At 40.1% G+C, this 58,600-nt stretch overlaps 1 protein-coding gene across 1 annotated transcript; it reads left to right on the top strand.

The window, feature by feature from the left end:
- Window positions 1–25,805: 25,805 nt before the first annotated feature.
- Window positions 25,806–29,315, top strand: LOC147463365 (uncharacterized). The gene is made up of 4 exons (XM_086496305.1): window positions 25,806–26,881; window positions 26,934–27,181; window positions 27,260–28,095; window positions 28,896–29,315. Exons 1-4 carry the CDS (start codon window positions 25,806–25,808, stop codon window positions 29,313–29,315), a joined length of 2,580 nt encoding a protein of 859 aa, XP_086352431.1.
- Window positions 29,316–58,600: the final 29,285 nt, after the last annotated feature.

Here is a 58,600-nt window from a genome sequence, read left to right as displayed (position 1 = left end):
GCATCACATTGTCAGCTGGTAGTATGTGCTCTTTAAGCAATCTACACAACATAAAAATACGATACAGTCGTGTAAAAATCTATCAGATCATTATACATTTAGAGTTTTATTAAAGTAAACTAATTGTAATAGATCACCTGAAAAGCGCTGTGACGCTAGTGTCACTCCATCCAAACTTTGCCTGCATGTTGAGAAGAACCAGGAGTGCTTTCAATCTAGACATAGGTGCTCCATTATACAATGGCGTATCGGCTTCACTTTTCATATCATCATAGATAAGTCTTTCTGAATCCATGATCGTCTCGATCATTTCATCAATCTCGGGCTCAAACATTGCCTCGTTGGGAATGTGCTTTGCATGATCATCCCCCGAGCTGTCAGAGGCTACATCTTGTGGCCTCACATATGCTGCTTGACCAAAGCGCCTACGAACACGTCTATTGGGTTGCAAGATTGCTGTTTGTTGGCCAGCGTCAGAGTCTGACGAGTTATAATTGGCAACAACTCGATCTATAATAGATGGATCGAACTCGCCAAATTCACGAACGTGCTGCAAAGAAACACGTCTTGTCCATCGCACAGCATGCTTGCATTGATTACAAGGACATAAGACCCTCGTTGAGAGATAGGTGTTTCGGTTGGACGGTCCCACATCCTAGTCACTACTCATAATGAGGATAAAAATCTTATAACCTGCCTGGACAACAAATTTAATATTCTATTGGCATTCTTCGTCTTATCTCTCTTTCTCTCTCTCTCTCTCTCTCTCTCTCTCTCTCTCTCTCTGGCTCACATTCTCTAGTCATGTCCAATCCCCGCACACCTCGGTCTAGAGGTGCACGGAGATCAGAACCACCGGGTTATAATCTCGTCTTTATTGGTCAATACCTATATTTGTGGGTACAAGAAATCTACACACCCACGTCTACATGATACTGCATGTAGTGGACAAAACCCCTTTGCCTCTTCTCTAGCTGTAGCACTTCACAGCATCTTAACATCTTTTCACAGTAGATCTTTTCACTGTTCGTCTAACTCTAAACCCTAAACCGTAAGTAATTCTTGCATGGACTCGATCTAACGTAAATAAGCGTAAATCTAAATAAACGTAAATCTAACTAAAAATAAACCTAAATCTAATTTAATGTAAGTCTACATCTAACCTAATCTTTAACGTCTTTTGGGATAGTTTCCTACGACGTTAAAACTCTCTTCTTCTTGTGTGTGTGTGTGTGTGTGTGTGTGTGTGTGTGTGTGTGTGTGTGTGTGTGTGTGTGTGTGTGTGGGTAAACCTAAATAAACCTAAGTCTAATCTAATATAACATAAATCTAAATCTAACGTAAATTATGTTATATTAAAAACAAAGAACTAAACTAATAGGGATTATAAGAACCTTAAAACTGATTTAACACATAATTTTTCACATAACTCGGCAAGAGTTGGCATTCTCATCACTAAAGATGTGAGAGTTAACTTCCGGCGGTGACGCTGCCTCATCTCCATCCACATCTGACGACAGCAATTGGCCCTTTAGACCGTTCTTGCTCTTGTTACTAACTTTGAAGTTGTTGTTGAATGACTAGAGGTTGTCTAGATGGTCATTGTGTCGGGGATGTAGTGACTCTTGCCGCCCTGAAGATCCACCTTCTTCCCTATCTTCTGAAGACATTTCACCAGTACTTTTGGATCGACGGAGCCCACCATGAGTGAAGGCAGCAATACCCTATATTCCATTGAGGGCTTTCTTCACCCGCTTCATGCACGCATCACAGTCTATGGAGACCTAAATCTAATCTAATATAACGTAAATCTAAATCTAGCGTAAATAAACGTAAATCTAGTTAAAAATAAACCTAAATCTAATCTAATTTAACTTAAATAAACCTAAATCTAATTTAACGTAAGTCTACATCTAACCTAATCTTTAACGTTTTTTAGGATAGTTTCCTACAACGTTATAACTCTCTTCTTCTTGTGTGTGTGCGCGTGTGTGGATGTGTGTGCCAATAAAAAGAGATAAATGGTATAACCTTTCTATCACCCATGCCAAGTATGATAGATTGATTATGCCATTTCCCTCTTGAATAATAGGTCTTGAGTTCAACTCCTCGTCGGCTAGATCTTTAGGTCTTTTAATTTTAATTAGTTTCCTACGACGTTAAATTACTTTCTCTCTCTTTCTCTCTCAATGTGTGTGTGTTTTTTTGGATCGTATGCATGTTTTCTCTCTCTTTTCCTCTCTCAATGTGTGCGTTTTTTGTTTATGCATGTTCTCTCTCTTTTCCTCTCTCAATGCATGCGTTTTTTGTTTATGCATGCTCTCTCTCTCTTTTCCTCTCTCAATGTGTGTGTGCATTCTTTGTTTATGTATGTGTGTGTGCGTTTTTGTTTATGTTTGTACTCTCTCTCTCTCTCTCTCTCTCTCTCTCTCTCTCTCACACACACACACACATACACTATGTGTGTGTATGTGTGTGTGAGAGAGAGAGAGAGAGGGAGAGAGAAAGAGCGGAAGGGAACATGAGAATGAGGAGAGGGAAGGAGCATACCTGGCTCTCCTTCCTCTCCTCGTGTGTGTGTGTGTGTGTGTGTGTGTGTGTGTGTGTGTGTGTGTGTGTGTGTGTGTGTGGAGAAGAAAAAGAAAAAGAGAGAGAGAGAGAGAGAGAGAGAGCGTTACCTTCTCCTTGCTTGAGGGCGCCGAAAAACTCAGATCTGAGATCTGAGTTTTTGGGGGCGCTCGGTTATTTTTTTAGCCCAATCGGCGTCGCTATGAGCGTCGCAAATTTACAAAGAAATTTGCGACGCTCATAGCGACGCCGGGAGTTTTTTTTTTGAGCGTCGCTGTGTGAGCGTCGCTAATATGAATAGCCTCTTGTAGTGTTCCCCATATTCAAGAACCTCATGAGACCCATTGTAGGCATGCTAATCACTTTGTTCTACCTCTCCAGTTTGATAATCCTATGAATGACATCACAAACTCTCTATTACTGCTCCTCTACGTTGGTAGCACCCGATGTGGATTGTAGGACATCCAACCAACCCACGTGGTAGGTATGACCCATGTATAGGTCATTAAAAGTCTTCGTTTGTAGTCTATACTCCCAATATTCATTTAGAATTAATGCCCCATCTAGAATTGAGGTGCTAGGGGTGTCCTTCGAAGTAGATGCAAGGTGGCTCCTCCCTTTTGGTCTGACCCTTAGTGGCTACTAATTCAGGAGTACTCGATTGCTCGATTGACATGATTGTTGTCATAGGGGCCTTTGCCTTTAGTTCTCTCCATTGCTCTACCTTGCGTAATCTTTCAATTTCCTTTTCCCTAGATGCAAGAATATAGCACTTGACCTCTTGCAATTTGGAAAGACTCCTACCATCATGTAATAAATCTTCAGAGGGGAACAACTTTAAAGAGCCAGGGAGTGCAATGGATGTAATATTCACATGGGCACTCACAAGGAGTGGGGGGTCTACATTAGACATGAAAGGTGAATTCACTTTCCCATCCCATTCCCATCCCATGAAAGGTGAATTCACTTTCCCATCCCCTTCATTTACTTTGCTAGCCGCATGTTCGGAGCGAGCGGCTCTACTAAAGGTCTCTTTTAAGTGGCTAGACACTACAGAGGGGCTAAGGCATGCAAGTCTTGACTCAAACTCTCAGGGTTTTATGCAGGGTACCCTTCCATGATGTTGTAGTCAGAGGAAGAGTCACTAGACATATATGTGGGTCTTGGGTCGCACTACCTTGGGTCCCAGCTGAAGGTTCGGAACCTAATGTAGATGAATAGTGAGTGCTTGCACAATTTGAAGCACTCTCAAGATTTTTTGACTCTAGGACTCGACCAAAGCATAGATACATGTGACATGTGTACCCTAAAAGCGTTGATCAGTACCCAAAGAGGCCTCGCCACTAGCTATTTTGGTTGTTTTCACTTGATTTTTTCTTATTTTCATATTTTTTAATGTGCGTGATGTGGAATAGGTCATGTGATAGCTCAAAATGAGTATATCATTTAGATGATTAATGTGGCGTGCTTTACAACACACAATTTGATTAACAAAAGCTCTCATAATCCCCAAGATAATTGATTTCTACTTGGGCAGTCAGGCAAAAGATGGAAAGTCTAAGGAAGCTTGTGGAGGGAAAAAGAGGAGTCCGTATCCCACATTCCCCATTCCACCTTTCAAGTAGTAGGGTATATATATGAAAACCATGTCCAAGTACCATCGTTAGACCAAGACCAATTCCGTGCTCGTACGTGTGCTCGGGCTTGGGGACGAGGTGAGGAACAGGGACGGGGTTTTTTCTTTTCCACTTTTTTTCTTGAGTCAAATTTTCTCAGCCGATTGTGTGGCGTTTTTTGTTTTTTTATTTTATTTTTGAATTTACTTTTTTGGCTTTGTTTTTTATTTTCTTTTGGATTATTTTTATTATTATTTTCAATTTAAAAAAACCAAAAAATACAAAAATTAATGCAAAAATGATAAAAATTAGTTTTAAAAATATAAAAATTACAAAATTTATGAAAATTAGTGAAAATGCAAAATTTGATGCTGAGAACACAAAAAACATAGAAATTGCACTGCAAAACAGCTTTTCTCACCCAAAATAGCAAATCTACATTGCTCCAACAATAGATCTACGCAAAAACAACAGTCGAACTGACAGATCTGGTCAGCCGCACACAAATATATGCAAAAATACAAAAAACTACAAAAACTAGCAGTATAGTTGTGTCTGAAGCTTGACGCACAGAGTCTCCCCGACAATGGCGCCAAAAATGTCGGATTGCAGGGGACTTACTGTGCATCGTGTATGAGCCACTGAGGCTGCAAACACACGACCTAGATTTAGGGAAGCTCACAAACGCAGACAAGTGTGTCACTCATCTCTACGTAGTTGTCAATGTAGAAAACTCGTGCCGTCGTGAAGAGGGAGCTTGCTGCCAGTGCTCAATCACCTCGCCAATGCCGTATCGCTACTCACTCGCGCTCACTCGCGCGCACGCCCACACACACACACACACACTCCTCTCTCTGTCATGCTCATACATAGCAAGAGATAGCACACGAGAGGAGGAGAGCAAGAGCAAAACTACACATTCGACAATGAGAAAAAGGTACGGTTAGAGACCACTTATGTGAGTCATCCCATCCATATATGGGCACCCATACTTTGCTAATAGTCCTACATGTTCTCTCTCTCTCTCTCTCTCTCTCTCTCTCTCTCTCTCTCTCTCTCTCTCTCTCTCTCTCTCTCTCTCTAAAGTCTAGTGTGCACCTATCATCGGCGATCACCCATGAATAAACATGTGGAACCGACAAGCCCGGTCCATGACTCAATATAAATAAATAAGAATGCCGCTTAAAGTGAATAGAAACACGAGTACACACACACACACAGAGTGTTTGAAAATCTCACCTCTTGCATTTTCCCTTTAAAGTTTGCAATTGATTTATTTGTCCTCTTTGCGCTTGGTTTGCTTGCTTGCAATGTGTGATTAGAGTGAGGGAGAGAGAAAATGAGAGGGAGGAAAGAATTAGTATGTGATTAGTATGATTAGAGTATGATTAGTGTGTAATCAGTGTATGTGAGAGAGAAAAAGAATGCTTCATTAATGTATGTTTATATTTAATGTTTAGTGTGAGAGAGAAAATAATGCTTGATTAGTGTAGGTTTTTGCTTAATTGAGTGAATTGAAAATAAATACATCAAGTGAAAAAATATATTCATAATGAAAAAATGACCATAAATTGCCGAAATAAGTGTTTTAAAAGAACAATCATTAAAAAGAAAATTAAAGGAAACAACTAAATGACTAGGAAAAATAACTAAATGAGTTTAAAAAGAGAGAGAAAAATATAGACAGAGAGATAGTGTAGAGAGAGAGAGGGGGGGAGAGAGAGAAAGAGAGATAGAGGGGGGGGGGAGAGAGAGATTAGAGAGAGATATACCATTATAGCTCTATGCACAAAAAAGAGCATGTATGTACGAATATATGTATGCATTCCCATTTTAATTTTAGCATTGTGGTCCTTGATTCACTCATGTATGAATTACCGCAATGTACCCTTGAATTTACTACGATTGAGATTGTGATGATATCTAAAGAGGTGTCACTAGACTATTGGCACTACTAGCCCCTACTTAGATCTAATAGTACGGACCAAGTCTATGTATTTAATTTGAGTATATAGATGCTCCATATATGTGTGTCTAGTGTGTGTATATGTGCATGTAGGTATGTATCTATGTGAGTGTGTGTGTGTGTATGCATGTATATAGGCACTAAGTTAGGGAGAACATCACTCAATGGTTGAACGCTTCCTATAGGGTATAGTCCCTTTTTAATCGTGGTGTTGCGATCCTTGATCCACTCATGTATGGATATTGCAGCCTACCCTTGGATTTACGACGATTGAGATTGTGATGATACCTAAAGAGGTGCCACTAGACTACACTACAAGAGGTGCTTAAGCTTAGCGACGCTCAAAACGAGCGTTGTCACTGTATGAGCGTCTATATAAGTGGCGCTATATAGCGATGCTCATAGCGACGTCGACAGTGTGTGTAAAAATTACACAAGTGCTCTTGGGTAAGTGACGACGACGAAAAAAAAGCCCTTACCTTCCTCTCATGTGCACCCATACACACACATGCACACACAACGAGGAGAGGATAGGTATGCTCCCTCCCTCTCCTCTCTCTCATGCTTCCTTCTTTTCTTTCTCCCTCCCACATACAGGCACACATTGAGAGTGATGTTTTTTTTTTAACACACATGCATGCATAAAGAAGCGATCTGCACCCACACATACACACACACACACACACACACACACACACACACACACACACAGAGATGTTATATTAAATGTCTTCAAAAGGCCAAAATGACCCATGAGACCAAACTGATACAACCTTCGTGGATCTACTAATCCAATGTCTAGGTACAAAACTTAAAAAAATGAAGTAAACTGAAAGACTCAAATCATCATCATGATCAGCATCAATGTCCGAGGGGTAGAGAATTAGGATTAGGGTTTAGGATTAAAATTTAGGATATATATAGCTTTTGGATTAGGGTATAAATCTAGGATTAGGATTAGGGTTTAGGTTTAGGATTTAGTTTTTATATTTAAGCTTAGCTTTAGGATTATGGTTTAAAGCTAAGGCTAGGATCAGGTTTTATATTTAGGGTTATACGAAGGCTTTAAAATTAGAAAGAATGTAGCGATAGAAGATAACGTGAGTAGAGAGAGAGAGAGAGAGAGAGGATAGAGAGTAATAGTAGATAAATCTCCTATTTCTCTCTCTAGTCTCTACCCTCTCTCTCTATCATATTGCACTCAACTTACCCTTCTCGACCTCTCTATAGAGAGAGGAATAATTAGGTGTGGGTAGAGAGAGGGATGATTAGCTATCTACCTCTCTCTAGAATTATGGCTGCAAGTGGAGCCATTGTTTTGTGCTATACACAGTGGGAGAGTCCTTTCGCTACTGTAGAGTGCTCTGAAGAAGAGCTTCTTTATTGTGCTCCTTGCTCAGCATCTCTTCACAGCAAGCTAAGAGAGCTTGTCGCCACCACCGTGTAAAGCCTTTCAGAATATGCAATGAATGCAAGGATGCAATCACTCGGGTGAAATGTCTGCAGTGCTCGAAAAAATAGTATGTGTTCAAAAATGTGTGCGATTTATGTATATGTATGGCTAGGGTTATGTATGTGATGGTCACTAGAAGGTATATGTATGTGTAAATTTAGGTTTAGGATTATTTCATGTAGCTTGTTAGGTTTAGGTATTAGTCATTTGCAAGCTCACATGCACAAACGAGCAGGAAAGTCATTTCTAAAGTCTACAAGCGTTTTTGCGTCCGAAAAACATTGCGAACTTCGGAAGCGTCTTGTCCATGAGCCGTTCCCGCATGTGAGATTTCAAATAGCTTGCATGTAGCTTCCATGGATTTAGGTAGGTAGAGAGAGGGATGACTAGGTATCTCCCATGCGCAAACCATTGTGGGAAAGTCGTTTCTAAACTGCACTATGTTTTTTACTTCAAAAACGCTTTGTCCGTGGAGCCGTTTCCGCATATGAGCTTGCAAATAGCTTGCATGTAGCCTTCATGTAGCTATTGTAGAGTGCTTTGAAGAAGATCTTCTTTATTGTGCTCCTGCTGCTGTAGAGTGCTTTGAAAAAGAGCTTCTTTAGTGTGCTCCTTGCTTAGTATTTTTTCATAGTAAGAGAGTTCACCGCCACCACCATGCCAAGCCTTTCAAAATATCGATGAATGTGAGGATGTAGTCGCTCGGGTGAAATGTGTGCGGTGCTTGGTAAAAGAGTATGTGTTCGGAATGTGTGAAATTTATGTATATGTATGTTTAGGTTATGTACGTGACCAATAAAGATGATATTATAACCCGGTGGTCGTGATCTTTGTGAACCTCTAGACTGAGGTGTGAGGGGATCGGGCATGGGTAGAGAATCTAAGGTAGTTTACACTAGCTAGGCCATGGCTAGAGCTGAACAAGAGGCAAAGTGTTTTTGCTCGCTACATGGATTGTCATGTAGACATGGGTGTGTAGATTTGTCGCACCCACAAATATAGGCATTGGTCAATAAAGACGAGATTATAACCCAGTGGTCCTGATCTCTGTGCACCTCTAGACTGAGGTGGGGATCGGGCATGGCTAGAGAATGTGAGGTACTTTACAATGTGATTTATGGGTTTGCTCAAGCATGGTTAGAGAAGAAGGAGATGTGTGAAGACAATCCACCCCCAGGGATGAAGAGATTCTCTCTATAAAATGAGTTTCCATACTGGCAAAGACTCAAGATCAATCACTTCCTGGATCCAATGCACATATTCAAGAATGTGTCACAATGCATTCCAGGTGGATGTTCTTTTTAGAATGTTTCATTATGAAAATGCTCAAGGGATATGTGTGTCAGAAGGCATGTCCAGAGGGTAGCATGGTAGACGGTTGGCTTGTTTCAGAGTCCCTTGTGTACATTGGAGAGTGGCTCTCTAGAGCTGATTGTGCAGGAGATACGCTTCCGTGTACCATTGATGATGAGCGCATTTATGGGATTGTGATGCGCACTCTCGGTGTGGAAAAGAACAATATGGAGGATCTAGAGACTAAGATCAATCAATTTTGCATGCTTCACAACCCAGTGATACAAAAGTGGATTTCACATTATGAGGATGCAAAGGAAGAGCGACAAAGGGTAAGCCTTGAGTGGAGACGGGAAAGATCAACAACCATCAGTGCATTATCCGACAGGTCTTGGAGCCTACCAACAATCATGAGCTTAAGATGGTTCCACAATGCCTTGAAAAGTGCACAATAGTGTGGCGAAGGTGACTGAGAGGAGTGGGAGTACTCACGAGGATGCAGTCCCAAGGTATTCTTATAATCTTAGACCCATGGCATATTTTTTGTATTTCATTATCATTGTTGGTTGTAGTATAAGTCTTACAAGGCAGCACGTTATAAAGGTTGGCATTTCAGGGTACAATGGATCGACAAAAAGCAATTTACACAAGATTTTGGAGTCATGACAAAATTCAAACAATCAAGTCAACAAAGGTCCTCCGATGCATATCTTGTGGTAGCGGAACTCACATACTTCAGCATGCTATAAGAAATTTTGAGGGTATACTACAGAGGATTTTTTGTGGACTTGTTCAACGTGCAATGGTTCAAGATAAATTTGGAGGGCCACAATGTTACTGTGTGCACATGAGAGTCAGGTTTTCTTGAGGTGGACTCAACCAAAAAGTGGACCAACCTTCAAGACACTTTCGTAATACTTGAGCATTGTGAACAAGTAAGTCATTAAATTTTGTGTCATCTGACTTTAGAGTACTTGTGTGCCTTGAATAATCACGTAAGATACATTATTGTAGGTGATATTCCATCCTACAAAGTCACATCCAAACTGATGCTTTGTTATAGAGATGACCCCACACAGGACACGGGTGTATGAGGGCTACAATTTGCCAGTTATATTGGCATCCATGGAGGAGATCAAAGAGGAAAATGAACAAGAAGACACGGATGTGGCACCATCCCAAAACTGCTTCTGAAAGGCGGGTGTATGATGCAAAGGACCTCCTGGATGAAACTCCGGACATTCGTTTAGATAGAGAGCTCTATATCCCTTTTGTCAATAGACATTGTATTTGAGCAGTTTTGCCCCCTTTTGTCTCTGTACTAAACTTGTGAAACTTCAAATTGTGAATCCGATTGTTTTAACTTCAAATTGTGAATCAAACTTTTATCATTAACATGTTTTAACTTCAAATGTTTTTTTTAATACATGTATGGATCCATATGCGTTTTACGCTTCCTTGGACCCTGAGCAGAGGAGGTGGTATTACGTCCACCACAGTGCCGGCACACAAGTGCGTCATTTCATTCCTTTTAACTCTCCATCTACTTTGGAGCAATCAGCACGCTCCGAGAGCTTGGTGTCGACTAGATAGACTACACACTCCTCTAAGCACCAACACTCTAGTGGTGGAGAAGACGGTTGCTATGTAGGAGGTGCCACTGATGCTTCCACACCGCCTTGTAGTCATCAAGGCTCCTTACCTCCCACTTCTCTTTGCGCGCCCCCACATTGGCCATGACATCGCCATCTACTTTGGCTTTTGCGCAAATATCGAGCACTCCAGGCTACACACCACCAGTTAGTTCTTCGGGACCACCCCACTCGACACCTCTCCCTTTGGAGCTGAGACTTTCGTGGAGACACCTATAGCCTACCCCACTCAAGACCCCTGCCCAGACGCCTATAGTGACACCTAGGTTTAGCCGCCCAAGGCGAGAGGTCTTGCCATACTCAATCGAGGTCAGCGACAACTTGATCTTGGATGAGGACAAAAAGAAGGTAATTTCGTGCATGCGCGGCTTGTACATTCAAGTTTTTTGGCATTACATATTAAATAAATGGTCAAAAGTGCCCAATGAATTGAAAGACAAAGTCGTCAATATGTTGCATTATGAGTTTCTTGTGTCAAATCAAGAAGAGCACTTCAATGAAGACTTAATGAGGGTGTGGATGGGCGAGTATGGCAAGCACAAGCACTCCGAAGTGCAAAAAACAATAAAGCATGGGTGGAGCAAGCCAGCTTGGCTAAGTAAAGAAGATTGGAAGATTGCAAAGCGAGAAGCACGCGAGAATCTTGACAAGTGAAAGCAATGAAAGGAGGTAGCGAGAGCATGAGTAGAGGCAGGGAGCTTGCACCACTTGGGGAGCGGCGGATGGGCATCATTTGAGGTCAACTTTGTAAGTGTTATTGCATTGCTCTCTAGGTTTAATAGTTTTGGGTATTTGTAATCTTAAATTTTAACATAACATTTTCTTTGTATATCCTAAATAGTGGTCGATGATTGGACATGATCCCACACCATTCAAGCACGAGTACGTGGGCAAAAAGGGCTTAAACACCCTTATGGACATTCTGAGCTCTCGACCCGGCTTAATAATAAGTTGTTAGATTGTTTTATATTTGTATATTTATACTTATAATTTTTTAATTTTTTTTGAAAAATCTGACAGATATGTCGTTAGATCCCGATGAGACATCAGACTAGCCCTAGCTAGGACTAGCTAGTCTTACTTCTTTATAGCATATATAGGAGATGACATATATACGTCAATTTTGTAGATTGTGAACAACAATGTAAATTGGTTCTACAGTTTTTCATGATGGCTTTTGGTTATACAGTTCTTGTAGATTGTGTAATTTGGTTCTACATTACGTTTTTGTAGATTGTGAATAACAATGTAATTTGGTTCTATAGTACTTTTTTGTAGATTGTGAACAACAATGTAATTTGGGTCTACATTGCTTTTGTCGATTCACTATGCTTTTGTCAATTCGGTGCTTTTATCAATTCGCCCTACTTTTGTTAATTCTATGCTTTTGTATTATGTTCAATACATATGGTTAATTGGGTGCCACCGCATTGTGTGCTTTGCCACCAAATTTTTTTATGCTATGGCGTCGCTATTTAGGGATCTGCAGCATTGCTATCAGCATCTCTATTTTGGACCTACATCGTGGCTATGTGCGTCTCTATATAGCGATGCTTATAGCGACAACGATAATGATGCTTATAGTGATGATTTCTTTGTGACACTAATAGCGAATTTTTTAGCTAAAACTGTCCCCATGTATTTCTGTCGCTAAGGCCATCACAAGCCTTAAACACCTCTTGTAGTGCTATTGGCACTACTAGCCTCTACTTAGTTTAATAGTATATGTGTATGCATGTATATACATATCTATGTGTTTGTGTACATATGCTCTCTCTACACCTAATCTACTCCTATCAAGTGTAGACATAGAAAGGTGTATAGATTGATTATAGGTTTAGAGAAGTGATATATATTAAGTGTAGATTGGTTGTAGATATGTAGAGGTGTGTAGATTAAGTATAGGGAGATTAGAGAGAGGATAGGTCCTAATACTTACAAACTAATCTCTTGTAGATGTCAAACAAGAGACTACATGTTGGACAGCAACCCTCAATTCTTCCTTTGGTTGATTCACGTTCCAGATGGGCCCCCATATAGGGTGGAAGTTGCATCCACTGGAATTGAATCTTGAGGTGATAAGTCCAAGCAATGGATTTAAGTTTATCTGTATCTAGTTTTTTGCGAGCATGATTGTAGAATTCTTTTTATTATTTGTCAGTCCATCTACTTAGGTTCCTCCATAGATCTGGACTTGCAGTGCACATTATCTTTACAAGAGGAGTACCTACATTTGATGTAGTGATTATTTGGCTACTACACTCCACAGAAGCTAGCAGTCTATGGTCTTTTACAGTAGACCGTCGCACCGATGGCACCTCCTTCTACTTTCCCTTCTTATTGACTCACCCCCCTTCCATTATAGGGATCCACCTCCCTTGCACCATAAGGCCCTACACCATTCCATTCAACTCTTTCTGTGCTCGAGTCTCATCAACAGTCCATAGGTAGTCGATGAATGTCTTCTAACAGCACACGACGGCGTTTGTCTTAGAGTAGCGAGTGCTGTGAGAGGCAGAGCGGAGGGGCGCTCCTTTTGGTAGGCTTGTTTTGGCTGTGGAGGGGGGACATAGTCATTTGTTTTAGAGTGTGCCGCTCCAACAACAAAGGATGAGAACATTAACGCACCCATGCTAGACATGCATGGGTGCTACTATAGGGCCCAGTATGATGGTGAGGTCGAATTTGGTGCTGCGTAGGGCTAGGCATTTTGGCACCACCGTTAGATTCTTATACACTCAACGTATAAGAATTGTTTTATTAAATTAAAATACCAAGTGCACGATCATGCATGCTACATTGGGGAAGTGTTGCATGCTCAATTTTTGAACACCCTTAATGAGCGTTCCTCGACACACTGGTTGGAGGGTTCCATCAAAAAATTTATAAAAAACAAGCAATCAAGTGTACGGCACATAGCAGCCAACCTAGTTGCAAATAGACAGGAGCTATTGTGGCAGTAACATGGCAGATGTTTGAGTGAGTGGGCAATGCAAGAAAAGGGTGAGGAAGCTCCAATGTCCTCATCCCCTAATCAACAGTGCGAAGCTCGGGCCATACAAACTCAAACACACTATGGTTCAAGAGGCAAGCAGCTTGGTAAGATACTTTTAATTGTGCAAGTTCTGTTTAAAAAATATTTAAGCTTATGAAACTTTTTTGATTATTGTTAACTTAGAAAAATATCACTCTGGCCCATCCTACTAGAGAGATGGTCAAGTATTGAGAGGGATACATAGAGTTTGATATGTGTGTATGTGTGTGTGTGCGCGCGCACGTGCATGCATGTGTGTGTGTTTTCATTATGTACTTTATAAAAAAAAAGGGTGTGTGCATTTTCATGCATCTTTGCCTCTGTACCTCTCAATCTACAAGCTTTTGGAGAGGGCAATGGAGTGGACCACTATTGCAAATAAAGGAAATTATTAAACATTCCAAAATTAACATTGTGGTGGCTACAGTGATCAACACCCAAGTCAAATGTTCATAGACAGAGAAAGGTAGAGACGACAGGCCACAATTAAAAAATGTTTTAAACAAATTTTCATGGTTTTTTTCCTGGTTACTGCCATAAGCAATACCGCTGTCGAAAGTGGTGAGAGTCCAGTCATGGATTTATAAAGTACTACTTGCTTATTTATCCCAAGGATAACACGAAGTTATTTTCAAGCATAAGCATGCATAACAATAAAAGCTATATTGTCTTAACATATGACTTCTAGGGTTTTAGGAGAGGAGCTTGCTCTTTATAGAGGTCTTTCATCTGTGAGGCATGCACGAGCCTGATGCTCAAGGTAGTTTGTGGTAGGGCAAGCCGTTTTGTGTTGTATGATGGACTTGGGTGCTTTGTGGAGAATGGGAGAAGCCCTAGGGGCTCGGATCACCTCAAGAGGGAGGCCCTAGTATAGAGATGGAGATTTTGTCAAATTTAGAATCACTCTAAGTATAATAATGGAAGCTTTACACATACGAGCTGGAAACCATAATCTCCTAACAAGGACTCTCCCTCCTCTTTCCCTCCTTCGAGGGGAAGTTTGGTGGTCAGAACCTCTTGGATCAACTTGGTGGAGCAGTTTATAGGTGTGGCAAGCTAGTCCTTGTCTATGACTTGTGTGTTTTTCATCTTTTGTTGTCTTTGCAAAGCATGACTAAGCGGCGGCCTCTACTTGGTTCCAAGTGGAAAACCGGGCCGAGGAGGTGCTATGGTGAGCTGGCTAGTGGCTTGCCTTTTTTGGATCTTTGGCCTGCAAAGGCTGGTGATGGGGATGTCGGGCCCGCCAGATCTACGACTAGTGTTCAATTTGATATTGCATCTGATGCTCTTCTTTAAAGGAAGGGGTTGCGTGCGGTAAATGAGCTCGTTCGTGGAAAATTAAGGCAACTTCTTTTTTCAATGGGGTATGTTGGTCTTCCTATACGGAAGGGTGGCACCCTGTTCAATCGATGCACTATTTTGATGTTTTGTTTGCAGTATTGATGATGGCCATCCTAAGGGGGATGTTTTGTGGGGGTGGAAATCCTCTTGATGTCCATGGTAGCCTAATGATGAGATGTTATTGATCCAGTTGTGTTTGAAGAGCCCCCTTGGTAGATAGCTTGTTCAATTTAATGTTGTTCAATTTTATTGCGTCTTGATTATGTTGAATATGATGATTTTTTGTCATCTTCATGTTGTCTGTATACCTGCAATATATGCATAGTAGAGCGATTAAGGTTGTTGGACAAGCATGCAGTATCTAGTTATGTGTGCTAGATACACCCTCAACACTATCTTCAATGGTATCTTCAATGAAGACCCCATTGTGGGATCTGCAACTGTGAACTACCCACACACAAAGCTCAAGGACCCTTCAATGGGCCAAAACTAAACCATGCCCATAATAGTAAAATTGGGCATTACAAGCCTTGACTAGCAATTACATCATGAATTCTCTTACCCATGTTGATGTCTTGCATAAGGTCCCATGCCTTTAAGGTGCGAGTATAGGTGATTGCATCTAGAGAGAGAGGCCTTCCCATTGCATCCAGTTAAAATAGCACAAAGCTTCCTTGCCATAGCCATGTTGAACATATCCTACAATCTATGTGTTCCATGAGATGACATCTCGAAGAGGATGCCCATCTAAAACTCTTTGTATTTTTGTGAGGGTGCCACATTTGGCATACATATTGACCAAACTACCTCCAAGAATGTCTTTCTCTAACAGGCCCGGACTAGAAGTCACATTGTAAGTTCTCTAACCCATGCTAAGAGGTGGTAGGTCCCAATGGGTGGTGGCACCTGTGGTAGATTTTTTTTTTTTGGATGTATGTAATCTCATTTTTATGGTTAAGACTTCTTGTAAAATCCTTTTTTTTGTGTGCCAAAACTCGCAATTGTTAGTGGACTATATTGATAGATCCAGAAAATTACACATTCCTGACATGCTTGTGACAAGCCGTGATAACTTCAACGAATCATCAAAACATCATCTGAAGGAAGAGCCACCCCATGATAATGGATGAGCCCACACTTTCACCTATGCAAGTCCGTCATTGCGACACCCATGGTCATGTTCCACTCCTCCTTGTTCTTTTGATTTCCAATGGAAAGATTATTGTTACCCTGCTTTCTTGGACTATCTCTATGAACAACTATTTCCATGGACTTATTGTAAAATCCTAATGACTTATTACGCTTTGTTCTCATGGCATGATGTTTGCATGAGAGTTGTAATGGCGTTTTTGTTTAATACAAATAGCTCACTTTATATAAGCATTAATAAAAACAATTTAAAAAGAATTTGAAGGGCACCCTATTCTTTCAAGAGACACACTCTAGTATTGTTCTTCACTATGGAAGGAAAATTTTGGTTTTTCAACTTTATTTTTCAACCAGCTGGTGGAGGATCGCTAAAAGAAAAAACATATGACACATTTAACATGGATGTCAGAAAGCTATATAACACAAAGCAACATTAATGCTATGTGTTATATAGCGTTCTAACATCCATATCAAAGGTGTCATATGTTGGATGCCCCTCTGCAAAGGATATGACAAGGTTTACATGTATTATTATGAGTTAATTCAAATCAAGCTCAAATGAGCATTAAAAAAATAAAATAAAATAATGCTATGTGTTATGTGTTATATAGCAGCTCTAATGCTATGTGTTATATAGCTTTCTAACATCCATATCAAAGGTGTCATATGTTGGATGTCCCTCTGCAAAGGATATGACAGGGTTTACATGTATTGAGTTAGTTCAAATCAAGCTCAAATGAGCATTTAAAATTAAAAAAATAATGCTATGTGTTATGTGTTGTATAGCAGCTCTAATGATATGTGTTATATAGCTTTCTAACATAGCTTTCTAACATCCATATCAAAGGTGTCATATGTTGGATGCCCCTCTACAAAGGATATGACAGGGTTATAATGATATGTATTATATAGCTTTCTAACATCCATATCAAAGGTGTCATATGTTGGATGCCCCTCTGCAAAGGATATGACAGGGTTTACATGTATTATTTTGAGTTAGTTCAAATCAAGCTCAAATGAGCATTAAAAAATTAAAAAATTAAAAACTATATAACACGATGACATGTTGGGATATGGCCAATCACAACTACTATAGACTGCAAACTCTATATTTATGGTTCATTAAAATTTACATGTTTGAACTCTCTTCTGTATTGTAATATAGCAAAAATGCACACTATGGATCAATATTTTACGGGAGCAATTATTTAGCATGGATTTTTTTACAAAAGCTGTTTAAAGTTCTCTCCTTATTACCCTTAAAAGTATACATGCAATGTTTCATGTTAATAAAATCCTAACTTCAAAATCGTGATTGTGAAGGAGGGTGAGAATGATGATCAAAATTTAGTAGATCGGTCAAGTTTAGCTTGCTTTGAGGGCCCAGCTCCTAAAATTCCTAAAAATTAAAGAGGTTTGGGATAGCTATAGCTTTTTAACAAAAGAAGGGATGTCGTGTCTCTGTGGGTGTTTGTATTGTAACAAGCTGAAAGTTCACTATGGCCTGCACAAGGCTATTGAAAGGAATTTAATAATAAGAGGCTTCTTTTAGAGGAAAAGAACAAAGCAACATCAATATTTTAAAACATTTGTGATCATATTATATTTTTTGAAAACAAGTATAGTAATGGACTATTTAAATTACAACAAATTTCAAAAAGCATAAAAATTAATTACTAAAAGAATACTTGGAAGCATGGTGACAAATTGAGAAAAATAACACCCGTGAAAAAGGCAAGAAACAGTAAAAAAAGAGAGCCTATTGCCGTGGGACACTAATTAGAAGCTTTATCCAATGGTTCTGAGTTGCTCCCAATATGCAACCCTTTACTAAGGCCTTTTGTAGTTCAAAAATAAAAAATATTTTTATTGTTTTCATAAAAAGGGTAGGTCTAAACGGTATAGGAAATAATAAAATTTCAAATGTAATATCCTTAGTTAAACAAAAAGCGACACTAATCCCTTTAAATGCATTAAGTGGCTTTTGTTCAACCCAATTTTCAACACTTCGAGATTATTAGTAGATTGAACACTAGAGCACTTATATTGTCTTATGTTTTCTGTGGTTTTTTTTTTTTTTTGGGGGGGGGGGGGGGGGGGGGGGGCGGGCACCCCATGTATTTTCTCCCAGCCATTATAGCATAAAGCAATCAACAAATATATAAAATGACAACTCTCTCACCAGCAACCACTACCAAAAAAAAAAAAAAACGAGACATATGCATCTTCCTTCTTGCAGTTTAGTTTGATTGAAAAAAATTATTTAACATAAAGACCTTCAAAGAAGGTATACAAAGATAGGTTCATATCATAAGTAATTTTGTATTTTTTTAAAACTAATAATTTCTCTCAAAAAGGGTAGGAGAAAATGTGAATTTTCATACTATTAAATGAAGCTATCTTAGATTAAACTTGCTCGATTGATGGAAAGACTCGCTCATCAATTGACAAAAAGACTCTCATCATGGAATCAAGCTCCTATGCATAGTTATTTAAAGCTTTTTTTTTCAAGCATGACAAAAAAGTGAATGTACCTTTGAAAAAAACATTTCAAAAGGCTTTTATTTCTTTCTTTCATAAAACTTTCAAGGCAATTAGGGACACTTGCTACTAAGGGCTTTAGCAAGCCAAAAATGTATGTTTATATACTTGCTTACACAAACAACAAACGGGTACACAAGGGCGCACACAGACATCCACATATGTATGCATGCATCTATAAAACATATTATGGCGGAGGAGTTTCCATGCCACGTGTAAGCTTCTACGAGTTCTAAGCTAAGGAACAAAAAAAATTTACGTTCTCAGTTAATCTATAAAAAAGATTTAAATGGCGACGCTGCGTTGGAGGGCGGCTCTGCATAAACTTGAAGTACATTCAAGTACGTAGAAGAACGTCAGAAGAGTGCTACATTAAGATTAGCTACACTACAAGCGACGAGCGCTACATTCCTTGTTGTGAGAGAGAGAGAGAGAGAGAGAGAGGAAGAAGAAGACGCAGAGGCCTGAGGAGGGCTTGGTATGGTCTCCCACCCCTTTGCTTGCATGTACTTGCTTCTCTCACTACCTCCCCCCCCTTCACACCATTGTCCCTCAGCACAGTAGTGTCCCTCCACACGTCGTAGGGAGCTTCGTGCACCGAAAAATCTGCCTGATGCTGAGCGCTACATGGCAGCCTTCGGACAGGCGAGAACGCGCAAAAGCTTCACACACACACGCAATCATGCTAGCTGCGTCTGCCTGATGATGCTGAGCTTGACATGGCAACCTTCGGACAGACGACTGCATGAGGCTTCACACACACACGCAATGATACTGTAGTTGCGTCAACTTTGAAGATGGAGTGGCATCAAGCTTGGCGCTGCAGCGGCAGTCCAGCTCAGTCTCTCCGTCCCGCTCTCTCTCCGCATTGGGGAATGCGAGCGTTAGGCTGCATGCGAGCCCGAGAGGGAGCCGTGTACTACTGTAGAGGGCACTATAGGGGGAACTCAAGAGAGTGGGGAGAGTCAAGGTTCCGTGCGAGAGCAGTGCATCCTCTCGATCCTATGAGAAGGATGGCGCATGCCTAAGTGTATGAGAGATCCTGCTCCCTCCTGCTCGGCAACAGTCGCTCTCTCTCCGTCCTGCTCCCGCCTTGCTGCATATGCTCCCTCCTGCTCGCCAACAGCCGCTCTCCCTCTATCCTGCTCTCGCCTTGCTGCAGATGCGCACACGCCACTGCCTCAGATGCTCCCTCCTGCTCCGGCAACAGCCGCTCTCTCTCCGTCCTGCTCCCGCCATGGCATTGGCGCACACGCCATTGCCTCCTCATGTTGGGCACGTCGAGCTCCGCCACTGCCATCGCAGGTTGCAGAGAGTCGCCACCGCAGAAGCATGCCGACGTCTCTCTCTCTCTCTCTCTCTCTCTCTCTCTCTCTCTCTCTCTCTCTCTCTCTCTCTCTCTCTCTCTCTCTCTCTCTGCATGCTCAAGCTGCGTCTTCTTTCTTTTTTATTAGGCAATAGGCAAGGGAACTACAACACTGGTCTTCATCACTGACTCCATATGTGTGTGTTTTTTTTTTTTTGAGACACATACAATATGGCAGAGAGCTCTCTCTTAAAAATTTATATGTTTATTGTTGGCAGAAAGTGCACAAGCCAAGGAGAGTGGAGTCGTGTTGTGGTGAGCAGTTCAATCAGTTAGTGCAGCCAGGTAAAATGTGTTGGCTTAATTATTTTTCAATTTAATTATTTAATTATTTGATTTGTTGATTATTTGAGAGAGAGAGAGAGAGATGTTTTAGTAAGTTAGGTTAATGTAATGGAAAGAAATGAAATCAATTGAAATTGAAATGTTATATTAACGTCTTTAAAAGGCCAAAATGACCTATGAGACTAGAGAGAGAGAGAGAGAGAGAGAGAGAGAGAGAGAGAGAGAGAGAGAGAGAGAGAGAGAGAGAGAGAGAGCGAAAACTTTGAATCTAATACCATGTTTGCGTGCTAAAGGCTTAGGTAAATTAGGTTATATAGGAGTCCAAACTCTTACAAAACTGTGTATCTGATACCATGTCTGGGTGCTTAAAAACTAGAAAATACTACGACTGCTACTATAATCCATCCTCATTTGCACTCTAGCTAGATATCAAGAGAAGATGCTTTAGAGAGAGAGAGAGAGAGAGAGAGAGAGAGAGAGAGAGAGAGAGAGAGAGAGAGCAGGAACTGTGAATCTAATACCATGTTTGGGTGCTAAAAGCTTAGGTAAATTAGGTTATATTAACGTCTTCAAAAGGCCAAAATCAACTATGAGTCCAAACTGTTACAAAACTGTGTATCTGATACCATGTCTAGGTGCTAAACAAGTAGAAACTACTACCACAACTACTATAATCCATCCTCATTTGCACTCTAGATATCGAGAGAAGATGGCTCAGAAATGTTGTATTATCGTCTTTAAAAGGCCAAAATGACCTATGACAAATCAAAATGAGTCCAAACTGATACAAAACTGTGTATCTGATAAAATGTATGGGTGCTAAAACACTAGAAAATACTACTACTACTACTATAATCCATCCTCATTTGCACTCTAGATATCGAGAGAAGATGGCTCAGAAATGTTATATTAACGTCTTTAAAAGGCCAAAATGACCTATGAGACCAGAGAGAGAGAGAGAGACAGAGAGCGAGAGAGAGCGAAAACTGTGAATCTAATACCATGTTTGCGTGCTAAAAGCTTAGGTAAATTAGGTTATATTAACGTCTTCAAAATACAAGATAGAGAGACAGAAATGAATTGATATTAACGTTTTCAAAAGGCTAAAAGTTCTATGAGACCAAACTGTTACATAATTGTGAAGAAAGATCGAAAGAAATGAAATGTTCTACGAATGCATGTTTTGACCTAAATTTAGGTAAATTAGGTTATATTAACGTCTTCAAAAGGCCAACTATGAGTCCAAACTGTTACAAAACTATGAGAGAGAGAGCGGGAACTGTGAATCTAATACCATGTTTGGGTGCTAAAAGCTTAGGTAAATTAGGTTATATTAACGTCTTCAAAAGGCCAAAATCAACTATGAGTCCAAACTGTTACAAAACTGTGTATCTGATACCATGTCTAGGTGCTAAACAAGTAGAAATTACTACCACAACTACTATAATCCATCCTCATTCTCACTCTAGATATCGAGAGAAGATGGCTCAGAAATGTTATATTGTCGTCTTTAAAAGGCCAAAATGACCTATGAGACCACACACACACACACACACACACAAAGCTAAAACTGTGAATCTAATACCATGTCTGGGTGCTAAAAGACTAGAACAAAAATACTACTACTATTACTAGAATCCATCCTCATCCTCATTTGCACTCGAGATTTCGAGAGTATGGCTCAAATCCTCTGTTGTACTCTCTGCTGTGTAGCCCCATAGCTACATAGTAGAGAAAGAAATGAAATGAAATGATCTATGAGACCAATTTGTTACAATTACAATATTGTGAATGTTTTGACCTGAACTTAGGTAAATTAGGTCAAAAGGCCAAAATAACCTATGAGACCAAACTGTTACAAAAAATGTGAAGATAGAGAGAAAGAAATGAAATGTTCTACTAATCTTCACAATTAGGTCAAAAGGCCAAGATAAGCTATGAGACCAAACTGTTACATAATTGTGAAGATAGATGGAAAGAAATGAAATGAAATGAAATGTTTTACTAATGTATGAGACCAATTTGTTACAAAATTGTGAATGTTTTGACCTAAACTTAGGTAAATTAGGTTATATTAACGTCTATATCGTCTTTAAAAGGCCAAAATGACCTATGAGACCACACACACACACACACACACACAGAGAGCTAAAACTGTGAATCTAATACCATGTCTGGGTGCTAAAAGACTAGAACAAAAATACTACTTCTATTACTAGAATCCATCCTCATCCTCATTTGCACTCTAGATTTCGAGAGTATGGCTCAAATCCTCTGTTGTACTCTCTACTATGTAGCCCCATAGCTACATAGTAGAGAAAGAAATGAAATGAAATAATCTATGAGACCAATTTGTTACAACTACAATATTGTGAATGTTTTGGCCTGAACTTAGGTAAATTAGGTCAAAAGGCCAAAATAACCTATGAGACCAAACTGTTACAAAAAATGTGAAGATAGAGAGAAAGAAATGAAATGTTCTACTAATCTTCACAATTAGGTCAAAAGGCCAAGATAACCTATGAGACCAAACTGTTACAAAACTGTGAATCTGATACCATCTCTGGGTGTTAAAAGCGAGAAATAAAATGAAATGAAATGTTATGTAGATGTCTTCAAAAGGCCAAAATGACATATGAGACCAGAGGGTTACAATGTGTTGAATCTGATACAGAGTCAGAGTAACAAAATGAAATGACAAAATGATAAAATGGTAAGATAAAGTACTATGGGATCCTAAACTGGTAGGCGTGAACTACCAACACAGAGAGAGAGAGAGAGAGAGAGAGACACAAAGAGTTGAAAATGAACTGAGGGAGAAAACGCACACAAACACACTTAGAGAGACAAAGAGTTGAAAATGAACCGAGTTTGAAGGGTACTTATACACATACAAACAAAGAGAGAGAGAGAGAGAGAGAGAGAGAGAGAGAGAGAGAGAGAGAGAGAGAGAGAACACACACAAACACACATAGAGAGACAAAAAGTTGAAAATGCCAAATAACCACACACAAACAAAGAGAGAGAGAGAGAGAGAGAGAGAGAGAGAGAGAGAGAAGAAAAAGACCAAAGTGAATAAAATTAAAGATAAGCGAGAGAGAGGGAGGGAGGGAGGGAGGGACATAGGGAGAGGTAAATGTGAGTAACAATTCCATCCAAAGATGTAGATTTTAGTGTCATAGAGAGGGTTTCCAAAGATCTCGGGGTTGACGTAAATGCCTAGAGCAATTCCAATAGACCTTAGAGATTCTTGCATAGTCTTGAAAATCAAGGCATGATACTCAAAAGGAAATCCCAAGAAGGCCTTCATACTAAACTAAGATGGTATCTTTGTCTTCACCCTAATAAGAAAGAGTTTTTTTGGGTCCTGTCTATGGAAGTATTAAAGGTTCTATCTAATGAGAGGCCCTCCAAATCTAGCTATGCTATTCCAATGATAGTCAACATAACCATTTTGTCACTCTCATACGAATAGTTTCAAAAGATCGTGCCGAGTTTGGTAATTGTGATGTGAGATTATTCATAGTTTGATCACCAAAAGGTGACCACATGGATAGAAGATCACATGAAACCATTATAGATTTCAAAAAGGGTTGGATAGAGGATTGGATAGAGAGGGAGATGGAAAGGGAGAGAGAGGGATAGGAAACAGACCTAGAAACAGACTTATTTAAAGAAACATATTGTAAAGTCAAGTTTTGTGGATGAAGTCCTAGAGCAACTACACTTACAATGTCTCTCTCTTTTTTCTTAGGAACTTTATGGCACCTAGCGTATCTGCTGAATGTTTTGGTCATGGATTGGAAGCGATGGAGATAGTAATGAATCATATAATGACTCACTACTCTCCGGAAAACAAAGCTGACTTCTTTCAAAGCATTGTTCGAGGTTTCTTTCCAGGTGTTACTATAGAACAAGCTTGGAGAACCTACGACCGCACTTCCATGACTCGAGATGGAACACCCTTTCACCAGGTGTTTGTAAGAATCCAGAATGATCCCAGTCAATGGTTTTGCAACCTACGCCTTTTGCAGATTCGAGTAAAGATGGGATACTCAGATGCCCTCTACCTTGATTGAGTTAGGTTGTTGTTCTATATCTGAAGCTTGTAGAAAAATTAATGCGCTAAAGAGCATTGTAGGACCTGATAAGATAGAGAATCATAAGGAGCCTATTTTCAAGCGTCCCAGTGCTAAACGCTCTTTTCCCATTTTCAAATGTAGATGGGGTTGATTATGTATTGAGCAAAAATTTTATCTAATGAACAAAAGTGATTCATGAGCATTTTGGTTTGTTTTCCAATTCTCATGTAATCCTTTGTTGTTTTTCACATCTAGACTAGATAGAGATGATGTATTTTCTTTATTCTAAAATAGCAGGCACTTAAAAAGTGAATATTCTACGAGGGTTACTTTTTAATTTACAAGCATTCAAAACTTCTCTTTGGTTGTCACATTTCTCTTTGCAACCACTTTAGGTTTTTCTGTACAGTAAAATGGAGATTAGTTGTGCCATTCCATTGGCTATTGCAACCAACGGCTTGATATCTTCTGGGATAGCTGTAAGTGCATTAGCGGGTGAAGAAGAGATACCGTCATCTCTTCCTACTATTCGCAATGTGCGTGCAGCAAAGAGAGCAGCTCGAAATGTCGGGAGGAATAGTGCATCTGCTAATGAACGGGAGATACTTTCATCTCTTCGTATTCGAAACATGTGTGCGGCAAAGAGAGCAGCTCAAAATGTCGAGTGGAATTCGAAGAAGCAAATTATTGAAACCTTGCTAGAGATCAAAGCCTCCTGCTCAAGGATGGAGACAATGCAAACCAATGTCTCGGATGTGGTTGAAACTTTAAGCTCTGCATTGGAGATCGAAAGTGGGATACTATGGAAATTGCGAGAAGAGACAAAAGCATCAAACTTGCAGAGACTAGAGAGTGAGGCATACATGAGAGAGAAACATTCCAAAGTTGAGGATTCTCAAAAGATGATATTGGCATCTATTGAGAATCTTTGAAAAGAGGCTTTGCGGAGTCAACGTGAATCAAAAGGACGAATGCAAAACAATAATATACGACAAATCGTGCCAGGATTGAGAAGTATTGTCAACAAGCTCGGTGCTTTGACAAAGGTTCAAGGTTCAAGACTTTCAGATATCCGAGCTACCTCAAATAAATTAAGTGCTTTGGCTAGATTAGTTCGACCAAAGCAGTGTCAAGTTTCTCAACGACCTAATCCTACTAATCCTACTAATGGTAGAAGTATGTAATGTTTTGATGTATCTTCATCAAATTGTTCTTTTTAATTGAGTCAAGCCGTTGTGTCAAATGTAATTAGTCCTACTTATGGAAGAAATATGTAATGTTATGTTGTATCTTCATCAAACTGTACTTTTTAATTGAGTCACTATCAATGTGTCAAATGTATTTAGGTTAAAGGATATAATTAGATGTTCCTTTTTATATCGATTTTCTATTATGCATAAGAATGTCCTTTTAGTAGATTATATTATAATATGAGATCTATCTGCACTTGATTTCATAGATGGTATCTGGACCACGCATATTATCACCTGGTCATGCACGACGTAGTCGACTGTGTGATGATTCGCGAAAGGCGAGGCGCCAAATAGCACGAGAGAGAACAAGGCATGCACTACAAAGTACTATTGGAACTTTATTGGAGTGCAATGAAAGGCAGAGCATACATGATGTACATGAAGGAAACTCTGAAGCCATGAATGTTCGGACAACAATGAACATAGTAGAGGGAAACTATTCTAAAGTAGAAAAGCATTGTTTGTCCATTCACTTTGAATATCCAACGTCTCTCCTTTTACATCACAAGTCTATGGCACCAGTTCTATCCAAAAAGTGTGTGTTGCACAACTTAGGAAGCTTAGATTCTGTTTGCTCCAAATGTGGAGTAAAGGCATGGAAGGATGAAGGAAAGACTATCCAAATATTTGTGGGTAAATATTGTTGCTCTGATGGAAGAGTTCGATTACTTCTTTTGAATGAACCACCAAATGAATTGAAAGATTTGATGAGCTCAACCACAACAAGAAGTAGACAGTTCTTACAAAACATTCGGGGATACAATAATGCATTGGCATTTGTGTCTCTTGGTGTCCATATCGATGAGACTATTAATTATGGTGGGAGGGGTGTATACACTTTTAAGGTTCATGGCTCTGTCTATCATAGCATTGGTGCTTTAGCGCCTGCTGAAGGACAAAATGAAGTTCCACGCTTTGCACAATTATATTTTTTTGATACCGAACATGAGTTGAGCAATAGATTGCATCATTTTTCAAATTTAGATCGTAGTATTCTGGAGTGTCTACAATTGATGATGCATAGAGTAAATCCCTATGCAAATGCTCTACGATCTGCTGCTTCTTTGTCTGGAGATGCTATTGTACCCAATATGAGGATGGTTATTGCGGAGCATCATTGTGATGGTTGGCAATATCTTGCTCCAAGGGGTTCGGAGGTTGCTGCAATTATGCCAGGACAAGGGGATGATAGAAATATTGGCTATCGCGACATTGTACTGAATTTGCGACATGGGGGCTTGAAAAGAATCTCCAGTATGCATCGAGCTTACATGTCCTTATTGTATGTTTTATTATTTCCAAGTGGAGAGGATGGGTGGTATCTTTATTTACAGACTACCGATGGAAAAAAAAATGAGTCAAAAGCAATATTATGCCTTTCGCTTACAAATAAGAGATGATACCGTGGAGTGTCTTCTTCGAGGGGGTAGGCTATTACAACAGTATGTCGTGGATGCTTATAGTACTCTAGAGGAGTCACGGCTTTTGTGGATGCGAAATAACCAAAAAACACTTCGTGGTGAAGTGTACCAAGGATTGGTGGACATGGTTGAGGCTAGAGATGGCTTAGAGAGGGCTGAAGGTCAAAATGTTGGCCGTAGAATTGTTTTGCCTTCATCTTTTGTTGGAGGTCTAAGATATATGTGCCAACTATTTCAAGATGCAATGGCAATTGTTCGTAGTAGGGGTAAACCGGATCTCTTCATCACATTCACATGTAATCCACGATGGAAGGAAATAGATGATGCATTACTACCTGGACAAAGTGCTGTTGATCGTCCTGATCTGACTATACGAGTGTTTTATCAGAAGTTCCAAGATATGATGCATTTAATTATCAAGCAAGCCGTGTTTGGGGAGGTGATTGGACATGTTTCAGTGATTGAGTTTCAGAAGAGAGGTCTTCCTCATGCTCATATGTTGTTGATATTTGCATCCGAGTATAAACCCATAGATACATTACACTATGACAAGTTGGTTTGTGCAGAGCTCCCTGACAAGAATGTGTTTCCAGAATTATTTGATGTAGTGAGTCGTTGTAATGTTCATGGACCATGTGGTCCTTTGAACCCAAATTCTCCATGTATGGTTAATGGAAAGTGTAGATTTAAGTTTCCACGAACATTTTCTACGTCTACAAATGTAAATGAAAGTGGATATCCTGTGTACATGAGACGAGATGATGGAAGTTTTGTTCCGTCTAAAAATTACAATTTAGATAATCATTGGGTTGTACCTTATAGCCCCCTCTTATCACTAAGATACCAAGCCCATATTAATGTGGAGATCTGCTCAAGTGTCACTGCCGTGAAATATCTTTATAAGTATGTCTACAAGGGACATGATCGAACCACTATTGTTCTTCAAGATTGTGAAGGAGCTACTGATGAGATCAAGAGTTATCTTAATGCACGTTATGTTTCTTCATCTAAGGCTATGTGGAGAATATTTGGCTTCGACATGCATAGTGAAAGGCCAGCTATTCAACGATTGCAAGTACACCTTCCATTGCAGAATATGGTTACATTCAAGATGATGATGATGTATCACATTTGCTGGATAATGAGCAAAATAAAAAAACTACCTTGATAGAATGGTTTGTTGCAAATCAAAACTATCCAGAAGCAAATAGCTTCACATATACTGACTTTCCAAATGGTTGGGTCAGTATATGTGAAGCAAATAGCTTCACATATACTGACTTTCCAAATGGTTGGGTATGGAATAAAAGTCGAAAGACATGGTCTCCACGATAACAGGGTGTTTCTATTGGGAGAATGTATAATATTGTCCCTACTGCTGGTGAGGTTTATTACCTACGAATGCTTCTCAATATTTTCAAGGGATGTAAGTCTTTTGAAGACTTGCGGATGTATGATGGTCACATTTATGATACATACAAGGAGGCATGTATAGCTAGAGGATTATTGCAAGATGATGAAGAATGGTCACTTTGCCTCCAAGAGGCATCTTTTTTTCAAAATGGAATGCAGTTGAGACAACTGTTTGCAATCATATTAGTCTTTTGTGAGCCACTTCATCCGGCTACTCTTTTGGACAGGTTTTGTACCGAATTTTGTGAGGACTATGTTTATGCCCTAAGGATGCGTATTTCATATGCAAGCGTGCGATTTGATGTGGCAAAAAATCAAGCTTTGCTTCATATAGAATGCTTTTTGCAACAACATGGCAAGAGGCTTTGCGATTATATGTTGCCTGCAATAGACTCAACCATGGTATCCTTAAGTAAAAATGGTGTTATGGCTGAAGAAACAATGTTCAACGTTGATGAACAGTGTAGTATAGCAGATTTTATGGAGACTTCCTTAAATGAGGATCAACGAGATGCTTACCACCAAGTGCTACAAGTTGTTGACACACATTCAGGGAAGGTATTTTTCCTAGATGGTCCTGGTGGCTCAGGAAAGACTTACTTATATAATGCACTTCTTTCACGAGTGCGAGGAAGTTGTAGAGTTTCTCTTGCATGTGCATCCTCGGGTATTGCAGCTTTACTTTTGAGTAATGGAAGAACTGCTCATTCTAGGTTTAAGATACCTTTGGAGCTTCACTCTGAAGCAACTTGCAATATAAAGGTAAATAGTCAACTTGCAGAACTTCTAAGGAATGCAGCTTTACTTATATGGGATGAAGCTCCCATGACATATCGCTATGCATTTGAAGTAGTGGACAGAACTTTAAGAGATATTATGTAGCGAGATACTTTGTTTGGTGGAAAAGTCATTTTGCTTGGAGGTGACTTTCGACATATACTACCTATTGTACCAAAAGGTAGTCGTACAAACATTGTAAATGCTTCGTTGTGTCATTCTCACATATGGAAATATACGAAGATATTGAGGCTTACTAGAAATATGCGTATACTTGATTGCGGTTCAAATTCACTTCAACAAAGTTTTTCCCGTTGGGTGCTTGATATTGGCAATGGGATTATGGATGATGGAGGAGATTTAGACAGAGTCAAAATACCTTCACACATGATGCTTCCAGGAAATAGTTTGGCAGATCTTCTAAGCTTTATATATGGAGATTTGTGTCATGTGCAAGATCATGCAACTTTTTTCAGAGATCGAGCAATACTTGCTCCGCGGAATAAAGAGGTGGATTTAATTAATGACTATGCATTGCAAAGAATGCATGGAGATTGCAAAGAGTATCTGAGTGCAGATTCAATTTGTATGTCAGAGGAAAACACACATTTGTACACAATTGAATATCTTAATAGCCTTACTCTTGGTGGTGGTTTTCCACCTCATGCTTTAGTCTTGAAAGAAAATGCTCCTATCATGTTGCTGCGAAATTTGGATCCAAGACGTGGATTATGCAACGGAACCAGGTTGATATGTAAGCAATTTCATCATAAGGTAATTGAGGCAGAGATAGTTACAGGATCGAATATTGGAGAGAGAGTTTTTCTTCCAAGGATTGACTTTATTATTGGAAACCAACAGGGGCTTCCATTTCAAATGAAGCGTCGTCAGTTTCCAATCAGGCTTGCTTTTGGGATGACTATCAACAAAGCACAAGGACAAACACTTGGAATTCTTGGTCTATATCTTGCATCATCGATCTTCTCTCATGGACAGTTGTATGTTGCAATGTCACGTGTACGAAGTGCAGCTTCTATGAGGATTGTTGTCAATACTGAAAACACTCAAGCGGAGTGTTATTACACTCCAAACATTGTATTCAAGGATGTATTACAACTAGCAAGCTCATAACAATAAGTTCAAATTGACATTGTGGCTCTCACTTAAAGTCGGACACACTTGATGTTAAATTTTATTCATATCTCTTAGATCAAAGTATTGCCCACAGATGGATCCTCGACGCAGTGCCTCCTATGTAGTGGGTCACATCACTGAATTCATTCGAGGTATTTATCTTCTTTTTTAAATTAGTTTATTACCTTGACCTATTATTTTCTTGAGAAGATTGGCTTATACATTGACTTGCTCTGTTGAAGATCCACCGCAATGGAGGGGAAGAGTTCCTCCTATGTTTTTGGTGATCTTATTTGATCAAACTCATATTATACTGTAAGAGTTTTTATATATCGTATATTCATAGTTTTAAGCTTTTATTGCTCTACATAATTCATGGATGCCTTTGCAGAGATCACTCTTATCGAGGTTTTATCATCGTAGGCGTTTATGAAATGCTATACTTAGGAAGAGATATGTCCATGGAAGTTCTTGGATATTATCATGTTGCCTTTTCTTCGAACCACGAGCATCGTCAAATTCAAGTTAATATTTGGTTTGTGAGTGACAAGAGGCCAGTCAATGCACAACATGTGGGGGTTGCTGGAGACCACACTACACCATATCGGTTGAGGATATTTACTCAAATTGAAACACCACCCCGTATCTTGCAAAACATATACAACATAGGTCCTTGGACTTATAGAATCCCTAATGTGGTCTCTCGAAGGCTACACTTTGAATAACTGTTTTGTATTGTCTCTTTGTGAAGTTGTAAAATTTCAAAGTCTGTTGAATTGCTTTCATTTCTCTCTCTCTCTCTCTCTCTCTCTCTCTCTCTCTCTCTCTCTCTCTCTCTCTCTTAAATCCTTCACTAAAACAAAAGAAAGAAGGACATGGTTCTCTACGGCATGATCGTCAAAGTCTTCTATATTCTATTTGGTCTTTGTTCCTCTTAAACTTCAAAATCTGTGCTGTTAGAGCATATAAAGAATGGCACGATACATCATGGTTTCGTGCACCCTCAATGATGTACCTACTTATATTAGAAATATGTAAATGTAAAATCTTATCTTTGTTACTTACTTGTACAAAAAATGAGAACTTTGTGGCCTTCATTTTGTATGTTTACATGTGTTACATTTTTTCTAGATCCTCCATTGTGGAGGGGTCTTGCACATGCTGAGGATATTGTTCATATTATCGAGGATTTTGAGATCCTTCGGTGCGTATAGATTGAAATTGATTCTATATGATGTTAAATGTGTTGTTAGTTTTTATGTCTGAATGTTTGGTTGTTATTTTCATTGCAGACTTCAATATTATTGCACACATTCTGTCTTGGCATTATATGAAGCACGATATTTTAGAAGTGTTGTAGGTTATTATCACATAGAGTTTGATATAGATGATATGCAAATCACTATACGAGAGTTAGGTATGCAACGGCCTCTCAATTGCAACTTTTCATATAGTCCCTATGGAGTGAATGAATGGATGTTTAGAATCTATTCTTTGGGTGAATCACCTCGACGCCTCGGTCGCAGTGTTCGACGTGTCGGACCTTAGATCTTGAGAGTTCCAAGTAGAGTGTGTCGTAGGCTCAACTTCTCTAGATAATCAAACACTTTGATCCATTGTCTATGCATGCTAAGTACCATATTTTTTTAGTTATTGGTGACTTATTGAAGTGGGTTTTTATCTACTAGATAGGTTAATGACACAGAGACACACACACACACACACACACACACACACACACACACACACATAGATGTGTGAATTGCTAATGTAGGTTAATATGGGTCATGATGTATTGGCTATTCTCCCAATACATATAAGGATGACTATATATTTGAAAGTTAAGGAAGAGTACATTTGTCAAAGATATGGTACATGGTGTTGGTGGCATCATTGGGTGTATTCATATGCTTATGGGTGGTATGGAAAATGTGGACGGTTAAGCATTTCACTATGCAAAGTGTCACAAATATTGAGCGAAATAAAATTGATGAGAGTCCTACAAGAACTACATATAGTTGATATTTATTATGTCAATGTTTGTGGTTGTGATATTCAGTTGCGAAAGATATATCACAATCACAAATCTTACATTTCGGATGAAGAGTTTGAAATTTTGAAATTAATTGTGAAGTTTATCAATGGGGTATATTGGAGCGATCCTGAACCGTCCAATTATAGAGTAGAATATGAGTCGTTGTAAGCAAAAAAAATTGGAATGTTGTAAAGACTTTGACCTAATGAAGCTCTTGACACTTTTTGGCATGACAATCAGTAATTGAAGTATTTATATTGTGCTTATACTTTTTTAAAGTGTTTAAGTGGCCATGTTGATCTCTCTCTCTCTCTCTCTCTCTCTCTCTCTCTCTCTCTCTCTCTCTCACACACACACACACACACACACACACACACACATTTTAAGCTTTGAGTACTAATGTTATTTTCTTTTCTTGCAGCCAATTAAATGGCCCACGAAATTGTGAATATTTTTCCAAGTGTAAAAAATTTTATTATTGATGCCTTTCAAGAAAATTTGTTACCTGCTGAACGGGGATGGCAATGGGCATGGGAAGTGATTGAGAAAAACTACACTATTTGGGGGTCATATATAGATGAAGAGTTGGACACGATTTACATCAAGTTGCTTGATCCATATTTCTTTCCCAACATTAGGCTAATGCTCTTAAAGCAAGAGCTTGGGATGATTCGTCGTTACAAGATTTACTTGAGTTGGGTTCAAAAAGTAAATTTAAGAGAAGTTTGTAGAGCTCCAACTCAATATCTTGATCCTGTTGAAATAGCACGACTAAGAGTGCTATGCAGATATGTTCCTGAGCCTTTTTGGCAATAATGTAAACTATTTTTTTATGTAAAGTTTCGATCGTGTGTGTGTCATTGAGAGATGTATAAAGATGCACACACACACTCAAACACATACAGAGTGAGGTAGTAAGAGCGAGCGAGGCCCGCCGGTAGGCGGGGCACGCGAGCTAGTGTATGTATATGTATAGAGCTCCTGTCCTTCTTCTTTCTCTAACTCAATTAATCCTCCTGAATTTCTTTTTACATCCACTTCCTCTTTCTCCTTCCCTTCTTTCTTTGACTAGTGGTTGACAAGGCAAACAAGTGTCATTGAGTGTATTCTTTCTTCGTCGCTCTCATACAAGTTGTGTTTTAAGGGGTAAGTTGTGAATTGATGTCAAAGGGACTAATAATGTGTAGCAAGATGAAAAAAAGTCATCTCAGTCCCCTCTATATGTGCTTGCAATTCTCGCCCCCCCTCTCTTTTAGAAAAAATCATTGTCCCTCTTTCATGGTGATAAAATAGGTTTTGGACACACTCTAGTTTTTTAAAACAAAAAAGGCATGCAATAGAAGATGGCTTGTCAAAAAAACACGTAGACATATTCTCTCTCACTCTCTCTATATGTGTGTGTGTCTGTGCGCGTGCATATACATATCACACACACACATATATGTTTGTGTGTGTGTGTGTGTGTGTGTGTTTGTTTGTTTGTGTAATATGCATATATGTGTAAATATGTATGCACTTACACAAACAAGCACCCACACAAGCATGAGCTCACATATGCATATGTATGTATCTATATGTTTAGAAGTCTCTCCCTCTTCTTTCTCTACTCGTTTAAGCTTCTTGACTTTCTAACATCCACTTACACTTTCTCCTCTCCTTCTTTCCTTTTTCAACACTAGTACGGCCGGCCGCCTTCGGCGGCCTTTCTCTCTTTCTTTCTCTCTCCCTCTTTATCGTGCGTGCAAACTTTTGGACAGTCGCTTTCAACTCGCAGCTCTTGACACGTGTAAAGAGCACTCTCACTGCCGTTATAAAATACATATAGATGACTAGTCACTAGTCATGCAAACATGTGTCATTGAGTGTATCTATCGCTCTCATGAAATTTAAGCATCTCAAGGGGTAAATTGTGAGTTGCATGTCAGAGGGACTAATGATGGGGGAATGACATGCAGCAAGAGGGCAAAAGACCAATGATGTGTTACAAGGTGGCAATTTGCAAAAAGTCATCTTGGTCCCCTCTATATGTTCTCACAATCCCCACACTCTCTATCGCTCTCTCTCTCTCTCTCTCTCTCTCTCTCTCTCTTAAATCATTGTCTTTCTTTTTCTTGGTGATAAAAGGGAAAAGGAATGCGATATAAAATGGCTTATCAAAATGACATGCTCTCTCTCTCTCTCTCTCTCTCTCTCTCTCTCTCTCTCTCTCTCGTGTGTGTGTGTGTATATATATATATATGTGTGTGTATATAAATGTATATATGTGTATGTATGTATATATATATATATATATATATATATGTACACATATATATACACACACACACATAAAACTCAAAGAAACATGCACACAAAGCACACACCCCATGTATATATGTATGTATAAGTATAGAGCTCTCTTCCTCCTCTTTCTCTAACTAATCTTCTTGACTTTTTTACATCCACTTTTCCTTTCTCCTCTCCTTCTACATATTCAAAGGGTACGCACATGAAGGCACCTTGTAGAAAGTTTTCAAGGGGCCTTCATCTTCGAAGACGACCACCATGCCTATTGCATGCACATGAAGACCCTTTTTCCACACCATGCACTCTACAAAATGTCCTCGAGAGCGAAACCATGTTGACGTAGCGGCATCCTACTTTCATGCAACAATCGTGGTGGATGGAATAATTTGATCCACGTCACCAATTTGGACACTATCGTTGATCCTTGATCGCATGTGGAGAGCCTTTCAACCATGACTACATGGTAGTTAGGCAAATGTGTGGCATTGAGTGTATTCTATCTTTGTTGCTCTGATGAAAAGTGTCCCAAGGGATAAGATGTGAATTACTAAATTACTACTGATGTAGAATAGTATATCAAGGTGCCAAAAAGTCATCTTGGTCCCCTCTAAATGTGCTCACAATTTCCCTCACTCTCTCTTTCTCTTTTTTAAATCATTTTTTCTTTTCTTGTGGCAGTGAAATTGTGTATATGTGGTGTGTTTTTGGTTTTCTTCTTTTGTTTTTCTTGGGGTGCAGGGTGGGATTTCCTCATCAAGGCCCACCAAAGACTTTTTATTCACATGCGTACTCACAAATCCTGTTAGTAAACAAAAAAAAATTACAACTAAACTCATAATTAAATTTGTCCCTCTCCTAGTTCTGAGGTCAAAATTTGAACGATTTGGCGGTTTATACACTAAAAATTTTAAGGTTTTATTGGGTTTTTGTTAAGGCAGTTCTAGATTTAGCTACATTTTGCATTTTTAGTGGGTAAAAAAAAATATATCCATCAACTCGAGGAAGGTAGTAGAGAGAACTTTTTACACATATCATGTATTTACAACTGTACATTGTTATACGTTACACCTTCGAGGGCCAATCGTGGGAATCCTCCCTCCAATAGGAGAGGAGAGTATACTAAAGAGAACGCAACTCGTGAGCCTTGAACCCTCAACCTTGGCGAGACCTTTGTGATGTAAAAATATATCCTTCATTTTGGTGACCACTAGTCATCATTCATGACGAATGAGTCATAGCTCATGAATCTCACGAGTAGAGGATCCCAAAAGGATCTCATGGTTATTGACTCACGTAAAATGTATGTCATATAGCTATAGCTGACAACCTACTCCAAGTTATGGGGACCTGATTTCTTTTTTATGCTTGTAAAGGTCCCTACTTCTTTGTGTGTGTACTTTGTAATGGTGCTTAGCCTACTCTTCAAGGGGACCTGATTTCTTTTTTATGCTTGTAAAGGTGCTTACTTCTTTGCATGGCACATGCGTGCGTGCACATCTCAAAAACCTTTTGTAAAATCATAGCTTTGTTTGACTTTGAATTCCTCACACCCCACAAATGTAGGCCAAATGTCAATTTTTTCCAAGGTTTTTTTTTTCAAATAATTGAACTGCTACATTTTGTATAGTTTTTTTTTTTCAAAACTCACAATAGTGAGTGGATTATATTACCAGATCCAAAAATTTCAGATTCTTGTCATGCTGATGGACGAGCCATAACCACCACTGGATTCTAGATACATCGGCTGATTGGAGAGCCACCCCTTGACAATGGATGATGCCACACATTCACAACTTTGTACAACCATTTCTAATCCTTGTTTTGGAAGGGTAAAATCTAAGCTATTGCTAGGACTTTTTACCTTGAAAATAAAGGTGCAATGAGATTATACTTTGGAATTTTTATTTTGATCAATAAACTTCTACTATTACAACGGTGTTATATGCACACTGCTAGTGAAGTAGTACCTCTACTACCCGCTTCTAGCAAGGGAAACACCTAGGTAAAAAAAAGAAATTCAAAACAAAAAAAATAATTCATTATTGGAATTATAAGATATTTTGATAGCATAAAAGTTTTTCTAACCCTAAGAGTCATGGCTACTCTTGTCACTTTTTGGTGAGAGGATCCTTTAAAAAGAATGTGTAATTCCAGGAGGCATCATGTAGCATGGATCATCTTCGCATCGCCATGGAGAACTAGGGCAAATTGAGGGTGAACTGGCCACACATAGTTCACCACTTTAACCTAATGACCAATGTTATCCTATGACCTATGACACCTACCCCCAACTATAGATCCCATCTTAACCACCTTGACCATCTAAAAAAGTGGTGCTATCTTGAGCAATCCTCATCTAGACAATTTTGGAGGCAAACCATCATTATATTCTCTTACCAACTTCATGAGGCATGCACATAGAGACATCGAACATCAATGATCATTATTCATTTCTTGCTAAAATGCGCCAAAAAAGAATGTGATTTGTGGCCACCATGAAGCATAAATCCCCACAATATTTTGCAAGAGTGTCATGCAAGGTTCAGCCAATCAAAACCACCCAATTGAATTTAATTTTGTATACAAGATTCAAGGTCGACATGAATCATCATGGCTGAGATCAATCAATCTTCACCATTCTAAATTTTGTATACACAACAATCTTCAATTACCGGCTTCCTTCAAAGTTTGTCTCTCTAAATTGGCTCCTCTAGGATAGAGGAGCTAGTTATGAGCCACACTCTAGTAGGAAAATGTACCCACCTGCAATTTAGAGACAAAATTTTGAAACATGTGTCACTTTGTGATTTGCTAAAATGTGTACCATTACTCGATCTTGTCACTACTACCTCAAGAAGCCTCAAAAATTGAATTTCCTAAAATAGCGTATTGAGATGAAGTCATAAAAAAATTCGACCTTGGTATTGTTTAATTTTCTTTTCATTACTGACCTAACATAATTTTCATGTTTCAAAAACGACCATGTTTGCAAAATCACCATTTTTAAACTAAGTGTCTCAAAACTGGCTCCTCTACCTTACCCTAGCCATACCTAAAAACCGTGGGAAACTTTGGAACTATCTTTGCAAACCAAAAAGTGGGGGCAATAAGCATTTAAATAAATGTTGGATTATAACTTAAGGTTTTAAGCTTTACAACCAAATGGCATTGTTCAACTACAAATTATAGGGCTAAGCAGTGATCGTTGGGTGGGTGGTTCCATGTGAACCTTCTTGAAATTTCAGGAAAAAGTTCACCTTTCAATAGATTTTTGCTATTCGCTCCTCAATTTTGCCTTGTAAATGATAATGTCTCAAGAGTGATTAACTAAGTATTGATTTAAGTTATGGTTAATACAACAATATAGATGTCACCCTAATTTACCCACCTTAGATGTCAACAACAGATGGTATCACATCCTTATAGAGACTATTTGTTCTCATTAGATCTAGAGAAAATTTATGCTAGAGCACACTTTTGGCGAGACTTTTGGGCTCTGTTACGGTCAAAGTAAGAAATATGTAGAGGTGTAGCTAGTTTTATACTCCCTCATTCACCATTGATCTTTGCACTGCATGCTTCAACAGTTGTAAAAGCCTATAATACCTTTGTCAAACATGTAGACTACCTAAGATGTATGTTATCTTTTGCCTCTTGTAACCTTGTAGGCGGAAGGTGAAAATCCCCAATTAGCAAAAAGCCCTTTGTGGGTGGTTGTAATTTCCTTGAATTTTGGCCTTCAAGTCCACTACTATCATGTTACAATGTCCTTGTCCAAAATCTTTTCTATTTTGCCTTGTGGATTCACTTCTAGGAACGATCATTAAGACGAAGTGCTCGAAGTAAAACTTGGCGTACTTAAAATTGGGGTACATTGACCATATTTGTAAGTTTTAATAGAGAATTATCCAAGTGGGAAACAACTGCTTAACACTAAACATAATGTACTTGAGCATTGCATCATGTGTTGCCATCCACACTCATCGACCTTGTTGGGGAGGAGACATCCCCCTTACTAAAGAGGAACTAAGAGCGTCCAAGAACCTTGCACTCTCTCATATTTGTAGTGTTTTTAGTGACTTGTGATTTAAATTTGGTTGCTCTATATTCTTCACCTGGCTATTATGTTTTTTTTTGGGCAAAACTCACGAACGTGAGTATATTATAATAGCAACCCAAAAGAATTACAAATACTAGTTATGCTCATGACGAGCCATAACGTCTTCCAACAAACATTAGTACATCGGCTAATAGGGGGGCCACCCCACGGCAATGGTGAAAGACCTGCGTGCCTCAGAAACCGATCCTTACCCATGCACTTTCTACAATGCTACAGTCACTCACCACCTTGTCCCACTCTTCACAGTTTTTCCTTTTCCCAAAGGCAATAATCGCTACCTTGCTTTCTAGAATAATCCATAAACCTTGTTGTTTCAATGCGGTTCTCAAAAAATATACCGTTCTTGGCCTTCTAAACGTGTTTAAAGTAACAAAACCTGACAATTTGTGTATTAATGATAAGTGGTTGGCTCATGGTTGCCTTCCCCCCGGAAAAAGATCGTTCTTGTAGGACCCATTCTTCCATGTCTTTTGAATCCATCTTCCCTGCCAGGCCACATATCCTTGAGTCCTTGAATAGGTGGGGGAGGTTCTCACTTGTAGATCTGCATTGTGGGCATCTATCTGGCCCAATACCTCTAGCTAGGACCTTCACGCTAGTTGGAAAGGCCCCCAAGAGCACTTTCCAAATAAAGACCTTCATCCGAAGCAGCCATCTTGGGCACCAGATGTTCTCAACAATTGTCACCCATCTTGTCTCTGGCCATTGCTCGCCCCATTGTTTGTTCAGGGGGTAGAACCAATCCAGCGAAGCCATGAGGGTGTTGTACAACACCTTGGTGTGTGGTTTATGAAAATGTCTATTTATAGACCATTGCCACGCTTTCCAATCAAACCTAGATTCACAGGATGGTAGGTAGCAATTGTTCAGCCATTCTAAAACTCTATTTACTAGCAATCTCTCCATCCATTGAGGATGAACTCGGAGGCTAGTCTTTCCAGTCGTTGCTACTCATGAAGTCCCAAAATTGGCCCAGTTGATGGAGTCCTTTGTTGTTCAACTTTCTTGCCACCTCCCTCTAGGCAGGGTTCAAAAAGACGCTTCCCGCCTTAGACAGCCAAGGGGACCAGTGAGACATCGAGTTGTGGAAGTATCTAGTTACCTCTCCCCATTTCTAGGCCTCTGCCTCTTTCTTGCACTTTCAAGCCAGCTCGCCAGTTAAGCCCCCAAGCTTTAGGTTAGACCATTGAGGGACAATTAGCTTGTCGTGTAGATCTAACCCTTTCCATTGGCCACCTTGGGAGTATAGTTTGGCATTTTCCATCATGGCCTTAGTCATCACATCCCAAGCTTGATCTTGCTTCGTGATTGCAGTCGCAAACTTGGCACACTGTGGGCCTCCGCGTGAGAACTAGGGTTTAGAATTCCGAGACCGCCTTGCCCCATCAGCCTTGCTATGGCCTCCCAACTTGCCCATTGCCAAGGCAGTGAGTCTTTATTGTTGTTTTCCAGAGGAATCTCTTCACTGGTTCAAGGAATTCCTTCCAGTTGCATTTGGCTATCTTGAGCAATGGGCCATTAAATGATAAGTATGGGAGCATAAACGACTTGATCACTTTCAATCAGCTCTCAAAAGGGAGGAGTATATACTCCCACCTTCGCAACTTTCTCCTTATCTTATCCAACACCCATAAAATCTTTACGTGTGGGTTACATCTACCCCTAGAGGGGTTGCCAGGTGCCTAAAAATCGTCCGTTTGGACACAATCTCCCCGGACCACATTGCCGGATTGAACGAGTCATCTTCTGAGAGGGAGATCAATCTTGATTTGCACTTTAACCACCCTCATGCAGTTGCATACGCTTTCACAATCTCTAGAGCCTTCCTGATCACCCGAGGACAAGCTTTGAGGAAGAGTAGTGAATCATCCGCAAACAACTTCGCCAAAAGTTGGTCATTATTGGGAAGGGATAGCCCTTGAATCTCCCCTCTTGCAAGATTGTCTTCAAGCATCATCACCAGGGCATGAGATCCAATGGCAAACAAAAGGGGAGCTAGTGGGCAGCCTTGCTTAACATATCTTTTTACCTCAAAAGCCCCCACAATCCGCTCATTAAATAATAGCTCAGATTAGCTACCAACGCCCAAAGTGCTAACCGACCCAAAGCCTAGCGATTTCATGACCTCTTCGATAAAAGACCATGTGATCCTATCATACGATTTATCTAAATCCAATTAAAGTAATATACACTTTTGCTTAGTGAAAGATGCAAACTCTATGGCACCGATCACTGCTGCCAGAATGTTGTCGTAGATAGATATTCCTTTAATAAATCCATGTTGGTGGGGGGTGATGACCTTGTCAAAAAGAGGATAGAGAGCCTAAGAGCAACGCTTTGGTGTTTATCTTGTAGGCCACTGGCATCATAGTTATTGGGCACCAGTGCTTCAGCTAGGAGCAACAGACTTGTTTAGGAATCGGTTTGATAAGACCTCTTTTTGACGCTCAATTCTAGAGCACCGTTGACCAAAGCTTGGTTAGCCATTCGCGTAAATGGGGACTTAATCTCCTCCCAAAATTCTAATAAGAATTTTGTAGTCATGTTGTCCCACCCTGGAGACTTCTCTTTGGTCAAAGCTTGCAATGCGTGAGTGCATTCCTCCTCAGAGAACACCTTCTCCAATATGTTGGCATCAGACTCTGATATCATTTTTTTGACACTTCCAGCGAGAAAAGATCTGCTTTCATCCACTTTTGGGGATTGAGCCTCAGGCTGGCCAATAATCTATTCCAATTGGTGAAGCATCATATGAGCCATTTTATTTGGGTCCTTAATCTCCTTCTCTTTCCTGATGGACAAAGAGTGTACTATGCCTCGATTTCTCTTGACTTTGAGGGCCCTAAAGAAGTGAGATTGATTAGCCTCCTTCAACTGAAGTAAAGTCTCTTTGAACAAAATTGGCCTTCTTTACCTCCTCGACTTGTTGATCCATCAGGTTGCCTTTTGCTCCAAGCCACCTTTTGTGCTCGGCTTCAGAAGCCGACCCTTCTTTGTTTTTGGTGGCTAATAGCTCTACTTTGTCTGCAATTTGCTTAAATTTCTCCTTGCGGTGTTTCTTCCTTCTAGGGACTACCGTCTTGGTTGCTTTTGTATATTCTTGGTGAATATTTTGCTGGCCTTAGGGATTACCAAATTCACATCTTTATAGAATTTCCTTATAGCCTTTATTATTAGGCTTCTGAAGAGAGGGTCTTTGAAGAGATGAGCCCCTGTTGTTAGTAACTTCTTTGAACCTTGAGGGCAGTGATCTTCTATGTTGGTTTGTAGGAATTTCTTGCTTAACGGTAGGTGATCCGATAGGCATTGTGACGTTACCACCTTCAAATCAAGCAATGGAGGCAGCCAGTCGGCTTGATGGGAACAATAGTATCTATCCAGACGAGATGTTGTGTCAGCATACTGCAGGCTGGTATACATGAATCCTAGCGTGCTATTCCACGGACCCACCTCCCACAAGTCGATTAAAGCCCACTTCTCACACAATCTTTGCCATTTGGATCTCTCTGAACTCGCAAGCATGCTCGAGGAGTCTGTTTTATCCTTTCTCTTCTCCAACTATTGAAGTCTCCCATCATAAGCCATTACCCTTCCACATGTACTTCATTCAAGTCATCCCAAAGCCTTGCTCTTTCCTTCGCTATGCAAGGACCATAAATGTTGAAAATGGTGAAATGTTTGTCCTCCCACTCAATCGTAACTCCCAAAGCTCTCCCAGATGGGTGATTTAGCACCACCTTAGGTTCCAGGCCCCTATCCACAACCGTCATTACAACATTGTACCCATCCCCACCCTCTCCATAAACAATAAGCTTCTTTCCAAGTGCTTGTTTTCTTTTACTTGCAACATCAGGTGATGTTCTTGGACAACCCAAAAGTTAACTTCCTTCCCTTTTTTGACTTCCTCCTAGAAGAGGGAGCTCTTCTTCTTGGTCTTGATCCCCTTAAACACTAGTCTGGTAACCTAATAGGATATAAAAGTGTCCTTTCAAGGTTTTGGAAAAAATTCCCAAAACCATAGTAGATCCACTCATTTTGAAAAATCGTTTCATGAGCTTATAGTTCAAGGACTACTACATATGGAAAAAATGAGAAACTTGTAAAATTTATCATCTCTTGGTCACAACAAGTCTCCAAAGTTGATAGACCAGTGCATTTTGCTCAAAACAACCATTTCTTACGGTTGATTGCATATAAGTAAGAGTCGGGATTTTTGTAGGACATGAGATAAAATGCCCCGTTAACCTCAATGGGTTGGTGATCAAAACATATGGTTGCTTTTGCCTCCTTATTGTTTTTGGGACAAAAGAAATAGGTTTTAAAAAGTTGTATTTTTACCATTCTGCGGACCTATCATCAAAGTTTCTATAGTCACGCTCAATACAGATACTATGTACATGTTTTCTTAGTTTCCTTTGGATCTTTGGATTCAAAGGGAGCCATGGAGCATGTCAAAAGAATAATGGATCTCTTACTAAGTGGAACCTTGGGGGCAATAATGAAGTGCTAAATATAGCAAACATGACAAAACTGGGTTTAGCATTATGACCTAGAATCCCATAGAAACTACTCAATATCTAGCCAATTTGTAGTTTATGAGTAGATATGGTTACTACCTACAAAATACACACAATTTGGCCTAAGAAACTAGAAATATTGAGAAAGCTATACTCGCTACACTAAAATGTCTCGTATTCTTCAGCAATCAAAAACTCAACCATCATCATATACTATGCTATGTAGAGTATTAGGTCCCCCAAAACTCAAGGAAGATTAGCTTTACGTTATGCATGCCACCTACACAGTCAAAATTGCATTTGGATATCAAGAAAGCCACCAAAAAAATCATAAAAGTGCTAATTTTGGCCAAAAAACAAGATTATGGAATTCTTGTAAGTGGGTCATAACTTTCAATTTTAACACTTAGTTCTCCCTAGAAGCATCAGAACATGTTGAGAACTATGAAGGCTTATCCTCTAGCAATCTAAACCTCACAAACATGAAGTTTAGAGTGGTATAGTTGCAAAACTTTGAAAAAAAAAAAACAGGACCCGTTTTTTCACACAGTTTAGGTTCAAAAATGTTATGCAAGAGTAAGGTTAATGGTGAGATCGCTATTCCAAAAAAAAGTCTTTGTTTCAGCTCATAAGACAACTTTGTGGATATATAGCACCTAACAACTCATTTTCATACTCTTCAAATAATCCAAGCAGGATGGTCACTTAACAGGACACAAAAGTGTCCAGGGACATAAAAGTATCATGTTACCATTCTAGTGTTAACATTCCATGTCTGGATAATCAGCTCCTCCATTATACTGAGAGAGGGGAATGAAATCCACTACATCCTGAGACTCTCCTATGGAGCTCTCTTTCCTGGTGTCCTCCTCCATTGGTCCTTTTCCATTCCCTTTGGAAAACATAAAGTTTCCCGAGGGATCCAAATCAGGGCCTTTCTTCTCTTGCAGTATTGGATTCTCAAGTGACGTGGAATCCCTTGCAACTTCCTTCACTCTTTTGGCCCTCTTTATTAGGCTTGGGATTTGTATTGTTGACATAGTTGTCACTGTCGTAAACTTAGGTGGCGATATAATCTCATTGCTAGTTCCATTAGGGATGTACATAACGATGCATTGCTTCTCCACCACCGTCTCTTGTTGTTTGGTTACTTCTTTGTCATAGATCATAGCCTCTTTTTCTTCACTTTGTCCTAACTATTTGCTATCCTTTACCTATTTCTCACACACTTCCACAAATGCTTTTATCCTGGAGTCTTGCATTTTCAAGTCGGTATTTCCTTTAACTTTCATGGGGCAATCCATGGCATAGTGCCCAAATTCGTTGCACTCAAAGCATGCCCCAAAGTATGTCTCGAAGTTGCATGGGATCATGATAGAGCGCTGCTCCAACATTCATGACCATGCTCTTAGGTGGTGTCTTAGAACGTTCCAGCCTATGCACACCCAATTGGAGGCCCTGCCAAGTCCTCTTTTGTTAGGAACAAACAATGGGGTGCCTAGTTGACTTGCCAGCATTCCAATATTATCCCACAACCAACTTGGTAGCCTCAAAAACTCGACCCAAACTGGATGTAACCCTTGGGAGGGATTTTGCGAAATCAAAGGCGGGCCATGGTACTGCACAGACCATTGTCATGTTAAACGGGATGGGGCCCTTATCCAGGATCTTCACAATGTATGAGTCATCCTTGAAACCCACTTCGTACCAATGGCCTTTTTTCTAGGAGGCAAATCACATAAAGTCCATGTGTCAGTTTCTATAAGTGCATCATATTCAGATTGCATCGCAACCATCCAATTTTTTGAATTATGTGCTTCACCAAACGATAGAGGTTCCTCAACATCATGTAAGCTACACACAGCCAAAGCATAACAATCTGATGCATAAGATGAATGGCAAGAACCTGCATGAGTATGACTAAACAAAGGTGGATCAATTTACTGTCACAAGTATGCACCAGCCATTTAGGCATACCTCTAGCCTGCTCATTCTCAGCCCTTTCCTCATCAAGTACATCATGTACATCTGCATCAGTAATAGGCTGATCTGCAACATTTTCAGAAACCCCCATAGGCTGTACATTTGCCTCATTGGAATTTACATTTGAACTTCCACCACTGAAAAGAGGCAACAAAGTGGCATAAATGTCCTGTGAGCTGACATTACCGTCTCTAGTACATGACAACAAGGGTTGAACAGAGTGTTCCACAAACACAACATCTCGTGAGACCAAGATACGCTTTGTTTGCGGATGATACAAGCTGTAACCTTTGCTTTCAGCACTATAACCAACAAAAATACATTTGACAACCTTATCATCCAATTTTCTTCGTTGTGTTTGTGGCATCAAAGCATAATATGCCAAATAGCGAAAAACATGCATATGCTCAATAGAGGGCTTTCTATCATGACATGCTTCATATGGAGTAATAAACTGCAAAGCTTTTGAAGGACACCTGCTACGTACATAAGTGGCACACATGATGGCCTCAAGCCAAAACGGATGCGGCAAAGCTTGACTTTTGACCGTACATTGTGCCATTTTTGTAACTAGCTTGTTTTTTCTCTAAGCAACACCATTTTGATGAGGCATATAAGGCACTATACGTTGGTGTTTTATCCCATGACTAGCCAGAAATGCATTAAATTCATGAGACATATACTTCCCCCCTTGATCGGAACGGAGGGTGTCCATAGTACATTTCGATACATTTTTTTCCATAGACAAAAATTGTTTGAAGCACATATACTTTGGACTTCGCTTTAAGCGGAAATACCCATGCATGCCTCGAGTAATTAGCAATGAAAGTCACAAAGTAAAGGTAATTGCCGAAGGATGGAGTTTGCATGGTCCCACAAACATTACAATGCATAAGCTGCAATCTACATGTGGCCCTAAATGAACCATCCTTTGGAAACTTCGAACACTGTATCTTACCCAAAATACAACCTTCACAAACATGTTTGACAGGTGCTTCAAGAGGCGTCAAAGAAGCAACCACATTAGGAAGAGAATGGGGTCTAAGAGGGCCTCTTTATTTGGCAGTTTAAGGAAGTCAAACCTTTAGTTAAGAAAGTAATCAAAGGACCACTACAAGAGGTACTTAACATTAGCGACGCTCGTAGTGCAACGCTCAAAAGTGAACATCCACGGCGTCGCTATGAGCGTTGCTATTCTATTTGTTGCATAGCGACGCCGATCGGGGTTTTAAAAAAAACCGAGAGCGCCAGAAACTCAGATCTCATATCTGAGTTTTCGGTGCTCAAGTGAAAGAGGTAACCCGTGCTCTCCCTCTCTCTCTCTCTCCCCCCCCCCCCCCCCACACACACACACACACACACACACATACACGAGGAGTGGAAGGAGAGCCAAGTATTATCCTTCCCTCTCCTCTCTCTCATGTTCCCTTTCCCTCTTTCTCTCTCTCTCTCTCTCTCTCTCTCTCTCTCACACACACACACACACACACACACACACACTGTGTCTTTGAAAGAAAGAAAGAAAGAGAGAGAGAGAGAGAGAGAGAGAGAGAGAGAGAGAGAGAGCACATGCATAAACAAAAAAACACTTACACACACATGTATAAACAAAGAATGCATACGCACACATTGAGAGAGAGAGAGAGAGAGAGAGAGAGAGAGAGAGAGAGAGATAAAGTAAAGAGAAAATGAGAGAGAGAGAGAGAGAGAGAGAGAGAGAGAGAGAAGAAAACAAAGAGAAAGAGAAAAAGGGAGAAAGACAGAGAGAGGGGGAGAAGATGAAAGAGAGAGGTAAGGGGAGAAAACAAAGAGAGAGAGAGAGAGAGAGAGAGAGAGAGAGAGAGAGAGATTAAGTTAAGATTTAAATTAGATTTAAGATTAGGTTAGAATACATTTAGATTTACGTTTATGTTGAGTTTAAGATTAGGTTAGATTTAGATTCACGTTAGATTAAGATTAAGTTAGATTTAAAATTAGGGCAAGATTTGAGATTAGCTAGCTATGTTAGATTTAAGTTAGATTACATTTAGGTTTAGGATTTAAGATTGGATAAGATTTAGGTTTATGTTGATTTAAGATTAGATTAGATTTAGATTTAAGATTAAGACAAGATTTAATGTTAACTAGATTAAATTTAGATTCAAGTTAGATTACGTTTAGGTTTAGGTTTGATTTAAGGTTAGATTAGATTTAGGTTTATTTTGAATTTAAGATTAGATTAGATCTAGATTTATGTTCGATTTAAAATTAGATTAGATTTAGGTTAGATTTTAGTGCATGTCAATGAAGGCGCGCTTTGCCCAAAGAGCAAACACTAGTTACACAACAATATGTATATTCACATCAGAATCTGACACCTATTAGCTCACACACTAACCATATTCAATTAGCCGCGAATCACCACATGTTCAATAAGGTTAGATTTAAGATTACACTTTGGATTGAGTTTTTATATTAGAGTCTACCTTCGGGATTACGGTAAAAAAATTAGAGTTAGGCGAATCACCCTCTCTTCCTCTCTACGGATGCGACCTTAAGTTGAAAGCTTTCAACGGCATGATACTCAGATTGGAGGCCAACATGTAATATGCTAAGTAATCCCTTGAACAAAGATCTGCTGTGAAGAGATGTTAAGATGCTGTGAATTGCTACAGCTAGAGAAGAGGCAAAGGGGTTTTGTCCACTATATGCACTATCATGTAGACGTGGGTGTGTAGATTTCTCGTACCTCGGGGGTTCACTATGTGTAAAACTACCATATCACGTGCGTTCAAGACATGTTTGTAAAACCCCTTATCTATGAATTTTGTTAAGAATATAATGTACCCTTTTCTTTTAAAATCTGTAAGTTTTTTTCAAATTTGAAAAAATAATGCCCTTTTGTATATATATATTTCTGTAAGTTTTAAGAACTTTAAATACCCTTCTATTGAACTCACGTGATAGGTTACATTTTTATTATGTGACCTCCCCGGGTCTGGTACCCACAAATATAGGCATTGACCAATAAAGACGAGATTATAAGTCGGTGGTTTTGATCTCCGTGCACCTCTAGACCGAGGTGTGCGGAGATTGGACATGACTAGAGAATGTGAGGTAGTTTACAGTGTGAACAAAGAGAGAGAGAGAGAGAGAGAGAGAGAGAGAGAGAGAGAGAGAGAGAGAAAGAGAGATAAAAGACGGATGATGCCAATAGAAGATTAAATTTATGTTTAGGTTATAAGGTTTTTACCTTTGTTATGAGTAGTAACGAGGATGTGGGGCCGTCCAACCGAAACACCTATCTCTCAACAAGGATTTTATGTCCTTGTAATCAATGCAAGCATGTTGTGCGACGGACAAGACGCGTTTCTTTGCAACACGTTTGCAAATTTGGTGAGTTTGATCCATCTATTATAGATCGAGTTTTTGCCAATTATAACTCGTCGGACCCTAACGCTGGCCAACCGACAGCAATCTTGCAACCCAATAGACGTGTTCGCGCAGGCGCTTTGGTCAAGCAGCATACGTGAGGCCACAAGATGTAGCTTCTAACAGCTCGGAGGATGATCATGCAGACCACATTCCCAACGAGGAAATGTTTGAGCTCGAGATCGATGAAATGATCGAGACGATCATGATTCAAAAACGCTTATTTATGATGATATGAAAAGTGAAGCCAATACGCCATTGTATGATGGAGCACGTGTGTCTAGATTGAAGGCGCTCCTGGTTCTTCTTAGCAAAGTTTGGATGGAGTGACACTAGCGTCACAACACTTTTTAGGTGATCTATTACATTGTGTTTACTTTAATAAAAAACTCCAGATGTATAATGATTTGATAGATTACTTACACAAGTATACCGCATTTTTCGTTGTGTAGATTGCTCAAAGAGCACATACTACCGGCTGATAATGTGATGCCAGATTCCAGAGAGGAAGCAAGAAAGATCTTGCAAAACTTGGGGATGGATTACAATTCGATTCACGTTTGTCCTAACGACTGCATTCTTTTCAGAGGGGAATACATAGACATGGAGAAGTGTCCGAAATGTGATTCCGAGAGATATCGAGTAGATCTCCACGGAACAAAAATTCCATTAAAGGTTTTGTGACATTTTTCTCTGCTTTCTCGCATCAAGCATTTCTTCGAATGTAAGTCCATGACCGCCCTAGCATCATGGCATGAGGAGAATAAATCTTCGGCTGGTGTGCTATGGATTCTTGCAGATTGTGCAACCTGGAAACATATAGACGAAACATGGCCGGATTTTGCCAGGGAAGCTCGAAATTTGCACCTAGGCCTAGCTATGGATGGTGCAAATCCATTTGGTCAAAGATCAACATCTTTCAATGTATGGCCCGTTGTCATCGTCAACTACAACAATCTCCCGTGGTTGACTACCAAGAAGGGGCACCTGTGGCTAAGCTTGATTGTGCCGGGGCGGTATAAAATGAAGAATATGGATGTGCATCTTCGTCCACTATTGGAAGAGCTTCAAAAATTGTGGATTAGCATAGAAGTGGTGAATATGAGCCAACACACAGGTTGACGGAATGCTTTGATCAGAGGCATTCTAATATGGACCATGCATGACTATCCCGGACTAACAGAATGCTTAGGTGATTTACACTCAAACTCAAACACTATAAATCTTGGTTTTTCTCAAGCCTATCTATTGTCATGTGTATACATGCAAGGCTTCAAACAAGCGGATACAGAGCATGTGTCACATGTGGACCTAGACTGAATGCATGTCAGGCGCCCTCATTGAAGAAGCAAATCTATGAAGGTCATCAAGCGTATATTCCAGAGAATCATGTGTTACGCGACGGCTTTTTGGAAAGAGAGCCACCGAGGATGTCTGCACAAGCATGGTTAGAGCAGAAGGAGACGTGTGATGACGATTTGCCCCCAGTGATGAAGAGACTCTCCCTATGGTACGAGTTACCATATATGGCCCCGACTCATGATCAATCACTTGCTCGATCCAATGAACATATTCAAGAATGTGGATAATCTACTATGGGACCATCTGACCGGAAAGAAAGATACTTCGGGAGCCAGGGTTGACCTTAGAAATGTGGATTGTATGGAGCAATATTGGTCGTAGACAACATCCGATGGATCAATAAAACTCCCTAAAGCGCCATGGATTTTGACAGGATCCCAAGAACGCAAAGTAAAAGAGACCATTCGATTTGTGCGGACCCCACTGGCGTAATGCACTCGCTCTGAACGTGTTTCACTAAAAGAAGGAAATCTTACCGGTTTGAAGTCACACGACTGGCATAAAATGTGTCAGGTATGTTTTGTTGGGGTATAAAGCCCAATGTGGTCGCCCAGGTATGTACACATATTCTTTTGTTAAAACCTAATAAGAACTCACTATGATCTACACATTACAGTAGAGCGAGTTCACCATATCGTCGTGCTCTTCTTCTCGCACTCTCTCTTGCGTCGCACTTCCGCTCGTACTCCTTCATGTTTGAAGTGGAATATATCATAGTGGGAATTGTGTAACAAATTCGTGTGTCGACTTTAATATCATTGCTAGACGTGTTTTGCAATTTATTTTACTGGTGGCCATTGAGGGATGTTTGTCTCCATACGTGCGTAACACAATCTACAAACTTGCGAAGTTGGTGCAATGGATCTCACATCAATGTAGACTCCATACCATTCACCAAACTAAACGATGTGGAGGTTGTGTGCATATTTGAGAAACACTTTCCTACTACCATGCTAACCATTCAGGTGCATCTTCTTGTTCACATAGTTGATGAGGTGAAAATAGATGGCACAGTACATTCCAGATGGATGTTCTTTTTAAAACGTTTCATGAAACACTTAAGGGATATGTGCGTCAAAAGGCACGTCCGGAGGGTAGCATGGTAGAAGTTTGGCTGGTGTCAGAATCCCTAGTTTACATTGGAGAGTGGCTAGACAGATTTGATAAAGCCTGGGACACGCTATGGAGAACCATTAGATGATGAGCGAATATCTGAGATTGTCATGTGCAATCTCGGTGTTGAGAAGAAGATGATGGAAGATCTAGAGGCTAAAATCAATCGATTTTGCATGCTTCACAATTCAGTGATGCAAAAGTGGATTTCACAATACGAGGATGCAAAGCAAGAGCGACAAAGGGTACGGATCGAGTGGAGACGGGGAAGACGACCACCGATGCATTATCCGGCGGGTCTAGAGAGCCTACCAACATTCATGAGCTTAAGATGGTTGCACAACCAATTGAAAAGCGCACAACAGTGCGGTGAAGAAGTGACTGAGGGAGGAGTGGGAGTACTCTCAGGGTTGCACGATTAAGGTAAGTTTGCAATATATGCCTAGTGACTTTCTAGATGTTTGAACGGCCACTGATCATAATCTTTGTTGGTTGTAGTATAAGTCATACACAGTAGCATGGTGTAAAGGTCAAAATTTTAGGATGGAACGGATCGACAAAAAGCATTTTACTCAAGATTATGGAATCATGGCAAAATTTGAACAGTCTATTCGACGACGGTCCTCTGATGCAGATCCTGTGGTGGCAAAACTCACTTACTTCAGCACGCTTCAAGAGATTTTGAGGATCGATTATAAAGGATTTTTTGTCGACTTGTTCGACGTGCAATGGTTCAAGATAAACATGGAGGGTCGCAATGCTACTGTGCACAGAGGAGAGTCTAGTTTCCTTGAAGTGGACTCAACTAAAACATGGACCGACCTAAGAGACACTTTCGTACTACTCGAGTATTGTGGACAAGTAAGTTATGTGCTTGGAAGCTGTCCAATTTTAGAAGTTATGTGCTTGGAAACTCTCATGTAAGTTATGTGGTTCTAGCAGGTGATATTTCATCCTACAAAGTCTGCATCAAATTGGTGGTACGTCATAGAGGTAGCCCCTTGTAGTGCAGGGATGTATGAGGGCTACCATTTGTCAATGACAGTGGCCTCAATGGAGGAGATTGGAGAAGATGCTCACTCAGAAGCCGCTGAGGTGGTGCCAGACGAGCATCAAGCTGCTACTCTCTATGGGGTGCATGCAAAGGATCTACAAAATGAAACGGAGGACATCTACCTAAATGGAGAGCTCTATATAGATATAGGGAGTTATGCTGAGCTATGCGAGGATGACAAAGAGACCTCTTAAAGCCATAAACATTGTATTTGAACAATTTTACTCCGTTTTATAATATATATTGTATTCACGTGGCTATACTTGAGAAATTTAAATTGTGTTTAATCGTCATTGCGTCCACTCCAGGTACGTATGCTCCAGATATGTTTTCACAAGCAGGGACACTCCTCGGTGTGTCGTGAAAGACTGATATGCCAACGAGCACTACGCTCTGAGTGCGATGGAGCCTGAGGCTGAAAAATCGTGAAGGAGGTGATTCGTCTGTGCTCATAGATGCTGCTCGTCCCTCCACTAGATCTAATTGATCGGATGAAAGAGACGCTAAGAAGCACTACTACTGCTTCTTAGCGTCTCTTTCACCCTATCAACTAGATCTAGTGGAGGGGCGAGCAACATCTATGAGCAGAGACGGATCACCTCCTTTGGATTGCAGCCTTAGTCTCCATTGCACTCGGAACGCAGTGCTTTTACAAGATACGTAGAATGCACATGGGAGACAAATTCACAAGAACTTCACAGGAATCCCTCCCCCTTTATGAGTCCTCTCTCTCTCTCTCTCTCTCTCTCTCTCTCTCTCTCTCTCTCTCTCTCTCTCTCTCTCTCTACTTGTCCATGTTTTCTTCTCGATTCAATATTAAGAGTAAATGTTCGTGTGTTTAATGCAGGTATGGACGATGATGAGTTTCTTTCTTCTTTGTCACCCCAGCAGAGGCAGTGGTATGAGGATCTTCATCGCTCTGGAGCATCATCACATCGTTCTACTCCTTTAGTGTCTCCCTCCGTTTCGAAGCATTCAGTGCGCTCTGAAGCTTCGGTGTTGACGAGACAATCTTCACACTCATCTAGGCACCGACGCTCTAGTGGTGGCGGCGGCGGTTGTTGTGGGGATGCCACCGCTGATGCCTCGACACTGCCTCGTGTTCAACGAGGCTCTTTACCTTCCCCTTTTTTTCCCGTCCCCACACTAGCCATGGCATCGCCATCTACACCAAGTTTTGCGTGGCTATCAGCCGTTCCTGGCTACACACCACTACCTACTCCTCCATGAGTCACCCCAGTCGCGACACTCGTTGCTTCGGGGCCCAGACTCTAGTGGAGACACCTGACGTCCTTACCCCCATCGACATGCCGCTAGAGACCCCTGTCGGGACACCTAGGTTCATGCGTCACACTCAAGAGGGCTTGCAGTACTCCGTTGACTTCAGCGGCGGCATCATCTTGGATGATGAAAGCAAGAAGGTGATCTCGCGCATGCGCGGTCTTTGCTCTCAGGTGTTTAGACACTACATACTAAACACCTGGAGTGAAGTACCAAGTGAATTAAAAGATAGAGTCATCAGCATGCTGCATGATGAGTTTCCCGTGTCAACATGGGAAGACCGCTTTAATGAAGACCCGATGAAGGTTCGAATGTGCGAATACTGCAAGCACAAGCTGAAGTGCAAAAAGCAATAAAGCATGGGTGGAACATACCAGATTGGCTGGCCAAAGAAGATTGGAAGAATGCGAAGCGAGCAGTGCGTGAGAATCTTGACAAGTGGAAGCAACAAAAGGAGGCAGTCAAAGCACGAGTAGTGGCAGGGAGCTCGCACCACTTGGGGAGCGACGGGTGGGTATCATTTGAGGCTGATTTTGTAAGTGTTTTTGCATTGCTCTTTAGGTTTGGTAGTTACGTCTATTTGTACTTTTAAATTCTAACATAATGGATTCTTTGTATGTTTTGAATAGTGCTCGATGTGACAGGACGTGACCCCACACCGTACGAGCACGAGTGCACAGGTAAAAAGGACTTAAACGTCCTGATGGACATTCTAAGTTCTCGCGGCGGCATGGCTAGTATTAGGGTTTACTCTTTTCTATTTGTTGTATTGTTTTGTAAATTATATGTTTATACTTACAAAAAGCTGTCTTATTGTTTTTTTTTTTGCAGAATTCGACAGATACACCGCTTGGACGCAATGAGACGTCTGATTAGACAACGTCAGTCTAGCCGTAGCTAAATAGCATTAGTTTCCTTTTGTCATAGCATATGTATAATGAGATGACGTGTATACATCTTTTTGTAACTATTGGAAAACCATGTATATTTTCTCAATAATGACAATGGTGTTGTAACTATTACATTTGCAAAGCTTAAGAATCAAGTGATTTTGCATATGATGTGTACAATTGTAGTTGATTTACTTTCATCGATTTACTTTTGTGAGTTTTGTATCTTTATTCTCCAAACAATACTATGAATGATGGACTTAATGATTATATTGTCTTATGGGTGACTACTTTGGGTCTATACCTTGCACTTTCTTTCAAAGGTGAATATGGGCTTATCTTGGATTCATTTAGGTTTACTCTATTATTGAAACATTCAATATGGTTGAATGCCCTGCCACACCATTTTTTTTTACTCTCGAGCGTCGCCATATAAGGCTCTGCAACGTCGCTATAGGTAGCCTGTAAGCGTCGTTATATGCGTCGCTATATAACAACAATTATAGCGATGCATATAACGACGATTTTAGCGACGCTCATGGCGACGCTATTAGCGACGGTCTTAGCGACGCTTAGGAGTATAAAAACCCAATGTATTTTCGTCGCTAAAAACGTCACAAGTGCACACAACCTCTTGTAGTGGATAACTTTTGAATTCAAACAGGCAAAACGACTAGTTTATTTGAATTCAAAGTTTTTTCCCAAAATGAAATTTAAAATCTAGCGGGTAAAACAATATCATGTAGCATATTTATGGAAAGAGCTCGAAACGTAGATTGCATATCTATGATCTTCGCTCAAATTGGAGATCATATGTGGGACTTATGGAAGGCCGAAAATCATAAAATTGTCTACTTTCTTTTTGGGCAAAAAAGTGCATCCTTTGACCACTCTTACACATCCACCATTCTTGCACACATGGAGTACACCTATTTGTCAAAATTTTAATCACCTCCATAAGATCATGGCAAATAAAGAGGCCCTCCTACACCCCATCCTCTTCCTTATTATATAAGATTTCTGCAAACTGGCAAAATTCAAATGTCCATAACATGCATGCCAAAGTTTTGCATCTAAAAGAGCCTTAGAATCCACAAATACATTTGCAAAATTCTACCCACACTTGACATACAAAGTGAGCTTATACATCCCACGGCATAAAATGCCAGATGCAACAATTTCATCACCAAAACTGAGATCGTGTATTGTACATCTATCATCCACAAACTTGACTACAAGTCCAAGTCTAGCAAGTGCAGATACAGACAAAAGATTCTTCTTAATCTCGTGTACATAAAGTGCATCAACAAGTGTGTAAGAACTGACATTTTAGCAGTAAGCACAATTTTTCCAGCTCCCTGAACCGGATAAGAGGCATTGTTGGCACAAGTGTTTGAATTCCCATGAGGTTAGACTCGAGAGAGGTGAACAAATGATGATGTGAGGTAATGTGCTTTGTGGAACCACTGTCAAAATACCCCACATGTGAAAGTGCAGCAACTGACACATATGCATCACAGACAACATGATTATAGGTACACTCTACACTAAGCCCTTTCTGCATCAACATCAGCATCACAGTCTCCTTTCACGGAAGACTCAACAATAGCTATATTTGTAGTGGAACTAGCATTTGCAGTGGAACCACCCGCCTCTTTGGCCTTCAACTTAGGACACTGCTTGATCAAGTGATCATTAGCTTACAATAATGGAAACACATCTTCTTTTTTCCCTTATCACCAGAATTTCTAGACGAATTTCTATCAGCAGAAGCATTAGGAACATGCGATTTTTCACTCGCAGAAGAACCATAAGAAGTGGCTGCATTGCTATTACCACCTTTTCTTTGAGCAGCAATAAAGGCATGTTCAACTGCACGTTGTCTAGTCCTGTTTTTTCTGAAAAGTGACTCTTGCAACAACAATGTGCATAATGCATCAAACTTGACAACGTCTTTAGGGTTTCCTTGGGTCATAAGTCTCCAAGTACTAGCAAAATTTTGGTAAGAATTTGGCAAGGCATCAAGAACAGTCTGCATAAGGGAACTGTCTGAAATGACGTCTCCTACAGAAATAAGTTGCTCATTGATATCCTTGACACCATCAAGAAAAGTGTCCATGTCATCTTCCTCATGCATAATCTTCGACTCCAGCTCTTTACGTAACAATGAAATTTTAGCCTCATTATGATTTGCATAAAGACCAGCCAGAATATCCCAAGCCTGTTTTGCAGATTTTGATAAACGAATGTGAGGAGTAATGGTGTGCTTCACAGAGAACGTAATCAATGCATGAGCTTGTGCATCCTTTACATCCCAACGAGCTTGCTCAGTCGTAGGCAAAAAAAACTCTAACAGCATCAATCCTTGCAGCAAGGCCTGCAACATCTCAACATCGCCTGTATCCTCAATGCCCTGCACAATGTTCCAAACTCCCTTTGACACAAGAACATGTTGCATCATATAAGCCCACATAGGGTAATTGTCCCCATCCAGTCTGTCCTCATCAACAAACATCTTGAACACATCTGTGTTGTTGTCAGCCATGGTAAATGTTGCACCTGATATGAAAACTACCTGAAAAGAAGAGAAGAAAAGCGAAAACAACACGTGCTATATAGCATAAATCGTAGAAGACCGTAAGGACCTATTATGCAAAAAATGGCTCTGACAAAATTTTTGCACAAAATGACGAAATAGCCTGCGCAGTACTACTTGGTGTGAAAACGGAGGCCGAAATGATCCGAAATAAAAAATCTAAACAAATTGAGTCGTTCAAGCCCACCTTAAATTTTTGCCGACCTGCGACACGAACGCTCGCCAAAGCTCACAGAAATCGGAGAAAGTGAGCAGGCATGTGCTAGACCTGCTGGTGACTAAGCCCAAGAGGACGCAACTTGCTCTGATACCAAGGAATTAGGGTTGCAAGAAAACACACACAACTTGGAGAAGACAAAGGAAGAGTCAAGGCACACAAAAGATAGTGTATTACTTAGTGTGCAATGGAAAGATAGATAGCCCTAGAATGATGGCGCATATACAATACACGGGAGAAAAAGCCTTCTAAAGAGGGGAAAAATGCCCCGGCGGTCCTAAGTGTGTTCACCCACATCACTACCACATGTATATGGTAACAAAGATAACATTAGAAAGCAAAAGGGGAATATACAATCATGAACCCTAAGAAGAGGTCTCTCCATAAGCCCGCTAATGGTGCCTTTGAATAGCCACCTCAGCCTGAATAGCTTGTGTCCGAGTTGGGGGGTGCTTCAACCACCCCTCAAGCACCCCCCACACACAATGGAAGTGCCTTTAACCACCTGTACATCATTCATAGTAGGTAAACATCCTCAAAAGCCTGTGTTGTTGCTGGCAACCCATGCAACACTTGCAGATGAAGGGTTTAGGGGGTGCACAAAAGTTTCTACAAGGTGTATCTTCCAATATAGGGCCTCTCATAAAGTGGAAGGCTTATGGGGGAGGCTCAAGCCCTCTTAAGGAGATCACATTGTCACAACGTTACAAAAGGGACTAGTTTCTTTTTGGGATCACCTTTTGGGTGGGACCTCCTTTGCACGTCGAGAAGAAATAGGTGATTTCATTCGTTGTCCGGTTCATAAATTTTAGATGGCAAAAAGTATAGCAAACTTTGAAGGTCAATTTTAGTGGAATGTTGCAACTTGCAAAGTACTTTCATAGGAAATGTACCATAGTAACATCTTAGGACTAAGGAGTAAATTTTTGTTAAATTCTAGAAAATTAGCTTTGGGATTTACGCTAGGAACATCTTTGGACTCAATTTTGGTGGAATTTTGGAGAATATTCTATTAGGAGTTTCACAAGAAGATTTATAAATTTTCTTATGTATCATCATGAGCTCTCCTCGAGAGGCACCTTATACCTAGCTAGGTATGATTGGGGGCAGTGGACCGCTGGCCCCCCCCACGCGGGGCCGGTGGTCCGCTACCCCCAATCATACATAGCTAGGTATTAGGTCGGGCCGGCGGTCCGCTACCGCCAATCATACCTAGCTAGGTATATGGTGCCTCCCTCGTAGAAGCTCATGATGTTGAGGTAAGTCACAATGTGGGAATTATTGTGAGAATTTTTCTTGTGCATGCATAGGACTGAGGACTCAACTTCACTCAAGGAGTCAAGTGAGGAGTCACTGAGGACTGAAGAGGTTGCTTACAATTTGGGATTTTG

Source organism: Adiantum capillus-veneris, chromosome 2, assembly GCF_014529385.1.
Source record: "Adiantum capillus-veneris isolate H3 chromosome 2, ASM1452938v2, whole genome shotgun sequence".
Classification (NCBI taxonomy): domain Eukaryota; kingdom Viridiplantae; phylum Streptophyta; class Polypodiopsida; order Polypodiales; family Pteridaceae; genus Adiantum; species Adiantum capillus-veneris.
This window is presented reverse-complemented; position numbering and strand designations above follow the sequence as displayed.

What these genes read in the sequence shown, in the direction of transcription:
- LOC147463365 (XM_086496305.1), top strand. Translation starts at nt 25,806, where the DNA reads ATGGTATCTGGACCACGCATATTATCACCTGGTCATGCACGACGTAGT. An exon ending in TGGCTTAGAGAGGGCTGAAG is followed by an intron (nt 27,182 to 27,259) that starts GTCAAAATGTTG and finishes AACTATTTCAAG; the next exon opens with ATGCAATGGCAATTGTTCGT. An exon ending in CAGCTATTCAACGATTGCAA is followed by an intron (nt 28,096 to 28,895) that starts GTACACCTTCCA and finishes GTTGATGAACAG; the next exon opens with TGTAGTATAGCAGATTTTAT.